We start from the raw sequence: 72089 nt of genomic DNA on the forward strand, positions 1-72089 counted from the left end.
CCCAGATGAATGTTGTAAACAACCTAAACTCGCAACATATGCAGAGATGGAGTTTGAGACACATGTAAATTATAACAGTTCACGTGGAGCAGCATTTACTGTGAACCGCTCTGAGACTCAAATAAGTAACCTACATACATGTAAATAAAGCGCATATTAAACCCGTGGGACATTCATATCTTTGTAAAATCACAATAGCACTATGCTATGGTTTTTAAATGGTTTTAATACATTGTGCAGCCTTAGAAAACGGTCAAATAATGTGGTTTGTGGATTCTTGTTCGTGGAATGCACCGTCTCTGTTATTTTGCCGTTTACTCGCCAATTTAAAAATCATTTAATCAAGGAATCGTGATAGCCCTAATTTAAATGTACATAGTAGTACTTAATATAAAGTGGGTTCCATCATGCATACCGTAGTTCTTATGTAACAACTTGTTAGCAACCACACAGTGGTTTCAAAGTTCACGTTAGAGGTATGAGTGTGTGTAATTTATGGTATAAAACAAAGTGGTTGGTGCTAATGTTAACAACAGATGTTATTATACTCAGAAATTAAAAAGATCCATCTTTATCCAACAACTATGTTCATAACCTCTTTTGGTCAGATTGAGTGGTGAGATCATTCACCACTGTCACAAATGAACTGTTTTAGCCATGGACAAAACATTGACAGTGACAGTCAGACAAATTGTGACATTCCCTACAATGATAATAACATTCATGAATCATTTCCGTGGTGATGTAAACTGATTTTATGTTCTGGCACAGCCAATGCTTCCATCTAGAATAGCTACACTATCCTCGTTTCGCCAAAACGGCACTTTCTCCTATATCGGCATCTTTGCAAAGAGAAAAGCGACAAGCTCTTCTCCGGGCGCAGGGTTTCCCCCAGGTGTATAGGGTTGATTCAGAAACAAAGTCAATGCTTGGTCCAGTGATGAAAATGATCAGAATGATAGAGATAAGTAGGACATTGGTCCACTAGTGTACTTTCTGCACCAGAGTTCAAGGCTGGCACTTCTTTGACCGTCCGCTCGACTGCAGTTCTTCTTCTTCTTCCCAGTGTCTAATTTGGATCTTCCCAGCGGCTTGGTCAACGGTGGGCCGGTGTTGGGTCGATCAGGACTGGCAGGGCTGGTTGGGCTGTTGGTGGCCGAGGTTCCTTCAGGAGTTCCCTCTGTGATCTCGATACGTGGAGGCTCCATCAGGTCAAAAATATTGAAGGCAGCCGGTTCGGGCTGACACATGACTGAAGCGTCTGCAGTGTTTTGTCTCACCAGACCGTTAGCACCAGTCTGGACGCCAACGGACACCCTCTCGCTCGACTGAGTGGAACTGGTGCCGGTGGCAGCCTCCCGGCACATTGTCCACATGTTGTAGCACTGGGTGAAATTAAAGAAGTTGCTGTTGAAAGTCTTGAGCTCTCCGCAGACGTCCCTGCGCAGCTCCGCTAGCTCGTAGCGCATTGCCGATATCTCCTCTTTCCACTGCATGTTGAAGGCAGCCACCATATTTGCAGACTCCTTGAAAGCCTGAATAGCCTGCGGGACGGGAGGATCTGGTGGAGGCTGGGACGGGGGCGGACATGGGACTCGGTAGCCGTGCGAGGAGGTCGGTGGAACAGAAATAGCCGTGACCGTGGAACTGGTGCTGTGTTGACTACGTCCAGCATTTTCTCTTTCAAACCTCTCGATTTCTTGATATGCTGAGGAGCTGGCGCCATCATCGTCCTCAATATCCTCATTTAGCAATGAGATGCCCTCCATTGCATCATACCCCTCTGGAAGACAAATTTGAATATAGAGATAGGGAAATTCAAAGGGATGAACAGCTGTGGAATTTGGCGAAGCCTCTCACTTTATCTAACGTCAACACTTGTTTTATGTCTCATTAGCAGTATGTGAGTAAAGGCCCTGTACACACCATTCTCAACTGCATAGGTTTCGGGGAGTAAATTCAGGAACTTTCACAAGCATGGAGTATGAAGAAAGACTCATTTTGATGAGATTTTGATTTCATTAGAAAAAGTTTTGGGAAGTCTGTTTTGCTGTTAATGCAAAAATCTAGTTTGTTTTCACAGGAAGCAAGTAAATATATCTGTTTGAGACTAGGGGCCACATTTACTAACAACTTGCGCCAGCGCAAACCCTCTTTTGCGTTAAAAAAACTACTGTCAGGATTTACTAAAGACACTCTAGATTTACTAAAGAAAAGGCATGGACACAGTAAATTTTGCGGCTGCCCTTGGTACTTTCGTCACACGGGGCCTCACTCAAGCACGGGGCCCAGTGCGGTTACACCACCCTAAGGACAGCCCTGGGTGAATTTCAATATGAGAATCTTTTTTTTTTTTCTGATAATATTCCAGCCATCATTTCATGCACTTTATATCAGCTGTTTAGAATCAGAACTAGCAATGCCAGATTTGCAAATTAATCAAACTTTGATCTAATCGGACAAACAGGTATGCAAAATTGTTCACGATTCAGTCTGATTTATTTGGGCAGTTCACTCACACACGGAATTGTTTGCAGCGGTTCCTCACACTGAAATAGAAATGGGATATTTCACGTGTCAAACTGGAGGGTAACTGTCCTGCAGAGTGTAGCTCCAAAACACCTGGAAGTTTCTAGGAACCCTGATTTATATTTTTTACTTGATTAGATGGTTCATCTGTGTTTAATTAGAGTTGGAGGTAAACAGGACAGTTGGCCTCCAGGAATTTGACACCCCTGGGATATTTTATAAGACAGAAAACAAAAGAGCGCTGGATGAGGTTGATATTTACCTACAATACATTGTAGGAAGCAAAACATTTTTCTTTCAAATGTCTTCTATTGTCGAACAAAGCAGCACTTTATTGCACATGCTGCTTGAGAGAGACTATCCATTTATATCCAAACTGTTGGCACACTTTTTTGATAGTGTACTGTACTGACGAAAGGCTAGAATCACCACTGGTTTAATGAAAGTGTTCATTTGAAAACCAAAAACTCAATATGATATATTGCAGTCGAGCACATGGTGTTGTCAGGGTCTTTCACTTTTTTACTCACATACATTTAGCCTTCAGATGTGTGTTTACACTGCCTTCTCACTCGCGTCAGAACATCTCATCTGTTCAGCCTTTCCATCTCTTCACAGCATAACCATTAAAAAACAATATTTCAATGCTATCAACCAGCTTTTATCCATTTAACAAATCACAGAGCATTGTGGAAAATGTGGAGGATTTTAGTGTTTTTTGTTTTGTGCAACAGAAAAGATGAAAAGGCAATAAAATATCACTCAATCATTCAGGCAAGGAGATATGAACCCTATTGAATATGTTAAAAGCTCATCTATCGAGCTGATTGGACCACGTGGAGATTATAGGGGCGATATTAAGAAGTACAATCCAATAACATTGTTAGGTCTTTGTGAGGGCTGCACCAGGCAGAGGCTGCAATCCCACTGTCCATCACAGCTGAAATCTTCCACACCAGCTCTTACTTCCAACCGCATTTTGCTGGCCATGTTTGATCTTCAAGGATGCCAAGGTTGGTATAAAAATGGAGAAAAATGTTAAAAGTGACCCAACCATTTTTTTTTTTTACATTCTAAGAAATCCTATCCATCCACTGTCGTAAAAAAAAAAAAAAAAAAACAGCAAAATGTAAATTTTTAATTAATTGCTTTTCCCATTCAGTCTTTAACAGAAATGTTCCGGGTTCAATTTAAGCTGTAGTGACAGCATCTGCAACATGATGTCGATTACCACAGAATTTTAACCCATCCCTCAAAACATGCATTTGCACGCACAGTAATATACTTACAATGAACTTCTGGGGCAAAGCATTGGACCAGTATAAATACAAACTGGTGCAAAAATATCACCACAAGATTTACTGTAAACATTAGATGTTAACATGAGTCTAGTGTGATAAAATTGCTAAAAAATATATATAATCTTCACATTTTTTAAAACCTTTTAGATTGTCTTGCCCCATAGACTTTTATTGTAAGTGAATGTCTTACTGTAAGGACATTTTTTGTTATAGTCAAAAACAAAAATTCTGTGGCAATCAACAGCATTTAAAAAATAATAAAATAAAATAATTCAAAAAAATATTTGTGAAATGCCTTTCATGGAAAAGCATTGCTACTTTGGCAACTGAACACTGGTTGTCCCTAATCTGACCTTTTACGTGTCTTTCAAAGGACTAGTCCTGATTTAGTTGAGAAGGCAGTGCAAAAACACACATATCCATTGAAAGATGTATGCGTGTTGACATTATAGTACCTGTGACAGGCATCCCTCCAGCTGCTCTTTTCCCCTGGATCTCCTTCCTGTGATGGCCAATGAGGGGCCATGCCACCCTCCCTCCCTTTCCACAATCACAGAACACCCAACACCTTACTCAATATTTCCCATTGATTTTAGCCGCAACTAAATTTAGCTTCATCTACTTGGTGAATCTATGGGGTTTGCTTGATAACATTTATCTGATAGGTCAGTGCTTTTGAAGTGCTTTTTCTATTAACTATAGAACCAGAGAGCATCAATACCAGAGCTTAAGCAATTATTTAAGCTTTTAAAAGTCTTTAAGGGAAGAAAACATCTAATTTAGCTTCTAACAAATACACAAAGTATGGCTATTTTTGTAAAAACCAAAGTAGTACAGGACTGCTGGAACAAGAAGTCCTCCAGAGTGAAACAGACTGGATGAAATCCTTTTGAGAAAATGGTTTTGTCCTACAGCCGGTTGACGTGAGCTGACAGGGATTGCGTACAGAGCCATATGTGGTGAAAGCACTTCAGCAGAGTGAGACGGTGGGATTGGAGAGCTCTCCTTTCTCCTTAGAGTCTTCAGTGTGTGGTCAGTATGAGTTTTTGACAGTGTGAAGGTCCAATCAAATCAAACTCCAGTTTGAATAAACACAAAGAACCCCACATTTAATGAAAGAAACAAAGTTTGACTGGAGTGACCAAACAAATCATACAAAACAAATTAGCATTTGAGTTTTAAAAATGTAAACAAACAAAAAAAACCCAAAAAAACAGGTATTTTATTGTCACAATATTTGACATCAGTTTGTGGTATTTCAATAGGGTTCATAGCTTTACTCCATGTGTACACCAAACATAGCAGGGTTGTTGGGGAGGGTGTAGAGACGGGCATTCTGCTTGCACAAAGAAACTGTGACACATGCACACTTTCTGATAAGTATGTGTTGCACAAAACCTCCACACCTGCTCTGTCAGGACTCCTTAAACTCATTTTGGTTGGGGAAAATTACTCATTAGTAAGGATTAATGGTAAAACTGGATTAGGATAATGGGATTTGTTTTCAGCTCCAGTTACTGAATTCATAGAGAGATTAATATATCATAATACTCTAGCTAATTCAATTAGCACATTAACAAACCACTAACATTTCACCTCTGCCACAGAATTTCTCACATTTCAATTAAACTTTTAGTTTGATGCAAAAATATTCTACTCAAATATTCAGTCATTATTCAATCCAAGCCCTTTAAATAATTAAAATACATTTTTAATAAGTAGTTTTGTTCTAAAATATTTATTTTACAATAAATCAATATTTTCTATAAAATTAAGGATTTACTGCATGCTTGGTTTAGTATACAGAAAAAAAACTATATCTAAATAGCTGCAAACAGCAATTAAGGGGCCAAGCACAAAGGAGGGACAATAAGTCATGCCATCATGACTGGAAGCATCAGACCAACTGCAACAATGAGCAATTAAAGACATATTAAGATGTTTTTTTGGCAAAATGGCTGAAAAAAATCAATACAGTCACTAATAATATGATTTAATGGTTTATCACTTTTTACCAATAGGTGGCGCTTTGACCAAATTGATGTGGTGTGGTCAGAGTAATGTGACAATGACACAAACAAAGTTTGGTGCCAATTGATACTTGTCACGTGACTACCACGGATACCTGGCGGGCAACAAACGGGTATTTTCAACGTAGAGTCCTGTAGTTCCAGGACTTTCTAGTAGCTATCAAGTCTGTTAGCGAGCTAGCTGCATAACTATGGACTAGGATTAACTCCAAGGTAGCTAAATTGTGTAAAGCAGACAATTTTCTTTTTCGATAATCGAGCAGTAATAATTCCTCCGTAAATAGCTCTACTGTTGGGTCATCTCTGGTTCTCACTGAAAATCATAGATATCGCAAACCTCAAAACAACCCATCACACACTTCTGTTATTGTTAGCAAAAGACGACAGCTGTTACTGTGCGTTCACACCGCCACCGACGAGAGTGTCAAAGTGCCCGGAAATCATTCATTTTCAATGAATTTTGCCGCTCTCGCCGGTGGCGGTGTGAACGTACAGTTAGCCTAGCTTAGACTCATAACACAAACAGCTGACTCGCCGAACCAGCTGGTGAATACTGGTGGTGTTGATTAACAAAACTACAGTAACTTAAAGACATGATTAATTACATGATCATACACCCATTGTATTCAAACAAATGTTGAAATTACCTTTGATGGTAATTTGCACAGACGTGTGTATACTGTGAAGGTTGCTTATCTCATCTGCGGTTAGTGCATCCAATTGCACAACAATTATCTGGCATGTCGTTTACACCTCAAAACACCAACTTTTGTATAGTAAAACTGGCGACCCTTGATTAGTTTACTGGGTTTCGTTGCTGGAGAACGACGTTCTTGCCCGCCAGCCAGTACTTGTGACGTCACGTGCAAAGTATCAATATGCTAAAGCATTGCAGAGATAAATCCTCAAGAGTAATTTTTGCATCATGTCATACATTTTTTTGATGCGGTATACAAAAAGGGTTTTGTCTATTGACACGAAATCCATTACTTTTGTCGGCATGGTCTGAAGATGATACGATTCGATTTTGGTGAAAATCGGACCAAAGGTCTCGGAGGAGTAGAAAAAGTAGGTTCCCTTTCAAGGGAACTCCCGTTGCGTCGAGAATGACGCTATGGGGAACGCTTTGCGTGATGACGTCTTGAAGCACATGTAAAATCAGTCCAATGGTGTGGCGGAACGTCAGAGGCGGGTGACGTCACGTACCAGGAAACTATAAAAGCCGGCCCGAAACAGAAAACGAAAGCTTTCTGAGTCTTCAGTCGCGCTCTGTGTTGAAATCTGTCCTTGTTATTTGGTGTTGTCTGTCTATATATATATATATTTATTCAGATATGGCGAGCAAACAGCAGTATCGAGTGTGTGTCCATCCCTGCCCGCGTTATTTAACGGGAGGTGACACACACACTCTTTGTGTTGTTTGTTTGGGAGAGGAGCATGCCCAGTCAGCACTCGAGGGTGGTGACTGTGTGCATTGCTGTGCGCTTCCATTGCGGACGCTCCGATCCCGGTTGGCTCGGTTCAATCCCGACCACGTTCCCCAGGGCTCGGGTCCCGCCGCGGCTGAGGCTCAGCGGCGATCTCAGACCTGGGGTTCGCAAATGGATCTGTCAGTGGATGTTGAGACGGGCTCTGCCTTATCTCAGCCTCTTACTGACAGATCCAGTGCCTCTCATCAGGGTGTGGAAGCACGCGCTGCGGTTTCTTCCCCCCCGATAGAGGCACCAATACTGCAACTATCCAGCTCTGAGGAGTTGGATGTTGTGAGTATTGAAGCTGAGTCTGAGGATTCGCCACCTCAGTCTCATGCATTCGAAGAACTGCTCGATGTAGTTACAAGAGCAGTTGACAGACTTTCTCTTGAGTGGCCAGAGGATAGGCAGGACGTTCGTTCGAAAAGCAAGCTCGACGAACGCTTCCTGCCATCTCGTACACAGCCTCAGCGTAGGAGTCTTCCGTTTTTCCCCGATCTCCACACCGAGGTGTCGAGATCGTGGGGAAAACCTATGTCATACAGAGTATATACACCTCAAACATCACATTACTCTTCCATCTACAAATATAAAGAGTATGGTTATGGGGAGATGCCGAAGGTGGAAGAGACGCTTGCGAGCTATCTCTCTCCAGCAACGGCATCTTCCCTGAAGGCTCCTACACTTCCCACCAAACCAGTTAAATTCACTTCCTCCCTGATTCATAAATCGTATGCAGCCGCTGGTCAAGCTGCAGCGTGTCTGCATACGATGTCCCTTATGCAAGCATATCAGGCAGAATTACTGGGTGATTTAGAGGAGGGCGGGGGTATTGGTCCCGACACAGTAGCCGAACTGCGTAGAGCCACAGATTTGTCTCTCAGGGCCACCAAGGAGACCGCTAAATCAATCGGGCGGTCTATGGCAGCCCTGGTGGCCACTGAGAGGCATCTGTGGCTCAATCTGAGTGACATCAAAGATAGAGAAAAACATGTTCTTTTAGATGCTCCGGTTTCTACTGTTGGGCTATTTGGAGATGCAGTGAACAGTGCGGTAGCTAAATCGCAAGAAGCTTCAAAACAGGCTGCTGCACTCCAGAAACTTCTCCCCCGCCGCTCATTCATTGAGGCTGCTGAGCGGGAGCAGCCTCACTCCTCTAAAAAGAGCGCTGATCATCGTGCCACTCAAAAGCAGAGTGTGTCCTCCCGTGCTCCCCCACAAAAATCTCGGGGACACGGAGGGCGCGCTCAAACCCAGCAGTCTTCGAGGGGTAGAGCGGATCTGCGGACCGTTATTACCGCCAAGAAGGCTGCTGGGAAGAAATCCTGATGTCCGAGGGCTCAGGATTAATGAGGGTAGTTCCCCCCGGAGCAGAGCGGTTAACACCTCTTTTTACGGTGCCCGTCTCTCTTCGGTACCCTCAGGGGACCGTTCTGCCAACCCTGCCGCCATCGGTGTTACAGGGCGCAGCGGTCTCCGGCGAGCACATATCTCAAGGACCACCCGGAAACGTAGTGGCCTCGGGATGCCCGCCCCCTCCGAGGAGGGTGTTAGAGCAGTCTGTTCGGTCGCTCCCTGCCGGTGCGCCGTTACAGGGCGTCGAATTGACTGCTCAACAACAACAAAATCCAGAAACCAGTCTCGAGAGGCTGGTACCTCTAGTAGAATCTTTGACAGCGTGGAAGCTACTGTCAAATGTTTCTCGTTGGGTCCTGCAGACCGTAGAAAAAGGGTATCAGATACAATTCAAGAAACGCCCACCTCGGTTTATGGGGGTCCTGCCCACAGTGGTGGGCCCCGAGCAGGTTCTGGTTATGGAACAGGAAGTAAACACTTTGTTAGAGAAAGGGGCCATAGAATATGTACCTCCCTCCGACAGGGAAACCGGGTTTTACAGCCGGTACTTCATAGTTCCAAAAAAGGACGGGGGATTGCGTCCCATTTTGGATCTTCGAGTTCTGAACGAGTCAGTCATGCAGCTCAAGTTCAAAATGTTGACATTGAGACAGATCGTGCCACAGATCAGGTCCGAGGACTGGTTTGTCACGATAGATCTCAAGGACGCATATTTCCATATTTCCATCCGTCCGTGTCATTGGAAGTTCCTGAGGTTTGCTTTCGGGGGCAAAGCATACCAATATCGTGTTCTTCCATTCGGCCTAGCTTTATCACCCCGCACTTTCACCAAATGCATGGATGCAGCTCTGGCGCCACTGCGCCTCCAGGGCATTCGCATTATGAACTACATCGACGATTGGTTGATTTTAGCTCAGTCGCAGCAGATGGCGGTTCAACATCGAGATGTTGTTCTCGCCCATATGAAAGAGCTGGGGTTACGGCTGAACGCCAAGAAGAGTGTGCTTTCTCCACTACAGAGGACCACTTTTTTAGGCGTGGTGTGGGATTCAGTGTCGATGCAGGCGCGCCTGTCACCGCCACGTATAGAGTCCATTCTTGCAGCTGTGAAAAGTGTAAAGCTAGGCCAGCTACTCACTGTCAAACAGTTCCAGAGACTGTTGGGTCTCATGGCAGCAGCTTCCAACGTGATACCTTTTGGACTGCTGCACATGAGGCCCCTGCAGTGGTGGCTCAGGACCAGGGGGTTTTCCCCGAGGGGCAACCCATTTCGCACAATCAGGGTCACGCGGCGATGCTTACGTGCCCTGGTTATGTGGAAGAAACCTTGGTTCCTGTCCCAGGGCCCAGTGTTGGGAGCTCCTTGTCGTCGCAAACTGCTAACGACGGATGCTTCCCTCACGGGTTGGGGAGCGATCCTGGAGGGTCGCTCATCTCAAGGTCTGTGGGAAGACCATCATCGTTCCTGGCATATCAATCGCCTAGAGATGTTAGCTGTCTTCCGGGCTCTGAGGAGCTTTATCACAGATCTCAGGGGACACCATGTGCTAGTACATACGGACAACACTTCGGTAGTCGCCTATATCAACCACCAAGGGGGTTTGCGCTCGCGCCCGTTATCCAACTTGGCACGCCATATCCTCTTGTGGTCCCAGGGGAAGTTACTGTCACTCAGGGCAGCTTACATCCCCGGGGTCCAGAATATAAGAGCAGACACTCTGTCGAGGCAGGGGCCGAGGCCCGGGGAATGGAGGCTCCACCCCGAGGTGGTGGAGCTGATATGGAGGGAGTTCGGCCAAGCACAAGTGGATCTGTTTGCGTCTCGAGAGACGTCTCACTGTCCACTTTGGTTCTCCCTCACGCATCCAGCTCCTCTGGGACTGGATGCTATGGTGCAGACATGGCCGAGGCTACGTCTGTACGCTTTTCCCCCAGTTGCTCTGCTCCCGGGAGTTCTGGAGAGAGTTCGCAGGGACCGGGTTTGCCTGCTTCTTATAGCCCCGCGCTGGCCGGGCAGAGTATGGTTTCCCGATCTTGTGTCGCTCCTCGACGGGCCTCCTCTGGAGCTACCCGTCAGGAGGGACCTTCTGTCCCAGGCGGAGGGCTCGATATTTCACCCCCGCCCAGAACTGTGGAACCTGTGGGCTTGGCCTCTGAGGGGGCCCAGCTCATAGAGTCAGGTCTCTCAACTGAGGTTGTGGAGACCATTCTACAGTCCAGAGCTCCCTCCACGAGGAAACTTTATGCCCTGAAGTGGAGAGTCTTCACTTCTTGGTGTAGTGACCGTCGGTTGGATCCAGTCAACTGCCCAATTGGTACAGTTCTGGAGTTCCTGCAGGACCGGTTCACTGCAGGTCTGACCCCGTCCACCTTAAAGGTTTATGTGGCGGCCATAGGTGCTTACCACATTCCTTTGGGTGGAATGTCTGTGGGGAAAGACCCTTTGGTATCTCGTTTCCTTCGTGGCACTTGGAGGCTGAGGCCTGCAGTTCGCTCTAGGGTGCCACCATGGGACTTGTCCATTGCACTTCAAGGCCTGTCCCTGGCCCCCTTTGAGCCCATTGAGGAGGTTCCTGAGAAGTTTCTAACTTTGAAAGCTCTTTTTCTTCTGGCTATCTCTTCTCTCAAGAGAATTGGGGATCTTCAAGCATTGTCGGTTGCTCCGTCATGCTTAGAGTTTGCTCCGGGTATGGTGAAAGCTTTTCTACATCCGAGACCGGGTTATATCCCCAAGGTCCCCACTAATGTGGTCAGACCTATTGTCCTGCAGGCCTTCTGTCCTCCTCCCTTTCAAAATGCTGACCAGGAGGCTAATAATTTGCTTTGCCCTGTGCGGGCGTTAGACGCGTATGTCCACAGAGCTGCCCTGTGGCGTAAAAGTGATCAATTATTTGTGTGCTTTGGGTCCCCTAACAAAGGAGGTCCAGTGTCTAAGCAAAGGATGAGCAAGTGGGTGGTCGAGGCTATCTCACTTGCTTATGAGGCGGCTGGGCAGCCTTCTCCTTTGGCTGTCCGGTCGCACTCGACGAGGAGTATGGCGGCCTCTAAGGCCCTTATTTCAGGAGTTTCCTTACAGGACGTCTGTGATGCGGCAGGCTGGTCCTCACCGCACACGTTCGTCAGGTTTTACTCTCTGGATCTAGACTCTGCTCCAGGGTCTCATGTTTTGTCATCCTAGTGCTGCTCTATTAGATTACACACAGGACAGACATTCGTAGCTATGGAGGCGATGGTATAGACGTTCCCCATAGCGTCATTCTCGGCGCAACGGGAGTTCCCTTGAAAGGGAACGCCTCGGTTACGACTGTAACCTCGGTTCCCTGAAGAGGGAACGAGCGTTGCGTCGCCTTGCCATATCTCCTTCATGCCTGTCAGCTCGACTTCAGACTTTTACGAAGCTTTCGTTTTCTGTTTCGGGCCGGCTTTTATAGTTTCCTGGTACGTGACGTCACCCGCCTCTGACGTTCCGCCACACCATTGGACTGATTTTACATGTGCTTCAAGACGTCATCACGCAAAGCGTTCCCCATAGCGTCATTCTCGACGCAACGCTCGTTCCCTCTTCAGGGAACCGAGGTTACAGTCGTAACCGAGGCGTTTTCAAAGAAAATCAAAATGGCCTACTACAGCTAAATTTGTATCTATATTCTTTCCATTAACCAAATAATCTATTAAGACTATTACGTTTCATTACATTAGGCTAATTTCATCAAAAGTTATTAGCATTTTGGGAAATTTCATTATAACTTTTGATCACAAGATGGCGCATGCCCTGAAACTTTTTGAGTACCACCAGGGCTTGTTCACAGGCCAAAGACTCATACCGAGTTTCGTAAGGATATGCTAATGCATTCGTAAAATATAGCATTTTATGACAAAATCCAAATGGCCGATATGGGAAAATTTGTCATCATTCGACTCTGCATGCTGAACCAATGTTTGTGATTTTGGACCAAACCGTACAGAAGTTCTAAGCAAAAAGAGTAATTTTTCATATCTCCTGACTACTAGATGGCACTGCTTCAAAACTGTGCAGGTACATGCAGGTTATGGTTTTCATAACACAAACCAAGTAAGGGAGATAAAGCCTAACATCCATTTTGGCGTGCTCTTCATCGAATTTGCTCGCGCATTGTTCGAGAACGGTTTGACAAATCAACTTGAATTAACCTTTTGTAAGCATTGTCTGAAGATGACCTGGTTAATTTTTTGTGAAAATCAGAGCAACGGTATAGGAGGAGATTGCAAAAGTAGGTTATTTGGAAAATTAAAAATGGCAGAAATGTTTAATCGAACCATCTTGAGCCAAGAATCAGAGGAAAAGAGAATTTTGTTTCTAGTCCTTTGGTCACATTGGACAGTTGGTGGTTCAATCAGCGATTGAGTTAGAGACTCCAAAATTGCTGTGGTTAAAGTTCAGACTGTCCTCTATCTGTGTGCCAAATTTCATAACTTTCCCGTAATCGGTTCTATGGGCTGCCTTAGACTTCCAGAGAGGAACAATAATAATTCTTAAGTACCTTCGGTGCTTGGCCCCTAATAAACCGATTCAATTTATCTAAATATTATGTCTTGAACACTAATTAGCATTTAGTTCATGTAAGAATGTGATATTTCTTTCTGGGAGAACTTAACACACAAGTGCATATTGCTCTATTTTGTATTTTTTATTGAAGGACAGACTTTTTTTAATTAGACACTAGTTTTTAATGAAAATATTTTCATATTTTAATGAAATATTATTTACTTTTATACCACTTTTCTCTTTGACCCCGCTTCTAAAGCATTGTTAATTTCTTTCCACTCACTAATGTAGATGTTTTATGCAACACACATAATAACACATTAAATTGTTTATGTAGTTCACAGTCATTGCTTTGTGCATTCAGGAATGAAACAGCCTTCAAAGTTAACTAAACTGAACCGAAACATTTATTTTATTTCAACTACTAATCCATTTACAGAATATAGAAGACAGAAAATGCAACCATTTGTAAAATACAAAGAACATGTCTAAAACCTGTCCAACCTTAACCTTACGCTCTGTTCTGTGTGAAAACACTTCCCTCTGCACAGCTGTGCTAGTTAAAAGCATGCAGAGATGTGTTTTCAGAAGTGTTAAATGTTACATATTCAGCTGCCTATTTCCCTCTGACCCCCAATCTAGCCTCTCAATACCACCAGACCCAACCAATCAGAAGCCCAGAAAAGGACGCATGACTCGTGCAAAAGGGAATTGCAGGCAACCATCTTTCAACACTAGGGGAGCACAGACACAGAAAAGCAAACACACACACAACAGACATGAGCCGACAGAAACAACATTCAAGTCAGTCATCTCTCAAGCACAAGGGAATCCCACTGTACATATGTAGGTATGCCAGAGAATGTAGTTCAGCATGTGCTGAATGAATGGCGAGTATGTGCTCTAAGCCTTTTCTCTCTCTCTCAGGTGGGATTTGAGGCATACGGTTACCTGTTGTGGATCTGAGAGTTGAAGTGACAGTAGAAGATGTCATTGAAGGCAAGCAGTCGTCATCTTGGGAATACCCAGCCTGAATTGCACGCAGGTAACTGTGGCTTCGAGTGCGGAAAGAGCCGGGCAGGTCCAAGGCCTCCACGGCCTGGGATTCTACTTCGCTAAAAACGGACTCGCAAACTGACTCAAACTGGCCATTGACCTCAGTCTCACTCACCTGAGAGACAAAAACAGGAATAGCAGTCCTTAATTTTTCCTCTTCCTTTCTCTTTCTCACTTTGATTCTTCCCCTTTGCACAGTAAATATGAAGGAGTGTTAGCAGGAGGAATATACCACTGGCAATTTCCGACCTTGAACGTCTCAGTAGAATTATGTCAAAAAGCAACAAGATAAGAGAAAACATTTTAAGCTGGAATATCATCTCATAATAGGTAAATAAAGAAAAGCAGATTGTTTGATGAACTTTCGGAGGGAAAATGACAGTCAAACAGTCAACAGCAGCAGACAGCAAGAAAGCTTGATATGCAAAGATTTTCATAAACCAAGCAAGAGGATAAGAGGGATAACTTTCCTAAATCAAACCAAATCAACATTTAGCTAAATGATATACAGATTCTAAACTTCTATGTAACTCTTCAATTACTGCCTGTAAGTCACCCTTGCACTATAACATAAGTTTAAACAATTACTTTACCCTAATTAAAAACATTTTTTGTATATGTTTGAGAGTTAGCATGTTTCATAAAGCCTCCATAAAACATCTCAATTGTAACCTACTCCATCAATAAAAGCCTATAAATAGCTACCTACATAAACAGGAACTAACACCACCACAGCTCAACAGACCTTGACTTCAGCTTTCTGGAATACTGTTTTAACAATTGCTTATATGAAAAGAATTTAGCAAAGCTAACCTCACCATTTACATTTGCCTTATTCCCTCTCTAACCAAACATGATAAAAATTAAGTCCTAAAATAAATATCTCCAAAACCCTGTCGGGAAAATCAGGTCATACGAGGTCATACGACCAGGTCATTCATCTAAGTCAAGCTGGGTATTGGAACATAGTTAAATTTATTTTAAGTCCTAAAATAAATATCTCCAAAACCCTGTCGGGAAAATCAGGTCATACGAGGTCATACGATCAGGTCATTCATCTAAGTCAAGCTGGGTATTGGAACATAGTTAATCAGCTCAACCTATTCCCTACTAGCTTAGTCAAGATGGTCCACAAGCTATAACCAGGGTGACCAGATACTGGGTCTCAGTGGCCCTGTCAAATGGTAATTTGAGGGTTTCAATCACCTAAATCAAGCTGAGTTTTGGAACATAGTTAATCAACTCAAAACATTCCACAAGGCAGCCTACCGATTCTAATCGGGTTGAACAAGATGACTTCTCTTCCCAACCAGCTGGTAATTATATTGGTTAACAACCTAAACCACCTACATAGTTTTGGAACATTCTTAATCAGGCCAATCTGTACTGCCACTAGCTTGGCAAAGGTAGTCTACCAACCCAACCAGGTAGACCAAGATAACCTACCAGGTTGTACTCGACCCCAGCTGGTAGTTCAGCTGTTCAACCACCTAAATCACCTACGACTAAGTTTGGAATCAGCTAATGACTAGTCAACCAGTCAACACCTTAAGCTGGTTTTTAAGTGGAAAGTTCCTAATCAATCACAGATAATATAAAGTCTACAGGAAGTCTACTCTTCAGCACATCAGCTCAAGACACAATCTGAGAAAAGAGCAGGACATCTTAGACAAGAAGTACAGCTAAAGCCCTCTGCTTGAAACCACTTACTGTAAGTAGATTGTCCTTGCTTGTACCTGTGTGTCAGTGCCGTGTGGTGTTTCGAGTGGTTAGACTCACCTGGCTGACACAGCTCGCCTGACTGAAGGTACTGACTGCACGCATGTAGCTCTGGTTTCTGGAGCGAAACTGTGGAGGGTTGAAGTTGGTTGCTGGGTCCAGAGACACGCTGGGGTGAGGGCGCATATCTCTCGCTGTTTGCAAGTGGTAGCCCGAGCTAAATGGAGGGAACAACCAAAAACTAATGTAGCCTACTCAAAATTAGATTGAAGGATCACTCTGGAATAACCATCAATAGTGAACTTTCGGAAAACTTTAAAGATATGATTTGAGATAAAGTGACTTAGTTACTGTCATGAACCCAAATGTGAGAAATTTCAAGTGTGCAAACCTGTAGGCCACAAATGAAAGCAGATGAACACAACATTTAAGATGCTGCAAGCATCCAGTAAACTATTTCCCCAAAAAGTACTAAAGAAACATAACACAGTATGGTTTGGATACATCAAAAGTAACTCACTAATGTTATCAACCATCTAATTTTTATTATTTTCATGAAACAATACAAATAGGCTATTGCTTGGACTTTAAATGGTTTGATGGCCTATCCCAGAAAACCTGTCATGAGAAAGACTCGTAAGACACGTTACATTGAGGCCTCAGAAAACATATTTTTAGTGCTTCTAGGCGCAGTTCAGAACCACGGACAGCAACTATCTGTCAGCAGAAAATGCCAGACAACCATATGGACAGGAGAGAAAGTGTGGAGAGAGCGAAAGAGAAATCGGATGACACTTTTGAAACCTCTAACACTTCCTCACTGCCAAGCCATCTCAAACATCAATAGCATTCCCTTCATCCTCAATCCTCTCATCAGCAGCTAATGTGTGAATTCTCAACTACTTTCATACGAACATGAAAAGAAAAATAAGCTTGATCTTAAATCCTTTATCCTTATAAGTGAAGTATGCGATTTCTGGGGCATTCGAATCACCAAACATAATTGTAAAAATTTCAAACAATTTTTTTTTTTACTTACTGCTATTGGTAGGACAAACAGATCCCACTCCCAAATAAACATTTGATTGAACCAGTCTTGCTATGTTTGGCTGTTTGGGATGCTCAAACAAACTTTTCAGGGAAATCAGCTTTTAAATGGTTTACAAATGCAATTTAAAGGGTTAGTTCACCCAAAAATGAAAATGCTGTCATTAATTACTCACCCTCATGTCGTTCCAAACCAGTAAGGCTTTTGTTTATCTTCAGAACACAAATGAAGATTGTTTTAATCAAATCTGAGAGCATTCAGTCCCTTCATTGACAGACTTTCAGAAAGGTAGAAAATCATGAAAGTAATTCAGACCTTAATTTTATGAAGCGATGCGAGTGCTTTGTACAACATTTTTATCTCCAACATGCGTTCAGGCAATAACATCTGCCCTCGCATCAACATGACACGCATGTCATGGTGCTCTCTTGAACGCGAGTTGGAGATGAATATTTTGTAAATAAAGTGGTAAATTATGTTTTTCTTTTTTTGCAGAAACAAAGCACTCACATCACTTCAGAAAATTGAGGTTAAACCACTGGAGTCACATTTAATGATGTCTTTAATACCTTTCTGGTACTTAAAAGTGGTAGTTGCGTATGCTGTCAATGGAGTGACATAAAGCTCTCAGATTTCATTAAAAATATCATAATTTGTGTTCCGAAGATGAACAAAAGTATTGGTTAGGTTTGGAACGACATGAGGGTGAGTAATTAATTATAGATTTATTCATTTATTTTTGGGTGAACTAACCCATTAAAGCATAGGAGAAAGTGTTTTGAAATTCAACATAAATCAAACATAATCCAAAAGACAGTCATATAATCTCCTCTTACCTTATATCGTATCACCACACACACCAGTCAAGACTTTATACCTCCAAATATATATAAAAAAACATCCAACCATGCCTCCTTGTGTCCTTCTGCTCTTTAATGAATTAACTCCTCCCAGCCAACACAATGCAACCAACACACAAGTTCGGAGATATTAGAGAATTACTAAGAACTCATGAAGGAAATGGCCAGAGATTAAAAACTCTGCTGCACATGTATGAAAAGCACTACAATACATAATGAACAGTTTAGAAAATGACTTGTGCATTTAATGATCAAAAAAAAAAAAAAACTGAATGCAGGCAAAAGCATCAGAAATGCAGTCAATGAAGCCCTGTGGGCGTATATGTATTTTTATAACGTGTATGGAAAGGAATGGAGAACATGGTACAATGCGAGAATGTAATAAAACAGAAGCTGTGATTTGATTCTGTAATTATCTGTAATAATAGACATTAATTCCCTAGTTGTTAGCTGATTAATTAGGCTGAATTTACTCAAATAGAGAACGTAACATTATGTTGGTGCTTAACTTTCATGCACCTAAACCACAAAAGAAAGAGCTACGGCCTACAGACTTGAGTCTATTAAATATCAATGGTTAATATAGGGTTAGTGCGGCCAGTGAACTGGAAAGTTGTTGAGATTGCTGTTGCCCTTCAGCAGGATACCAGGTTATTCCAGGACTGCCATTCCTCAACAGAAGTACTATGGCTGTAAAACATCTGCTAAATGACACATCACTACTGTATACTAATATACCCCAGCGTGCTCAGATAATGTTTTAAGAGGCCTTCCCTAATGAGCTTTCACATGAATATCAAGTTTAGAAGTAAACCAAGAGAAACAATTCCAATATATGTGGCTTTTTGTCATTTTTGAGCTTGACATCCTGACTCCCCTTACTTTTATAAAAGAGACCAATACTTTCTTTAAAACTTCTGTTATACAGAATAAAGAACATCATATATGTTTGGAAAGACATGAGAGAGAATAAATGGGTAAAATGTTCATTTTGGGTGAGATATTTGTTTAAAATAATCTAAAAACCAGCAAACATTACATATAAGTTATTATTATTATTATATTACATTATTAACATATTAGTTTATTAATTAAATTAATTAATTATTAAAAAAATAAAATAATGATTCAACATAAGATACAACATACAATTCTGGATACAACACAAGTAAATGTGGGTAATGGTACTGACATGGTTACTGATTCTTTTTCCTTTCTAAGAAAGTGTTCACATAGAACACAAATGTAAAAATGAATGTATTTTACTGTGTCATCAGCAGCTATATGAACCCCAGCTTATGGGTTTCTGAGTGTTCAAGATTTATAGCCACCAAGGTGAGACACGGAGCAACTATTTTGGGAAATACAAAGTTTGCTGGTGTCTCTGGACCTTGAGCCTCATGTTGTTTTCCATTTTCAGCGATGTCGCCTGCCACCTAAACAGATGTCCTTCTTATCATCAGTGTGACAGCAAATGAAAATGCCTGTCTGGACAATGTCCCGACAAAATCCTTAATATCACACAGAGCTGTGGGCTAGCATTGGGGAAAGTTACTCAAAGAAGTACTCAATTATCAATAACTTCATATACTGCTCTTTCTGAACAGTTCCTAATTTTACTATTTTATGTGCCCATGTTGCTCTATAAAGTGCTTTAACAAATTGCCTGGGCTGTTTGTGATTGTGATTGATTTGCCTAAGCATAACTTACATTTCATAGTTCTATTTTTATTTGCAAGTGTTAAATGAAGTACAAATAAAAGTAAAGCAATTATTTTCATTATCCCAAATACTGTCTGTCCATACAGCAAAGCAAACAAACCACAGTTGAGTAAATCAAGTAAATCAAAGAACAAATAAACAATTTTGATAAAAACAAACAAACAATGGGTCTCATTCACTAATAGTTGCTTGGATTATTAGTATTATATTCGTAATGAGAACTTCTCACCTAAGTGAATAGTCTTGTGAATAGTGAATAGTGAAGTGAATAGTGAATAGACTGATGGGTTCTTAAAGCAGTCTGCAAACAATGACATCATATAACATGGCTCCAGCTGATAGGACTGATTGTGCAGCAAATTAACTTGCTGCTTAACTTTTAAATAGTTCAGTTCTGTGTTTGCTGTAAGAAATTTTGCAGCATGCTATCTGAAAGAGTTTGCAGCGCACTTCCATTATTCCTCTGAAATTCAAGGTCTAAGATAAGAGAATGTTCTTTTACACCTTATCGCTGTGCATTATTGCGTGGTCTGCCTAATTCCTAATGAGCAACCATACACAAGTTTTAAAACAAGTGTCATGTTTTACAATTCTGGATTCGATGCAGGAGTTCATTAATAAGCATTTAAGCAGCTGCAATTTCATTATCATGTTTATACAGCAGCAACAGCAAGTGGTTTTTGTAGTTTGCTGTGGGAATACAGTGCATTGCGGATATGAGAACATATTAAAGTGAAATAGACTTCGCACATCGCCTTCAATATTTTCCAAGGGCAATATTTTCATATTCTACGCTGAGTGCATTAGTGCTAAATTCAGCTGCATACAGTGTCAGGATCAAGTCACACAAGTTTGAGCCATATTGGCTTAGGCACATATAGCATTAAGCCGTTCTGAAAAAACAGGCCCAGGCACACATAGCATAGCCCAACAGCATCATGTTTTTCATGATCACAGCAGCATGTCTGTGGATGTATTAGCAGTAGCAAGTCTCTGTACTTGCTCTGCAGCAGCAGTGTAGCAGATCTATTCTGCCAAGACCAAAACATTACATTGTCATTTTTATTCCCATTGAATACGAGTTGTCATGACTGAAATATATTCTTTTAGTACAAGGGTTACTGATGAATCATGATTTGTTTGAGGAAACATTCATACAGAGATTAGCTGGACATTGAATGTAGGTTCTTGGAACGAAGTGGAACGAGACGATGCATCATGGAGTTGACGCCATCAGCGTGACTGTAAATCCAATAATCACTGGGAGACGGCAGTCCATGAAGTCACAAGCTGAATACCCATGAGTACAAAAGGGCACCTGAATAACATGTCATCAGCTTTTTTTGTCTTCAGGAGCCAATTGTTTGTATGCGCATGCAAGATAAAAGCTGGGTGCGCTCATTGTTGCATTTGCGGTATGCTTGCCATGTCCTTGCCTTGCTTTATTCTCTCCTGAGGGATGAGAATGTAACGTTTTGCATGGAACGTGTTCAGCTCGCAAGGGAATGGGTAGCAATAAGGGCGATGCATTCATGGTAGGAGGCTCTGTTATTACTTGATTCTCTCTTAAGGGATAATAAGAATTGAGTGTCAGCACCTTGTGATTCAGATCCCATGGCCTACGAGGCGACAGGGCAGAATTGATCGTGAGAATTGGAGGCGGTGCTTAGGGCAGAGTCTGACTGGAGTCTTTTCCCTTTTGGGCTGTTTTCGATAGATCTGCAAAGCAACTTTCATGTTGGTTCAGGAAATGTGTAATAGAATCAGAAACTGCTCTTTCTGTCGCTTAATTCATATTGCACACTGAACAGTGGTTGATTGATAATGCTTGCCTGCTCGTTTTCTGCAAAGATTCTTAAGATCAGGATGTAGGATGGGCATATGTCTGAGGACATCTTACCCCCCTCACATGACGCCCAATGTGAGAGCGGCATTGTTCAGTGGTTGTGGGTGGAGACTGATTGCCTCTGGCATCTCTCTTGATCCACTCTGATATTCTGAAGTATCTTTTTCCAGCGTTGAGCTATATTCTCCCTTATGTTAAGGTCAAAAGTAGAATTGTAGATACCCCCTTAAGGTTGATGCAGGGTGAACAGAGTTATGTATGGCAGTGGTGAACGTGATTTCACCAAGTACCACATGTTCCTGGATCAACATCTTTGTTGATCCTGGAACAACTTTCCAATCAACCAATCAGATTTGAGGTACAAGTTTACAGTTTATGTCAAGTTTAGGCTTAGAACCAGGGTGAGGTGCTTCAACATCAGTTTTATTCACCTATCATTTCCCTCTGATTTTAGGGAAAAGTTATGGGTAGGGTAGTCTTACTTGGCAAAATCACAGTGACCGTATGGCAGTATAGTTTCCCTCTACTTTGTTTACCTCCTCCCCAACTACTGTTGGGTCTTGATGTAAGGATGTATGGTCCCCTTTGGGATAGGTGATTTATAGGCCTCTTTAGTATGGCCCATGTTCAAGAACCTGATAAGTAGAAGTAGACAGCATGTGGGGTGTCCCTTTTTGTTATCCCTTGCAAACTAAAATAAGCGCTGGAGTAAAGCATTGTTTATAGTTGGTCCTTTCTCTAGAAAAGTTGTGTGAAGCACTTGAAGTCCTTGAAAAGTGCTTGAATTTCACTCTCAAAAGATTGTACGAACCCGGAAATGAAAAACAAAAATGATGAGAGTTACTGGGCAAACTCCATTATGTCCTGCTCTCATTTGCCTCCATTTCCTGAGTAAGGCTAAGGATGTGTGCTCACCCTTGGATGAGTGGCAATACCGAGGGTTGTAGCCTGAGGTGCTAATTACTGTGTTTTTTAGCACCTTCCATGCTCCTTTTGGTAGAATGCTCAAGTACCCTTTAGGGTAAAGCAGGGTGAACTGAACTATGATGGGCAATTCAAAAGAATCCCTCAGTTTTGTTTACCTCCCTACCCAACTGTTGTTGGGTCTTGAAGAAGGTACGTATGCTCCCCGTTGTTGGGTTGCTTCTATAGGTCTCTTCAGAAGATCATTATTATAAATTGATGAGTGGATGTGGATCACCGTTGGTGTACCTCCTTGTGATTGTAGAATTTTAGTTTATCCATTAAAGTGAGCCCTGGAGAAGGGCCTTTACTCAAGTCAGGGTATGGGATGTTCTCCCCTACTTACTCTAGGGCCGTTAAAATGAAGTATGCTCCAGTCCAGATATGACCTGTGATCCACACTGATTTATTATGAATAATGCAGAGAAAAGCTGATGAGGTAGACATGTCCTCTCTTTCCACAGCAGCCAATCGCCACTCTAAATTAACGCATATACCTCACTTTTCGTGATTTTGGTTCAACTTTGCTTTTTAAACCGGAAGAATGAAATAGCTGAGTAAAAAAAAAAAATAAGAAACACTTTCCCTTAATAATAAACAGACAAACTAGTGCTATTGTTTCATTGATGTGCAACCTATACATATCTGTTAACATCTCAAAAAATGCCTTTTAGGGTTTCATGGCTCTTTCAGAAATCTTTCAGTTAATGACGTGTAATTCAGGCACCCTTTTGTACTTGCGGGCACTCCGTGTGTGACGTCATGGACTCCAGTCTGCCAATGATTACTGGCATTTGTTTACACATGCTTCAGACACCGGACATGCTGATGCCATTCCCCAGTCTCATTCCCCTTCTCAGGGAACCGGGTTGCAAACACAACCTGATATACAGGTACATGCACTGAGCTGTCTTAATTAATTTTACCTAATGTTGTTTAGTGACGTATTTTGCCCATAACATCTCATAGCGCACTATAGATGCAGTCTCCCTGGGGCAATGTGGGTTAAGTGTCTTGCAGGAAGGGCACCATAGTGATAAATTATGAACTCAGCAACTCTCCAGTTCCTGAAACACACCTGCATGGGGCAGAACCTACAATCCCAAAACAAACATACACATCACTGCTGTCGCCAGCAGTCATGCCTTTTCAAAAAAAAAAAAAAAAAAAATCACAAAGAATGCTGTCGCTCTTAAATACTGAGATGGCATGAGTGAGTACTGTCACTTTTCTAGTTTTAAAGTGCACAGAATAGTGACCGATGTATATTTGAAAAGCAGAGCTGTGAATGACAGCTGCTCACTCAGGCTCAGTGAATCTCTCTGGATACCCAGACAAGATGTTGTTTGATGTTGGTGTTGATTTTGGGTGGTTGCCAGGGAGTTGCTACACGGTTGTTAAAACATTCTGGTTTGCTATGAGGTTGCTAGAGTCCTTTGGATGGTCCAATTTTAAACATTTCCAGCTACAGCTTCTGTATACTCTACCGGTCAAAAGTTTAGAATAATTAAGATTTTTTAATGTTAAAATGTTTTCAATGTTTAAAGTCTCTTATGCTCACCAAACCTGCATTTATTTGCTAAAAAATACTTAGTGTATTTATGGTCTCGGAGATGCGGTACACTTCGTCATTCGTACATTTGGAGGAGTGATCCAGCTATCATATTTAATCAAAAATATCTTGATTTGTGTTCCGAACATGAACAAAAGTCTTACGGGGTTGGAACAACGTGAGGGTGAGTAATTACTGACAGAATTTTCATTTTTGGGTGAACTAACACGCGACGCTGCGACAAAAGGTATAATTTCCATGTTAAACAGAGTTTTTGTCCTAACCAGCCACGACGGCGACATGCGACGATTCTATTTTAGAAACGGTTTCTATTTTTCTGCAATGTCATGCAGGAACTTCAAACACAAAGGGTGGCAATGATAATCTCAGGAACTGTTTATGTGCTTTATTTAATGTTAAAAGCGTGTAATAATACTTTGAATATCATTTAGTGCTTCCAGCTTTGTAGCCGTAAAAGCAACAATGGATATAATTCACCTCAGATCTTGAAATGAAACAAATGCAAACAAGAACGTTTAAACTGTGACCAAACAAGTGCATTCTTTAACAAAAATTGTTTTAGTAACTCGGTATTTATTTTTAATAATGTTTAAATGGTGTAATATTTGTGAATTTGATTATGTAATTATCCATTTTCTTGTTAGTGGCGTCAAGATTCTCTGGTGCAGTGCACTTGCCGCGAGAGCCCGTTCACACGCTGTTCTGACTGGATGTGGGTTTTGATTGATTTAGATTTTTCTGGTGTGGACAGACAAATTGCTGCGACAAATCGCGTCTGGTTAGGACACGGTGTAACCCTTTAAGTCTTATGTCTGGAATAACAACAACTTATCAAATATTTCTGCAATGCTCTTAAAAATTTATTTTACAAATATTTTTATGATAGAAAATCCATCATATAAATAATAACTATGATATAAAAAGTATGATAATCTAAACAAAGAATGAAATCACAACTCAATGTAAAAAATAATTGTGTGTCAATTACTTATATAATTCTTTACTATTCTATGGTAATGTATGTACTGTATTTACGTGTTTCCAGGGCTAAAAGTGCCAATATTTGAAAATTTGCTGATGACAACACAGTAAGTCAAAAGAATTTAAAAGAAGCAGATGTTAAGAGAAGCAAATGAACTGCAGCATATATATCAAAAGCACATAATCTGATCCAACTGTTTGTTACAAAACAATCCCACCCCTCCATATTGCACTTCATATTGCAAACCACCCAGAGCCCAAACTGATCATGCACCAGAACCACAAACAATTTCTGTTTCAACAATATCTGAGGTTCAAACATAATATGCAATATATAGCATACAGTACAAAATTCCTCTGCACATTAATAGTGTTCTGTACTCAGCCCATCAGACACCAGCATCTACCCTTAAAATATAGAGAAAACCAGCTAAGTCTAAAAAGTGCTTCTGCAAACACACCTTGGAAAGAGCTCAAGCTTCTAAAACCGAGAAGAAGAAAAGAAAGATAGATAAGGCAGGAGCATAAACAACAGGCAGGCAGTCAGTCTGTGCACAACGCAGCGTTGAAAATGAGAACAATAAAGATCTAATCAGACTTACCTTTGGGTGTCTATATGTGGCCTCTGCAAGGCAGATTTGAGGACAAGGGCATCGGACCGCACAGTCTTCTGAGGTGACGTCTTGGGGCTGGTATCAGACTCACCGCTATCTTCATCTCCCATGGCTTTGACGTAACTACTGCTCCGCATCCGGCGACATGGAATCTCCTCCTCCCCTGGATAACCTCCCCACTCATCCTGAGGCACCTGCAGATAAGCAAACACACACCATCAAGCCTGTACTCGCACACAGAGCGAGAGGATACCGCACCTTTCATCACCCATCACGTCAAGCTGTTCCTTAATCCCACCAGCTGCAGATAACTTTCCGCCAATGCAACCATCAGAATTAGTGAGGAATTCCAGGAACTCCCAGAACTCCCAGTGGCTTTATTATTGGCAAGTATAAAAATGTAAATAAATAAATCACTTTTTTTTATTGACAAATGTATGCATTTAAAATTATTTAATTAAATGTAACAATAAATTGATTTTAAAATTGTAAGAACGTAGTTGGTGAATGGATTAAGAAAAGCAGTTTAAACGTTGCTTTTAAAAATTATTTGATGAATTATTTATTGTTACATTTAATGAAATTTTTTTTTTATGTGTCTATACACTGATGAGCCAAAACATTACACTGGACCTTGGAACAGAGGAAGAAGGTTGCATGGTACCGTTTTCTTTTACGTAACGTGGACAGCCGTGTACGTGTGCGCCGCTTACCTGGGGAAGTGATGGCACAAGGATTACCGTGGGACGATGACAAGCCGGTGGAGGGAGTATGATGCTCTTGATCGGCTGGAAACCCCTATGTCCGGCCATTCATGATGGCCGTAAATTTGACATGTTCCACCTGCCTAAACATTGTTGTAGACCAAGTACACCCAGGGCCTAAAACTAACTGTTTGCCACACCTGCCAATGGCCAGTGACTTCAGAAAATGTACTGGCCATTAATATATTTTACCGGCAATGAAACGGTAATGACACCAAAACTTTAAATACCAGTGAGAATTCACAATTCTCTATTCCAATGTGATACCACAGCTAAAACTACTAGGCAAACTAATATAAATATAAATTGTAAGTACACAGTCAGTCGTAAAATAAAAACAAATAATCAAATTACAAGCAAAAGCACAAATAAATCCTTATTAAAGTTACAAAAGTTACTCAGTCAAGAGCAGTGAGTGATTTTTCCCTTGGTCCTTTGTTGTTTAATTAGCATTAAAAGCAGACAGCAGCAGGAATATTAGGCTGCTGTCACTTTAGAATCTGATATACTACTACTGTAGACGTGTGTTTAGTTCCTCAACTGTTCACGTACACTTTAGACATAACCAACTATGTTTATTAGAATACGTGCTATTTTTTACATAATTTGCTGTATTCGCACCCTGTCTAAGACGTGGATTTCTGGGTGAGCGCTTTGGATGTTTGCGCACCCAAAACTTTCCACACAGCGCGGGAGTAACGGAATTTAGAGTTTTTAATATTGACAATGCAGCGCTGACCAGTCAATTGTCCCAAGCGTCGTTCATGTTTGTTCACGTTCATGCATTGTTAGAATTCATAAAAATGTTACCGGCCAGCTTGCGAGTGACACCGTTTTATATAGGGCTGCACGATTAATCGAAATAGCTCGCGATTTGGCAAAGGCTGCGATTATTTTATGCGCAGCTTCTCAGTGTAGCACGGCTCTGTTATCAGTAGTAAATGCTCAGTAGTAAAAGCCAGAGAGCGCTCTCATGCAGACACGCCAAAAATGCAAAGCAGAAGCAGAAACCCGCATCATACTACCTCTGTAGCTGAATAATCAGAAGATTGAAATGCTTTGATTGATTAAACATGACATTTACTACTGATAACAGAGCCATGCTGTACTGACAAGCTGCGCATAAAAAAAAATAATCGCAGCCTTTGCGATTTCTTAATCGCGATAAGCCAAATCGGTTTAAGAGTGATTTCATGTTAATTGCAATTAATCGTGCAGCCCTAGTTTCATATACTCATATATTCATGTTCATTTTATGTCTTAAAGGTGCTGTATATAGCTTTTCTACCAAAACGAATCCTTTTTTTATTGCCTGTGTGTGAAGGGGTTGTAATCTCACATTAAAATTATCCAATTTGCGGATTTTGCTATTACCTCTGAAAGCAAGTATTCTTATTTATATGTGAAGGTCCCGGGTCGGATTTACTGCCAGTGACGTCACCTGCATGCGCGCTCCCGAGCCTCTCGCCTCGTCTAGCCTACTGACTTTGCACTCAACAGCGACGACACTGCAACTTATGACATGGACTTATGACTTATGCAACTTATGACATGTCTGATAACACTAAGAAACGACCTGCGCCCAGCAAAACACAGACTCCAACACAAACTCCACATATTGATAAAAAACAACAACAAAAAGTTTTTTCTGCTGAAGCTCGTAAGCAGTGCCGGCCCGAGCCTTTTGGGGGCCCTAAGCAGAATTTGATTTGGGGGCCCCCTCCAAACACGCGGAGTCACCTGTGCTTGACGATTATTGACACAATGTCACTCTATAATGTTACATTATAAATTAATACAATGAGGTTATGTATTAATACAAAATAAATACTTAATAAAAAATAGATATACTTAAAAATGTTTTAACTTCTTCTTTACTCTTTTACTAACTCTTTGAAACTTCTGAAAACAAATTGTCACAAAACATATAAAAAATAATAATTTGCAAAATATCCTCCAACATTTTTGCAACACTTTGCAGTTTGAATGATGTCTTGTATGAACATGACGGAGTATGTTTTTATGTTTCCACTGTTCGATCGCGTCCGCGCCTCACACACACACACACACACACACACACACACAGACACACAACATACCATTGCAATGATATCGCAGCCTGTTCGTTATAGCCGTAATAAAATATAATAAAAAAATAGTCAACCTAACATATACAAATTACACTGCTCTGTTTAAATAGTCAGTAGTAGCCTAATTCGTACCATTCAGCGCTGCGCAGCCTAAGCACCCCCCACTGTGATGTTTCCAAGCACATTTTTGCGCATGTGAAGAGAATAATTTTTCCCCTCGATTGGATTTCAAGCACAATTATTTTTTTCTTCGATATTGGAACGTGGGTGAAGTACAAATAAGCCTATAATAAAGAATAGTTTGCCATCCAAATCCATCGCGAATGTTGAAACATTTTGATTCTAATGAGAGAGATACGTGAGCCCAACGCCGCTTTCACTTTCGCTTTAAATTAATTCGTTTTGGCTTGTTTATAGTTATTTTTTATCCTTGTTCTGTTCTGAATATCATTAAACTTAAAGGATAAATCATTGATCAAATCAAATTTTTGTGACATGGCTTATCATTACCGTGACTTTGCGCACGAATTGTCTGTGCACGCGAGGTTATGCGCATGACTCAAACACTGGCAGTCACAGCACCAGTTGTAGGCAGTACTGAAATCAGAATTTTCTTGTCTTGAATTATTAATCCATTCATTCATTTATGTCTTTTGTTTAAGTTAATTAATAAGTAAAAAAAAAAAAAAAAAAAAAAAAAAAAAACTCGCTTGGGGGGCCCCCTGGTGGCGAGGGGGCCCCAAGCAGCCGCTTAGTTCGCTTATGCCTCGGGCCGGCCCTGCTCGTAAGGCCAGACGTGAATCGGATGAACTTCGGGTAAAAAACACGGATCAACATCGACAGGGCATTTGAATAATGGAGAAACCTTATCTACAAACCTAGAATGTACATTTCCTGAAGAAAATGTAAAGTGGTGCTTGCAGTGACAGAATTCGGCACAGTTGCTAGGGTTCCATACTTATCATGGTACGAGCATGGAGCATTAGTTCAACGTCAAGCTGATAAAAGTAGCCTGTAACGTTGCAGTGGGAGTTTACCTGAGTTTCCAGCATGTTGTGGGATGCTTTGTGTGTTACGTCCGGTTGCGTCTCAGTCTGGCCGGTACCCACAGTGCTCGCTCATAAATTCGAGCACGCGCGTGTAAGAGCACGCGCTTGTAAACTTATTGGTTGCAATCTGAAACATCACCGCTAGAGGCCGCTAAAAACTACATACAGCACCTTTCATGTATGTATATCAACATCAAGTAATTTTAATTAATTAATTATTTAGTTGTAATTACATTTTTAGACATTTTGAAAATTGTTTATTTGTACATTTTTCCTCATTAATACAATGATATTTGAGTCATTTTATTTTTATGTGGCTCTCATATCCCTCCAAAAACAGAGACCAATTAGCAAGAGGATATTAAGAGCTGAGTCAGAGAGCATTGGACCCAAAGAAAACATGGATCCCATACAAGCTTGTCTTGCCGTCTCTTGGTAGTAATTATATAGACTCATTTATTTTGGACTAATTTATTCGTATCAATACATTATGACTTTTGTATTCTAGAAGAACGTCTCAGGTTACGACTGTAACCATAGTTCCCTGAGAAGGGGAACGAGACGATGCGTCGATAACGCTTTGGGAACGCCCCCGGCGTGAATGCGTCTGAAGCATCTATGTCAACTAGTCCAATGGAATGAATGAAATGCGCGTCACGGGCGGGTGACGTCATGACCAGGAAGCTATAAAAGCGCATCCGGTGAAACCGGCTTTAGCTTCGAAATTTGCCGAAGCAAGTCGATTACAGGAATGCAGGAAGTATGGCAGGGCGACGCATCGTCTCGTTCCCCTTCTCAGGGAACTATGGTTACAGTCGTAACCTGAGACGTTCCCTTTCGAGGGAACTCGCGATGCGTCGATAACGCTTTGGGAACGAGAATACCCAAGCCGCCAGAATTCCAAATGCCTGCGTGTAAGCCTGTTGTCAAAAACCCACACTAAGCACTGAGCACCTGAGACCCTGGGGCAGCATCCAGGTCCAGGCTATAGAATCTGACAAATGTGAGCGGAGAAGACCAACCCGCCGCATCACAAACGTCTTGGAGGGACACTCCAGATATTAAGGCTTTAGAGGCCGCCATACTTCTAGTGGAATGAGCTCTGGGACAGGGCTGGCCAGAGGACTCATAAGCAAGAGAAATAGCCTCAACTATCCACTTACTAACTGTCTGCTTAGAAGCCGGACAACCTCTCTTGGGTGATCCAAAACAGACAAACAATTGATCGGACTTCCTCCATGGAGAAGACCGATGAACATAAGTATCCAATGCTCGCACTGGACACAACAAGTTCAGCTTTTCCTGGCCCGGAGAAGTAAAAGGAGGAGGACAGAAAGCCTGAAGCACAATAGGCCTCGGAATAATGGTTGGCACCTTAGGGACATAACCCTGTTTAGGATACAAGAATGCCTTGACCATCCCCGGTGCGAATTCAAGGCATGTGGGAGAAACCGAAAGGGCCTGAAGATCTCCGACTCTTTTGAGGGACGAAATGGCTAGTAGAAAAACCGTCTTAAAAGTCAGAAATTTCTCTGAGACCGACTCTAAGGGCTCGAACGGAGCCCCAGATAGGCCCTCTAGTACCAATGCCAAGTCCCAAGCCGGCATCCTAGTGCGTATTGCAGGCCTAAGCCTCAGGGTGCCACGAAGGAAACGAGTAATCAGGGGGTCTCGACCCAACGATATACCACCCACCGGGACGTGGAAAGCCGCAATGGCTGCCACATATACTTTTAAGGTGGATGGACATAAACCTGACTCAAAGCGATCCTGCAGAAACTCCAGTACTGTGTTTACTGAACAGTTAACCGGGTCCCACTGACGCTGATGACACCAAGTAGTGAAGACTCTCCATTTCAAAGAGTACAATTTCCTCGTAGCGGGAGCTCTGGAGCTTAGAATGGTCTCAACAACCTCGGTTGAAAGACCACTCTCTATGAGTTGGGCCCCCTCAGAGGCCAAACCCAAAGTTTCCAAATCTCTGGTCGGGGGTGGAATATTGTGCCCCCGGCCTGAGACAGAAGGTCTCTCCTGATCGGCAACTCCAAGGGAGGACCGTCTAGCAGATGAATCAGGTCCGCAAACCATATTCGACTCGGCCAACGTGGCGCTACTAGCAATAGGCTTATTCCATGCTGGCGAACTCGCTCCAGAACTCCTTGGAGCAGAGCAACAGGGGGAAAGGCGTACAGACGTAGCCTCGGCCACGTCTGCACCATAGCATCCAGCCCCAGGGGGGCTGGGTGAGTAAGGGAGAACCAGAGTGGACAGTGCGTCGTATGCTGAGACGCGAACAGATCCACTTCGGCCTTGCCGTAAAACTCCCAAATCTTCTCCACCACCTCGGGGTGAAGTCTCCAGTCCCCTGGCCTCAGCTCCTGCCTCGACAGGACGTCTGCTCCGATATTCTGGCCCCCTGGAATATACACTGCCCTCAGAGAGAGTATCTTCCCCAGGGACCATAGGAGGATCTGGTGTGCCAACTTGCATAGTGGACGCGACCGCAGACCCCCCTGACGATTTATATAAGAGACCACCGATGTGTTGTCTGTCCGGACAAGCACATGGTGATCCCTCAGGTCTGGGAGAAAATGTCTCAACGCGTTGAAAACAGCCAACATCTCCAGGCAATTTATGTGCCAAGAGAGATGATGACTCCTCCACAGACCCTGAGCTGAGCGGCCTTCCATTACCGCTCCCCAGCCGGTGAGGGAAGCATCTGTCGAGATAGCAACTCGATGGCAAAGAGCTCCCAACACCGGACCCTGGGACAGGAACCAAAGTTTCTTCCATATAACCAAAGCGCGGAGACACCGCCGCGTGACCTTGATCATACGAAGCGGGTTCCCCCTCGGGGAAAACCCTCTGGTCCTGAGCCACCACTGCAAAGGTCTCATGTACAGCAGGCCAAAAGGTATCACGTTGGACGCCGCTGCCATGAGCCCTAACAGTCTCTCGAACTGTTTCACAGTGCGTGACTGGCCTAGCTTTAGCTCTTTCATGGCTGTTAGGATTGCAGCTACACGAACGGGCGATAGATTGGCTCACATCGTGACTGAATCCCATACCACACCCAAAAAAGTGGTTCTCTGTAATGGAGATAGCACACTCTTCTTGGCGTTGAGCCTCAACCCCAATTTCTGCATATGTGCGAGGACGACATCTCGATGCCGAACCGCTAACTGTTCTGACTCCGCTAGAATCAGCCAGTCGTCTATGTAATTCAGAATACGTATGCCCTGCAGCCTGAGCGGGGCCAGAGCTGCATCTACGCACTTCGTGAATGTGCGGGGTGATAAAGCTAGACCGAATGGAAGAACCCGATACTGGTATTCTTTGCCCCCGAAAGAAAACCTCAGGAACTTCCTGTGCTGAGGGAGGATGGAGACATGGAAGTAAGCATCTTTCAGATCTATCGTGACAAACCAGTCCTCGGATCTGATTTGAGTCACGATCTGTTTGAGTGTCAGCATCTTGAACTTGAGTTTTTGAACTGTACGATTCAACAGACGAAGATCTAAAATGGGACGCAACCCCCCATCCTTTTTTGGAACGATGAAATAGCGGCTGTAAAAACCCGATTCTCTGTCGGGTGAAAACACCTGCTCTATAGCTTCTTTCGCCAGAAGAGCTTTCACCTCCTGCTCCATCACCAGAGCCTGCTCGGGGTGTACCAGCGTGGGCACCACCCCGTTGTAACGAGGAGGACGCGAACCGAACTGGATTCTGTATCCTTTCTCTACTATATGCAGGACCCACTGAGAAATATTTGGCAGATTCTTCCACTCTGTCAGAAAATCTACTAAGGGAACCAGCCTCTCGAGGCTGGTCTCTGGTGTATTTGAGACACTCGGCCCGGGGGCCTGAAACATATCGGCAGGAACCACCCGAACTGAATGTTCTTGAACCCCCCTCAGAAGGTTCATATCTGACGCAATGTCGAGTTGACATTGCGCCAGACGATCGCTGGGAACCACTGCGCCCCGAGACCAAGGGTGCGGGGTTGGTAGAATGACTCCCTGAGGACACCGAGGTGGAGCGGACACCGTATACTGAGGTATGATCCGCTCCACCCCGGGTGGGGCTGCCCTCATGGGTCTGACTCCATAGGAGTCAGGACCTCTTCTTTTGAGCCGAAGCCTTCTTAGCCTGAAGGACGGTCCTCAGATCCGGCTTCTGCTTTGAAGGCTTCGGCTGAGAGTGCTGCGTCTGCTTCCAGTGTTTTTGTGGCGGAGCACGAGACGCAACACTCTCTTTCTGCTGTGCTCTGTATGAGGAGCTTGACGGCTGGGACTGCTCACGCCCAGCAGCCCCAGGGGGTTGGACACGGCGAGGGAGAAATTTTTTAAATGCCTCTGACTGTTTTTTGACCTCCTGGAATCTTTCCACCACCGAATTAACAGCCTCACCAAAGAGACCAGAGGGATCAATAGGTGCATCTAACAGAAAAGCACGATCTTTTTCTTTTATCTCTGCTAGATTTAACCAAAGATGCCTCTCAGTGGCTACAAGGGCTGCCATAGACCGCCCAATTGCTCTGGCGGTCTCCTTAGTAGCCCTGAGAGACAAATCAGTGGCCCGACGAAGTTCTCGAACCTCATCGGGTCCCACCCCCTCACTTCTGTCCAAATCCCCCAGCAGATCAGCCTGATAAGCCTGGAGCACTGCCATAGTGTGTAGACATGCTCCAGCCTGACCTGCTGCCGTATATGCTTTGCCCACGAGAGATGATGTCGTTTTCAGAGGCTTTGTGGGCAAAGCTGAGGCCTTCAGGGACGATGCTGAACCAGGCGACAGATAGCTCGCGAGCGTCTGTTCAGCCTGGGGCATCGACCCATAACCATATTCTCTCAGCCCCCTAATATCTGAATAAACGTGAACATGGGGACTATAGAGACGAGAGGAATATGGTTTATTCCAAGATCTGGACAGCTCACTGTGCAGATCTGGAAAAAATGGAAGGCCTCGTGGTGGAAGTGTTTTAATAGATGGAAGGAAACGCTCATCTAGTTTGCTTTTAGGACGAGCGTCCCTTTTCTCGGCTGGCCATTCAATATTCAACTTTTCAACAGCACGAGTAATCACATCCACCAACTCCTCATACGCTGGAGAAGAGGACTGTGAATCCTCTTCCCTTATTGTGCTTTTACTTTTTTCACTGTCAATGCTCAGCACATCCAACTCCTCAGAGCTGGAGCACTGAAGCATTGGGCTCTCTTCCCGGGCGGAAGAAGCCGCAGCGCGGGCTTCCGACACCGGGGAGAGAGCGCTGGATCCCCCAGGACAGGAAGGAGATAAGGTCCTCGGACCCGTCTCCAACCCTTCTGAGAGATCCTTTTGCGATCCCCAGGAATGCATTCTCCGCGCTGCCTCGGCAGACGCGGGTCCCGCACCCTGAGGATCGCGAGGCCGACCACTTTCCTCAAAAAGTGACAGCCGGGAGCGGAGCGTGCGGAGAGGAAGCCGCTCGCAATGCTGGCAGTCAGCCCCCTCGAAGGCTGACACCGCATGCTCCACTCCCAAACAAATGACACAAAGCTCGTGTGTATCCCCACCCGTTAAATAACGCGGGCAAGGAGGAACACAGAGCTTGAACATTTGCTTTTCCATTTCAATAGACAGACAACAGTAAATAAGACAGACAGAGTTACACAGATCGCTTGCTGAGGCAACAGAAGCTAAAGCCGGTCTCACCGGATGCGCTTTTATAGCTTCCTGGTCATGACGTCACCCGCCCGTGACGCGCATTTCATTCATTCCATTGGACTAGTTGACATAGATGCTTCAGACGCATTCACGCCGGGGGCGTTCCCAAAGCGTTATCGACGCATCGCGAGTTCCCTCGAAAGGGAAATTATATTTTTGTAATTTTGTGAGGAGATCAATAGCGTTCATCTCAATAAATGGACTGGGATTCAGCATTGTTATATTATGCAGGTTTAAAGAGAATATAAAGTGATACTGTATGACTAGCGGAAGCACACAGTTCTCTTTAGGACAGTAATTGTTTCTCAGGGTGACATCAGTAAAATTATATTTTTGCCTGTGATAAATCTCATGCTTTCTCAAGTAATTCATGCTGGAGTTGCTATGTAATTTTATTAAGTTTAGTATGTACACAATGCAGAAGGTTATTACTCCTATGTGCTTAAACCCATTGAGTATACACACAAAAAATGTCTGTTTATGATAATGAAACATTCTACAATGGAACTTACTTAAAAAAAAAAAAACACTGGCGGTTTACAAGAAATGGCTAAAAATAGCTATCACCAAGCATGTTAAATTGTTGCCATTCATATTTATCGTTTACAGCCGTGAGATGTCAAAACATAACATTATCAATATGTGACTCCATTATTCGCTCACACCCCATGTGAAAAAGAGGTACACTTTAACATAATTTTAAAAAGAGTACTTATAGAAATAATAAACTTTAAAGGGATAGTTTAAAGGCAACTCACCCTGCTGTTGTTCTAATGCTGTATGTCCTTCTTTCTTTTTCAGACCACAAAAGGAGAAAAAAAAATAAAAAATACACAATTCCCTCTCACGCTCATCTTTATATAATGGCAGTGAATAGCGACCAGCATCAAGCTTTAAGAAAAAAGAAAAATGCTTCATGCTATTAACTGCCATTATATGAACGAGCATGAGTGGGACATTCATCAGGATGTGAAGAGAGTAACAAAAAAGGGTTTATGAAAACCATGGCTTACCTTTAATTCACTTTTTAATTTTTTTTTTACTTTATACACTTTTATTAACAGGAAAGTAAAGAGAAAAACAGTAGATAACGGTGTGAGAGTGAGTGGGAACAGAATCAGCAAATGTTGTGAGCCAGATTCAAACTCATACTGTATGCACGCTAGCTCATGGTATACACGCAAACTGCTATTGTAGCTCATGGCTCCTTTTAAATGTCATATTCTGGCCATAGACAGTTCCCTAACGTAAAATATGATTTAAAGCAGAACACTGGCAAAACAAAATGACTGTACTCAAGCTTATTGGCAGTAAATCTTCAGTGAGAAAAAAATGGGTCAGCGAACCTAAAGACCTCTTAACCTTTAAAGAAATCTCTTTGAACACAGCATTTGTTAACACCTCCAGTTTTGTTTTCAAGGGAGATGGTGTTAGAAAATTGTGTAGGATGTAACCATAGCAACCACAAATGAATGAACATTAACACAGCATGCATATGTAACAGTGCAGCTAAGACTTCAGATGAGAAATAAAGATTGTTTATACCGGAGGCAATCAGAGCAATTTATTAAAAGGAAAACAATTGCGAGAACTCCATGAAAATGTCATTCAGCAAGGAATATCGAGAGGAATGAATACGTTTGTGAACCCTTTGAAAATAGCTGATTGTCTCCATTTATTACTCCATTTATTACAATGTGGTCTGATCTTCATCTAAGGCACAACTATAGACCAACATAATCTGACTAAACTAATAACACACAACCAGTTATACAGTAAAAACACAAAGCCTGAGTTTTCTAAAGGGCCCCTATTATGGATTTTTGAAAATGACCTTTCATGTAGTGTGTAACATACCTCTAAGTGAATGAAAACATCCTGCAAAAAGTTATGGGGCCCTATTTTAACGATCTGAAATGCAAGTGTCAAGCGCAAAGTGCAAGGAACTTTGTGGGCGGGTCTTGGGCGCTGTTGCTATTTTCCCGGCGGGATAAATGACTCTTGCACCCGGCGCAAATCTAAAAGGGGTTGGTCTGAAGTAGCTTCATTATTCATAGGCGTGGTTTGTGTGTAACGTGAAATAAACCAATCAGAGCGTCATCTCACATTCCCTTTAAGTGCAGACGCGCTTTTTCCATGGCGGATTGCTATTGTAACGGCGGATTTGCCAGGCGCGCGCCAGGAGCGGTTCACAGCCAAGGAGAGCAATGCTCTCGTCACGGCCGTAAAAGAGAGAAGTTACATTGAAATGGAGAAACCCACCCAAATATACTTCGGTTAAACAGGCGTATGATAATTTGGGTAAATGTGTAAGCTAGATGTATGCTTTTATAATAAATTGTCTATCTATCTATCTATCTATCTATCTATCTATCTATCTATCTATCTATCTATCTATCTATCTATCTGTCTGTCTGTCTGTCTGTCTGTCTGTCTGTCTGTCTGTCTGTCTGTCTGTCTGTCTGTCTGTCTGTCTGTCTGTCTGTCTGTCTATCTATCTATCTATCTATCTGTCTGTCTGTCTGTCTGTCTGTCTGTCTGTCTATCTATCTATCTATCTATCTATCTATCTATCTATCTATCTATCTATCTATCTATCTATCGTAATAATGTAGATTTGGAAAAATGAAAACTGCTGCTTCTGTGTAGATGAGAGAAGCAAAGTGTATGCGCGTTGTGCACACGCTACATTGATTATGGCCAAGCATGCGCCCTTAAAATAGCATATAACATGCGCAACGCGCCACTGACTTTAAACTATTTTTTCCTGGTTAGTGGCACAATTGTTTTCTAAACCTGCAAAATAGCATGAAGGAACGTTTGCGCCGGAACACGCCTCCTCTTTGCGCTGAACCGCCCTGAGGAGCGCAAGTGTATTTCCTAACTTAGCGACGTGCATCTGTGGAGAGAAAAGTCCGCTTTGCGCGGGAGCAAAATAGGAATGATACATGCGTCGGTGTACAAAGTCAATTGCGCTGGGTGCAAGATAGGGCCCATTGTCTTTCAAAAGTAAGAGTCCACACTGAGTCAATGAAATTAATTGATTTTCAGACGAGTCATAAGCCGTTTCGTTGTGACGTCAAGACGAAACATTAGCATATTGCCCGCCCACTTATTGCGCACGCAGACACAAGGGAAAACTTGAACCTCAAACCTGCAGCTGATTCCTGTGGATACTGGACAGCATCATGTCGAGAAGATGCTGTGCTCTACAATTTGAAGGTAAAGACAGTTTATTTTCACTGCCCAAGGATGAGCATGTGAAAAATCAGTGGTTAAAATTAATCTTTACCGTGATATCACAGCAGTATAATGTTAAACTTTTGCTGTGTTCTCTTTATTTTACTGATGACTGCTTCTCAAATCTCAGAGTTCAATGCAGATTTCGCGAACCGCTTGCTCTTGAAAGATGGTGTTCAAAATATTTAGTTTTGAGTTTTATATTTTGTACAGTAGGTTTCCTGCTAACTGGCTAACTCACGTTATCGCTGTCTTATCACTTGTTTGTGGGCCACTATTACCTATAACCATGTCTATTAATGCAGATTGTCTGTCATTCTCACTACTTAGAGGAAAGATTAAGCATGGAGCAAGATTTGTTTTACCAACGTTTGTTACATCAGTCATTCACATCATTCATTCATGCTAGAGCTCGTTGCATGTATGCTAATGTATACATTCATTGCGCACTGTTATTGATACAGCTTCCACGTGTTCACCGCAATATATTACGAAAATACTCTGTAAATAAATTAGTACAAGTAAAATAATCGGTTTATTGGTGGACATGCATTTGTTAATGCTGATGGTGAGGAATTACAGTTGCAATATCTCATAATGTACCTCAAACTGAGTAGTGTATCACTGAGAAATGTCCTGCTTGAGTCGTCCTTGCGATGTAGGTTCGGGTTGAATAACTAGTTCTTCCAGTGTTTCATCATCAGACTCGCGCTTGCATTGATATGGTAAAATCAACATCATTGTTCGTTACCGTCTTTAGTTTATATATTAATATAAAGTTTTTTATATTAGTTTTTTTACTTTAGTTTATATGTTAATATGCCCATCTTTACAGCAGGAAAAAATATGTTTACAGCATTGTGCAAAAAGTGGTTTTGGTCTATATAGCAAATTTTGCCCTTCATGACAACTGTGAAGGGGGTGCATTTTTTATAGCTCATCCGTTTAAATTATATTAAGCCTTAAAGTTCTGCATAATTAAGGGCGTGGCCACATGAGTGACAGGTGGATTGCCGCTGCTGTCACTATTAGCCGTTTGCCTGCTGTCTGTTAGCCATCATGTAACCTCAGCTAATCCCACCTCTTTGCCCAATTTTGGTTATCCGGGAGTGACGCGTGATGACGGTCTGCCAAGATGGCGATGGAGCCCACTTTGGGCTTCAAAAATGCTCTACGTCTGGATGTTTTGGCAGTGTTGGAGTGCCGAAATTGTACTTTCATGGTTGGAAATCAACCCTCGGAATTTTTTTTTACTGCGGCAACAACTTAAAAGTATCCCAATTCTGCGGGAAAACCTCGGACTTGGCAACAATGACGATAGAGGCTGCATTAGAAGGATCCTTCGAATTGGGACAGCCTTCGTCGCGCCGCTGTGACGTAATTGGCCTTCAAATGCAGCCTTCGGAGGATGCAGCCCCTGAATTGAGACACAGCTTTAATGTAAATGAAGTTTCTCTTGTTGCAACAGCTGTGGTCTGTATGAGCTCATGTCGGCAGACTCCTCATTGAATCTAGGTACCGGTATTTTGCACGTACGAGGTCAGAACATGCTGACGTAAGAAGTAATTTGGGCCAATCAGAAGCCGTTGAAAGAGCATCGGCTCTGGGCCATCCATAAAATTAGGACGCAGATGACGTGTTTACTCAGCACTGTTTACAAATGTCTTCAATTGTAGGGATACTAAAAATAAAGCTCTTCTCCTCGTCCGGGCGGATCAAGAGATTTGTCAACAACTTTAGAGGTCACTTCCAGTTGATGACATCATCACAGAGTTTTCTGGTATTTTTTAACTGATATGTGAATGGTCTGTTCCCGGTAAAAAGCCAGAACGCGGTTGCTTGTGTAAACAGTACATTTTTTAATTTACCGGTAAAATCGCTCTGGCAATTTTACAGTAGTTTACCGGGATTTCTGTGTGAAAGGGGAAAATTTAGGGATGGATGGTCCAAAATTGGCCTAAAGTCTTAGGTAACACTTTATTTTTGATGGTCCCCTTTAGACATTATTTTGAGTATATAATGTTGCACCTACATGCCAACTAACTCTCTATTAGAGTATTTGTTAGAATTCGGGTTAGTAGAATATGTTGACATGTAGTTGCCAACTTACTTTTAGTCAGTAGAATACCTGTCGGGGGAGCATCACAATAAAGTGTTAGCAGATATTAAGCAAACAGTTTATTGATGCTCAACTAATACTCTAATGACTGGTAGTTGCATTATAGTCAACAGAATGTATAAAGGAGACCAGGCCTTATTATAAACAGCTACAGAAATGATTGGTTCAAGTTTTGCTGCTAAAAGAAGATTTACAAGTTAATAAACTCAAGGTTCCATTTATTCTTTCTCCACCATGCACTGTGAATAATTACTCAATGTATAAAAAAAAAAGTGAAAATTAAATATATATTTTTTATTCGTTTAGTCAGATTGAGTTATCTATAATTGTGAGTTTTAAAAAAATAACTACATGACTACATTTAATGAGTAATCAATGCAGAAATCCAGATATTTTCAGGGGGTTCACAAACTTATTGCCACTGTACATGCATGTAATGTGTGCTGCTTCAAATTGACTAAATTCTCTAGAAACATGAGAACACACAGGTTAAAAGCCATGTATCCGAATGGGGGTCCAAAGAAAAATCCTGCAATAGATACTATACAAGATGAAATCAAAACCATCAAATACAAAATAGATATGCAAACATGTATCCAAGTAAATATTTATATGAACTGAAGACATCAAACACATCAGTCATTACATTATGCATTATAATTTTGTTTGTATTGTTGAGTAACAATGTAGATTTCAAAATATTGCATAAGACGGTGACACAAATACAACACTGTAACAAGAGGACAGGATGAGCATTAAGTGTGCTTAATGTTGTGAATTATAAAACGTATAGCTCTGGTCCTGGCTTCTGATTGGTCAATACCAGTTTCTAGCCATGCTAAAACACACAATAGCCCATGTTCACCTCCCATAATGGATCATTAATTTATTAGCAACAAATGGTATCGCCTACCTATTGCACACCATTGGGTCCCAAATCAGCCTAAATGGATCAAATTGGTTGAAACTGACAGGCTATTGTTACAGAGTAAACAATTCATGCAATTGGACATTTGGCGACTTCTTAATCTAAATGAACTCAAAAGATAGTCTTTAACCCATTGACAGACCATGTTCTCCACTCTTATTAGGAATATTCTTTGCCCAGTACAAATTCTATAGAATTTGCTGCATAATCTTAATGATTACCACAACAATTTATTTCCACTTGTTCATCCTTTTCTTGAAATAAATAAACAAACAAACAAACAAACTAAAAACGAATATCTGGTTGAAGTATAGTTGAGGCAATTACAATGGAAGTGAATGGGACAAATTCATAAACATTAAAATACTCACTGTTTCAGTAGTACAGACATGAGACGAAAACTGTATGCATGTTAAAAGGATTTTACGGTGAAATTTTTTTTTAACCTTAATCCTCTGATGCTCACCTGTCCCTTTTGACAGAAAAAAAATATGTTTTTTTGTTTAATCTTATTATTATTTACTTCATCGGAATGGTACGAAACTTGGTAAAGGTTCAAAATGTTCAAATGATACTGAAAAAAAATATTCACACTTGTACTCCTCGTGGTCAAAAATGGCCGCATTGGAAATGAATGGGAAACAAACTTGATCAAGTGGAAACTTTTGGTACTGCGGCCAAACAAAGTCCTACTGAAAGCTCAATTTTGAGATATTAACCTCAGTTTTGGAAAACGACTTGTATGGCTTTGATTTCCTCGCCGTTTTAGAGTAAAACTTGTTTTGGCAAATATATATTTCATATAAATATTGAAAATAGTATTTCTGTGCATTTTTCATAACAATAAACGCAAAATTCTATAAATTTTTGTTCACTTTTTAAAACGTATTTTTCTAATTTCAGCAATAATCTGCCAAGTGTCGTTTAAGTTCGTGCTCTACAGCATTCAAGATTTATCACAGTTTAGGAAATTTCATTTTCAGGTCTATGCTCAAAAAGTGAATAAATGGATTAAACAATATCAATGAAATAAACTACTGCATACATATAATTTAGTATCATTAAATCTCCTAAAAATACAAAATATTTAATAAAAAACATTTTTGAACTAAATTGTAGTACATTAATTTCATTAAATAGTCATTTTTGACTGTCACGCAAAGAGCACCAGAGGATTAATAACCTTTTTTTGTCCAATTTTACAATCAGATTGACATAAAAATGCAACACTATATACCCAAAAGGATTAAAGCAACACCTAAAATGATTCCTTAAACACTTAAACATAAGTTTTATCAGAAGAATTAATGTAAGCACTTTCACTCTCAATGTAAGTGCTTTATCGTAATCTCCTTTTCATGTGGTTAAAGACAGGGGCCCTATCAAACATTTGTAGGAACGAGTCAAAACAATTTTTGTGGTAATTAACATTATGGTACAAATGCAGTTGACTGATATTATTTTTTTATTAAACTTTCCTTTAAACTGAGTCAGACTAATTCAACTGACTTATTCAGTGGCAGTTTAATGTTCTCTGTGACTGGATTCTGAACCACATCACTATGATAAAATCAAAGACAATGTCTAGACAGTGTCATGAGAATAGCATTCATCTCCTCAGCAGAGCGTAACACACAACAGGTTCCCAGTTCTATCTCTGATTGTGTTGTAGAATATCTCTTTTCATAAGCCTACGCTTCATTTCACTTTCAACCGTGTCATATCAGTTTTTATTATATCATATTTTTCTGATATAATATTAGTCTTTAATACTAATAATAATCATAATTTCAACATTAACAGCACCCTCTCTCCAGTTTTTGGACTATACTGTCTTGATGCATGTATCTGTGCGATGTCACAAAGTGTGTGAAGTTCAAAGTTATTTTTACAGTTTAGTTTCAACAAACAGGGAGGAATTTCTGAAAGTTGCAGTATATTATCATAATACATCAAACTCTTTAATTTCAAACAGTCAATGCAATTAGTTTGAACTTAAGAGTGCTTTTCTGGACCACTTATGTAGTTTCATAATTAATTTTATTGTTTTTTAAATATGGTTAAATATACTGAATTTCTTTCTTCTGCTGAACACAAAATAATATATTTTGAAGAATGTTGGTAATCAAACAGTTGACAGTAGCCATTGACTTCCATTGTATTTTTTTTCTTCCATACTATAGAAGTTAACGGGATCCATTAACTGTTTGGCTATCAACATTCTTCAAGATATCTTCTTATGTGTTCACAGAAGAAATCCATACAGGTTTGGAACAACTTGAGGGTGAATAAATGATTACAGACTCTTAATTTTTGAGTGAACTATCCCTTTAAGTGGCCTTTAAATTCATTAATATTATATTACCTGCAAGTTTTTTAAACTATACCTTTAAGATTTGAAGTACACTACAAGTGCATATTTATGCGCACTTCTTTTTCACATAGGATGTTATCTTTATGATTCTTCTCTGCTAGAAGGGGGCTACATTACTCTACCACAAGGAGGCACTACAGACAACACACTCGTATACTGTAAGTGAACGTTCATTTTGCACTGACAGTGAAGAAGTGCAGATAGAGATATAACTCCACTCAAGAGCAGGATTAGAGGAATCAAAACAAGATAAAACCATCAGATGGTGAAACGAGGCCTGCAGAATACTTTTAGACATTTCCACTCAATGTGAGATTGCATGCTATCATTGCAAATTCAGATTGAGTTCAGGTCCTTTCTCGACATTTCGCTTACTCTTATTTGCTGGGAGATAGAAATGTCTCCAGGGGTTGGAGTTGATAAGGAAGTTAAGAAAATGAAGTTTCAAAGAAACAGAGCTGTGCTAACATTTATGAAGCTAGATGATTAATCAGGGTGATGTTTAGCCGAAGACCTTTGAACTCTTCTTTCCCAGATTTCCTTGGTAAATCAGCTTCACAAAAAAGACCATGCTAAATTTTGGTGGTGAACAACACGGCTGTGCGGCTCGACTAACTAGTCCAGTAGCAAACCAGCACTGAAATTAATCTGATCTTTTCAGTAGGGCTGAGGTAATCTCACACGTGACTCCTTCAGTTTCAGAACAGATCTCAATAATGTCCCAAGCTGTGCTCAGATTTGCCAAGATACCAAAATATTCAAATCAATTCAATCAAACAGTAGGCTTAATGCTTCCAAGACCAAATTACCAAAAAAAGTCCTAAATGAGATTTGTTTTTTAACTGAATATAAAAATCATCCATTTGGATTGCACAGTTTTGACATAAATTAAGGGTACGTTTGCACGACAACGATGTACATTTCAACGATGTACGATGTACAAAAACATTTCCTTTGTGTTTTACGCACACAGACGGCAACTTTGTCAAAATGATCCCCGTTCACATGAATCCGCGAAAACGGCTAAAAATGCTGTATTATTCATTCTAGGCAAGTATTTGGCGATGTCACTGTAAAGAAACACTTTGCGCCAATAGACTGAATACGTAATATGATTGCGCATCACCGTTTTCACAAATTCATGTTTTTGTAGTTTACACAGAGAGATAACGGTACCGTTTTCAAAAGTTTGCGTTTTCAGGCCCCCAAAACGCAGTTGTCGTGTAAATGAACAGCCAAACGCATACAATTTTTTCAGTTTTTAGTTGAAAACAGTGTTGTGTAAATGGCCACTAGTAGACTTAACATAATTAATATTTGAGTCAGTCATACAAACGATTCCTGTCATAGAACAAATAAACTAATGTGATTTAAATATACAATAACAAGGTTTATATTTTTCATCAATAAATCCAATTTGTATTAATCTCATACATTTTAACTAACTGAATATTGCTGGTTCCACACCTAGCCATATTTTAACAATGTTCAAACTTTTTATCTGTAGTAATGTAATTGTTTTCACAGTGAACAGATTTATGCTGTTTCTACGCAATTCGAATAAATGCATTTAGAAAAATCAAATAGATGCAAAGAGCTAATAATTAAGGGTACGTTTACACGACAACGACATGCTTAAAACTGACAAGTTTTTCCTTTGAGTTTTCCGTGTACATTGTCAAAACGATCCCCATTCACACGGATCCACGAAAACGACTAAAAATGCTGTATTTTGCAGCCAGGCCATTAGATGTAGACACTATACACTGAACACGTAATACACATGTGAATGATGTCATCGTTTTCAGAGATTCGCATTTTTGTCTTTTTACAAGGAGACCGTTTTTAAAAAAGTTTGCATTTTAAGGCACCCAAAACGGCATTGTCACGTAAATGAACGACCAAAATGCATAAAAAGTTTTACGCTTTTAGTTGAAAACGTTGTCATATTTCCAGCCCAAAATTATATCCTGATTTTTCTTACATACAAAAATCTTGTTCTTAAACGGTTTCATTTATGTATGACGGACAAATATGCATTACGTTTATTAGTGTATAGAATACTGTGTATTCCAAAAGGACGGGAATTTTATCTGCAGTTCAAACACATAAATTTAAAATTTGGGCCTACATTTTTTTTTTCTGAGTATAGTATCAACATTTATTTCATAGCAGTATATATTTACTATCTACCAACAATTGCCTAATTTGTTGACAATGGGAAAGGGGAATTGTATAAGAAAAAAAAAAATAGAGAAAGACTTGCCTGGACATGTCTTTTTCATCAACTTGATTCAAATTCCCACAAAGCATAAACTACCGTTTTGCACGTTAAACCACTACAACCCATATACACATCTGGCTGGTTAAACACACTGGAACACAGCTGAATTACAATGAGATCAAATCTGAAGTTCATGGCTATTCCTGAATGGTTAATTAGTGAGTGTATCTAGTTAAATGTCACTTAAAACTCACCCAGGCTGTCATCTCTCTTGAGCACTGACAGTTTCTAATGAGGCCGACAAAAAAGGCCTTGCTTTTTTTTCCTATGCAAACATGACAATGCTGTAGAACAGTATGTGCTGATGATTTGTACAAAGTAGTCCTCAGCTCCTCAGTATAAGGAGTCTACTGGTACTTATACCATAATTAAGCTTCAAGGAGGAAGATGTCATTTTGATGTCAGGAACTGATTAGCTGAATAACACTATGTAGCAGTTAGCATGACCTATATTTGCCCCATGCCATAATTCAGATTGAGAATCAGAAGCAGTATGCAACAAAGCACAATGTGTGAAATACTATATCCCACAATGCAATGTGTTTGAATTGATCTTACATTCCAGTGTGAAAGTTGATTTCATTAAGATCTGTTAAATTCATCAGAATTAAATTAGCGATGGAATGACATGGATTTTTAATGGGCGATGTCAATATCTTAGAGCAGGGTGGACGATTAAAAGCTGCTGCATGTAATAGCAACCTACAGTATTTCATTTAAAGATAAGACATGCTGCATTGAAATTTACATTTATTTTACATTTACTACATCAGAAATAAATTATTTGAAAATGAATCAATAAGAAAAAATGAACTTGATGAGAAAAAATGTAAAATAAAAAGAATTATACTTTAGAAAGCAACTTCTTTGTGTATCTTTGTAGTGTTTTTCTCAAATTGTTAAAAACATGCTGGCATTCTCTCCACTGTCAAAATAAAAGTACCGCTTTCCAACAATTAACGGCCAAAAAGAAAAACGTATTTCCCAATGTCATTCATTTAAAAAATGCCAAATATCTGCTGATACATCAGCCTTGCCAATATATATTGGTTGACCATTAAAGGTGCAGTAAGAAATTTCTGAGAAACGCAGTTGAAAATTGAGATTAACAATTTTGTGTGTGTGTGCGTGTGTGTGTGTGCTGAGAAAAAAACACGTTACGATCAGACAAGTTTAGTTTTTTTTTCTTCAGTAGAACAGTACAGAAGGTTTTTAGCTGAAACCGTGGTCCTTGGTGATTCATATAAAGCAAGTCAGTGGTTACCGTTACTTTAAGATTTAAAATCTACTTGTGGCTCCTGACGATACATTGAGATCTTATGAAGAGAAATTATCGTTCTGTGCAAGAAACTGAACATTATTTACAGCATTATTAGCTGTAATCCACAGCCACGGCAAACAGTCCGGAGCGCGTTCATGACAGTCTGTGGTATGAGATTTCTGTTGCATTTTGAAGTATGCTCGGGAACAAGAGAGGGAGGACACGTGTGTTGTATTGTTCATCAAAATGGTACTTACTTGTGCTTATCCTGGAAGCAACCTATAAAAAAAAATAAGATTACGTTTGCTTGCGTGATCTCAATCGGGAAGATTGACTTTTCACAGATTCCCAATGTTTGAGCTCCCACGCATATGTCTTAATGCAACAGGAAGCTTGCGCTCCAGACTGTCGTGAACTCATTCAGGACTGTTTGCCAAGGCTGTGGATGACAGGTAATAATGTTGTCAGTTATGCTCAGTTTCTTGCACAGAATTATCGTTTTACTTCATAAGACCTCAATGTATCATCAGGAGCCACAGGTATTAATTTTGTTTTGCCATTGACTTATATGAATCAGCAAGGACCACAGTTTCAGCTCAAAATCTTCTGTACTGCTCTACTGAAGAATAAAAGCCACTACATCTTGGATGGCCTGGGGATATTAACAGCAAATTTTATTTTCTGGGTGAACAATTCCTATAATACTTACTGTACAATTACTATTTTTAAATAACAGTTGGTAACATACAGTGTATACTGCACATTATTAAAGGGATGGTTCAGAGTAAAATCAACCTAGGGACCTTTGCACCATGACCTTGAGCCAGACACCAAGAAGAATTTTCCCAAATCACGGAAGTGATCTCGACGTCCGGGTTAGCAGTAGCATGAGCCATCAGGCAAGTGATATTTAAATAAACTCCTGATGTACATACAAACTTTCCAATGCCTCGTTTTATGAGTACAGAACCTATTTGTACTACTGTAGAAGTTTGGTACCATTCTGGGCATTATTAGTGGGGCAATTTACGAGATACATCCTTGGATCCATTAGCGCCTGCACTAAGCCATTCGGCTGAACTCTCTAAATAAGCTCTAACTTTAATAATGTTCGACCAAGGGAAAAAAGGCTTCTGGGGGGGTGTTTGTAAAATTCGCGAGAATTTTAGGTTTATTTCGCTTTCCCCTCCCCCCCCCAGAATGGGTGTATAGGTGCACTCGAACATATCCTTCCTAAAACGCATTAAACTTTTATTTAAAAAGAGATGAAACTCACCGAGTGGTCAGGGGTGTTCACTGATATGCTCATACAAAAATCGCTGCAAAATATGCTTTCCAACAGGTTTTATCATAGTTTTTGTCCAACTCCATTGACTTGTATTGAAAGAGCTGTGTGAGGTACGGTATTACTCCGCCGCTTCTTCTTCTGCTTCTTCTGTGTATTCAGTGAAATGCCAGTGGTTTGCTTGCAATTGGCAAAGGTGCATTATCGCCACCAACTGGGCTGGAGTGTCTATTATTCAAGCTCTCAACGGAAGAATCTACGGGTGTGAGACGTTTGGAAAAATAGATCCACAGTTTTACAACGAATGGTAAAACACCTGTTGGAAAGCATCTTTTGCAGCGATTTTTGTATGAGCATATCAGTGAACACCCCTGACCACTCGGTGAGTTTCATCTCTTTTTAAATGAAAGTTTAATGCGTTTTAGGAAGGATATGTTCGAGTGCACCTATACATCCATTCTTGAGGGGGGGGGGGGGGGGAGTGAAATAAACGTAAAATTCTCGCGACAGCAGTATCTGTCAAAAGTTTAATCTTAACCGTTCTATTTCATCAGAAACGATCTGTAAACAGGGCTTTATGTGTAAAATTCCGAACTTGTCCTTTAAGTAGTCTTTTGATGAATTTGTTTTGCTAGTTCCTGACACATGCAGAACAAACATTAGGCATACAGTGAGTAAGAAAATACATAGATTTGCTCGAGATTTTCTGTCTTTACGAAACAAAATAAAACTGTTTCACATCATTGCTTTTATTTGATCAAACATGTTCTCACTATCACATGATTTAACTGCAGTCTTTCACTACATCACGGATCATGTTTGTATTGATCCCCTATTCTTAGGCATCAATGTTTCCCACGGGCCTTAAACAATAACAGTAGATAACACTAGATAATCAATTACTAGATTCAATTGCATCTTGGCCCACACACATCTGTTTGGATAAAAGAAAGTGGACTAAACAGACAGTTGTTCCCTACAGTTATGAAAAATGCACAAAAATACTGTAAAAGAAGTAATTTACGCTAATAACCACTTACACTGTAGCACCGATTGCGTCAATTCTGAAGTGCAACGAAGCTACATGACATCAGGGGTTCTCAACTCTGGACATTGAGGTCTACTTTCCTGCAGAGTCCACTTTCAAACATACCCGAACAAGCTTTTCAAGGTCTTCAGGATTAGTTGAAAGTTATACTAGGCAGGTGAGTTTGATCAAAGTTCAAGGATCAAGGCAGGAAAGTGGACCTCAAGGGCCAGAGTTGAGACCCACTGCACTTAATGGTGTTTGAGTAGCGATAAGTGCCTGCATTCAAATACTTGCATAGAGTATGTTTTGGGCTTATGGGTAGCCAGCCCAGAGTGAAATTTCATTGGTCCAAAATCCTGTTCCACAAAACAGTAATTTAAACATCCGATACATTTTGATTGGCTTTGTGTTGTGTTGTGTTGTGTTCTGTCGTGTCGAGTTGTGCTGTGCTGTGTTGGCACAGCATTTACGTTTTCAGTGTAGACAGCCAAATTACTTATCCCTGGTAATGTATCACGTCACACCATGATACACTAATTATAAATGTGATTATATCACAAAATCATGACTGGTTAATTTCTGAACTGCAGTTGTGGTACCATCATGACATCTTCTCAAGGATGAAAGCCATGACTCACCTGTAGGTAGTGTGAAGACCGGAATGCTGGTTTAAAGTCCTGATGCATCATGGGCTTCTCTAGGTTAAGGGAGGACTTTCGATAGGCCTCTTTGGCCTGACTGACGGTAAGTGTTGACCAGGAACTCCTCTTCATGAACTTTCCCTCAGGTGTCATGGATTCGCAGGCCGAACACTTGACGTCGTTGTTACTTTTGGAGGTTTTGAGCGAGTGGTCTCCAAAGTGACTGTGCATGGATTCTGGGAAACTGTGACCGACGTGTTCGTGATGGTGGCGGCTCAAAGCGCTGGCCGTGCGGTAGGTGCTGTCGCTGTCTAGGTTGTCATCCGAGCTCCACCAGCCCCCCGTCCCCGACCGGTGCCTGCGCTCCTTGCTTTTACTGCGTTTGCTGCCGTGCTTGGATGAGTGATGATTGCCATGGTGATGGTGATGGCTTCCCCCACCTCCACTGTCACCTTTAGTGCCATTCATCTTGGATGATCCCTCCAGTGAGTGGGACTTGGTGAAGAGCTTCTGGACGGAGTGCACCAGGTGTCGGATACGACCGGGGCTCTCGCTGCGCTGTTCCCCTCCAGTGCCGGCGGATGTGCGTTGGTACTGCAGCGTATGGAAGCCGTCGCGATGAAGCGGAATCTGCTTTTCGAACTGGTCCAGCAGATTTGCGGGGATGCGGTTGCTCTTGCTGCTGCCATGGTAAGAGGCAGATGTTGCAGCAGCGGTGGCGGCAGATGTGGCTGAGGTGGTGATGGCTGCACAGTCTTCCCGGGCAGCTGGGTCGTAGTACTGTGAACTGTAGTGCATTCTGGGAAAGGTGCTGCTGGAAAGGTGGTCGGCAGGGGCAGTGGAAGGTAGCACCATGGGTGACATGATCATGCAATCAGAGTGAATGGAGCTGCGGGGGGAAAGACGGTGATGGAAGTCCATGACGCAGGTCTCCGTGGGGCTGAGCAGGTAGTGGTGGCGCAGATCGGACACATGCATGCCGTGCAGGTCATGGAGATGCTCGCACTCCGCCAGTCCACACGGGGGCAGTGTGGGAATATGGTGCGGCGCGCGACCACCTGATAAGCCCTTCATGTTCCTGGGTGGAGTGAGGCTACTATCCACATTGAAATTTCGGGATGGCGACCAGGAGGAATACTGCTGGTCTGGAATAAAGAGAAGGACATTCAATATTAGCAATTTTACTAGATTGTTGAATTCGATCAAACACTATACACTAACAATATCTGTCCTGGCCAACACACTCTCATACCATATTGATGCTTTTTCACTGCATGGTACGGTTCGGTACAGCTCACTTTTTTGAGCTTTTCCACTGCATGGTACGGTTCGGTACAGCTCACTTTTTGGAGCTTTTCCACTGCATGGTACGATTCGGTACGGCTCACTTTTTGGCACTTTTCCACTCCATGATACAGTTCGGTACGGCTCGCTTAAATAGTACCACCTCGGTTGAGGTTCCAAGTGTGCCGTACCAATACTAAAATGTTACGTGTAAACACTGCTGATCACTGATTGGTCAGAGAGAATCGTCACTACCAGCGTCATTGGATTTGGGAAACAAGACACCAAACCCGCTGGCAGCAACAGCTACCGCAGTATCATTTGTTCACACAACTTTTTTAAACGACTTGCTTTAAACGACCGTCACACGCAACTTGAAAAAAGAAATGGCTGAATCGTAGTCAGTAGACGAGGTGCAGACATGCCTCTCGTTGGTAGCCGAGGAGCGGATGATGTCACGGCAGCACCACTATAACGATCAGTCTATAATCCCACCCACTTTGAAGAAGTACTAAACTGCAGTGGAAAAGCAAACCGAGCCAAAGCAAGCCGTACCGTGCCAAGCCGAGCCGTACCACGCAGTGGAAAAGCAAAGCGAGTCGAGCTGTGCCGTACCACGCAGTGGAAAAGCGAAATGAGCCGAGCCATATCGTACCGAGCAGATTTATCCTGAACAACAAAAACATCTTTTTTTTTTGAGGATTCCATTACTTTACCCAAGGATAAACATTTGTGGATAAAATAAAAATTCTATCATTTGCAAAACGTAAAATTTTTGCTCAGTTATTCTGGAAAAATAACTATCATAAAAGTAATCTAATGCATTATACTTCTTGTGAATATAGTCATGCAGTTGCTCTGAATATGAAGAGATTTTTATTTCATTTTAAACCACTGATATTAAATGCCACTGTTTCTTGAGCATCTACATCTATCTGCCCATTCTTTTTATTACTGTAACAGGGCAAAATTATTTAATATAAATAAAACTTAAAACTCCTTAAAACTGCAGTGAACCATAGACAGTCTCAAAAACGTGGTTTGAAACCGCTGGTGTTTCTTACGTCACAAACTACATTGTAACCAATCACATCAACATGTGGGCCGGATTTAGCATATCATTAACTATGCTGAGAAGCAGGGGAGTCTCAAGAGAAGACAGGTTATCCCGGTATATTTTTACGCTGATAACAAAAATTATGTGAATTTAGGCCTGTCACGATAACAAATTTTGCTGGACGATAAATTGTCCAAGAAATTATCGCGATAAACGATAATATTGTCGTTCTGAGACCATTTTCATTTAATATAATTATAATGGCATAATAATGCAGGTACACCTTTTCAACGATCTATAAACTTTTATTTCTAAAGAATATTAAACATTGAAAACGGAAAACATTTTAAATATCCAAAAAAATGAACAAAACAACCAAAAACAATGAAAGCAATGGACTCTTAGTGTCTGTTAACAAAATAAATGTCTGTTAATATATAAAATGAAACAAAATTGCACTTCAAAAAATATTAAACATTAGGCTTTAGACATTATTAAATGGTGATACATTCCATAACAGGCAAAACTGACAGTTAGGACCTTTGTAAACAAATAAAAAAAAGCCTCAACAAGCCATATCGCACAATTTTGCACTGTTACTTTGTCCTCCTGTTACTTTGTCAAGTGATTGTGTACTGTCGGGAAGACGGAGACGCACTTTATTGCGTGTGTATGCTACGCACTGAAAATACTTGGTTAGGATTAGGGGTGAGGAGTGCGCGCGTATTACACGCCATAAAGAGCGTATCATATGCACGCAAAAACTATTTTTGGCGTATAAATGGCACGAGAAATAACATTCGTGGTATAGATATGCATTTTCATGTGATCGGGCTCGCTGTCGCAACTCACAACTAGCGTCTTCTCTCTCTCCCGGCAGTAGCCGCAAACAGTCCCGCCTTTCCCACACAAAGACCATGTGACTGACAAGTGCCGCGCCGCCGCCTCCCCACACAAAGACCATGCAACTGACAACAAGAGGGTTCACTCCTCCTACGCTAAAGAACCGAGAGTGGTCATCCAGTCTCTTTGGTAGAGAGAGAGAGAGACGAGGAAAACAAACAAGCATGCAAATGGAATTATCGCGGCCGGAAAAATTATCGAGCTCATTTTTTTTATCGTGCGATTAATCGACTTATCGACTATCGCGACAGGCCTATGTGAATTATGTATATGATGTATATTACGATGTTATGATGAACTATATGCCTTTCTCCACTGACTTTCTATGATGTTCAAAGCGTTAAGGATGCTGATTTTTTAGAAGAATTTCCAAACATGTACTTCCATGACTGCATGCACCATCCAGGCCACTGGATTTAAAATGAATGGGAATGTATCCATGTAATATATACCTCCTTACTTTATAGTACCGTGAAACCATGTCCAAAAGAATCACAATGGTAGGATGTCCCATTAAAACACACCAAAAAAAATCAATAGTGATTGTATTTAACTTTCTTTCAGAGAGACTCCGTTTGTTCTGACTAAAGGGATCCAGCAGGAAACTTCTCTCTCTTTGCATTCAATTATATTTTCTAAGTTTTGATTGTGAGTTAAACTAATGTTGACAGTAAAGGAATCTTCTTTCAATTCTTTCAAAAGAATGATGATCACAAGAGAGAAAAGGGTTTGCATCTTTCTGATGTAACATTTGGAAAACCTGATTGCCTGATATGCCTGAATTAAATTCAACAAGCATAAAACACTGAAAAGCGATGCCTTGAACTCCCAGGAAAGCCCAAATCTGTAGTTTAGTATGGATGCTTTAATCCACAGCACATGCATTAAAGAGACCAGGTTAAATGTATTGCTCAAAGGCACGGTGGTGATAACTTACAAACATGGATTGGGGCTCAAACCTGGGTCTTCTGTCTAACAGTCCAATTTTAACCACTACACCACACCTCCAGGTCTGTTGCAGTCTCTTTACAAAGAGAAATGTAGGGGTGGGTGGTTTGTTTTGGAGTCTTCTAAAGCCAGCTTTGTGCTTTGTGTGAGGAACCGACATCACACTGTAAATCAATTAATTAGTTTGAGTAAGGTAAACTTAAATTAAATTAGTTCAATCAAATTTAACTTTTATGAGTATTTAGAACTCTCTTTTTCTTTTGAGTTCACAAAACTGAGACATTTAAGTAATCAGAATTGTTTCATTGTTTTGAGTTTTATGAAATTGTTTCTTTTAATTTGGACAAATAAATTTAACTAAAACTGGACTGGGATTTCTATTTCCCAGCATGCTTTGCAATGACACTCGAAAGGGAGAGTAAATGCTAAAATTAAAGCTCCAATATGTAGGAATTTTGTAATAAAATTTCCGAAAATAACTTGCACAGTGTGATATATTTCCTCCAGTTGTGTACTTACAATATCTCAAAAGTCTCCAAAGATTTTTTATTTCAGAGAAATTCCGATTTTAAATAACTGGCCGTCCCGGAAAAGAAATGTCGCGCCTCAGTGACGCAATGTCCGCTCTATCCCTTTTTCCGGTGTGGACCATGTGATAGGATATTCCACCACACCGGATTTTTTTTTTTTTTTTTTACAACAACTTTATTGAGGTTTTTTTTCTTATCACAATAAACAATAAAGACGTCTGACAAAGAATAAAAAAAGAATAAAATAAAAAATATGACCCACCACACCGGAATATCGCATGGTCAAATGCGGAAGTGGTGGTTATAGCGTTATAGCCATAGACTGTATGGTTATAGCTGTTATGGATCACGAACTCTTTGGCGAGTATTGAAGTGAAGTGCCAACAAAACGAAAGCGTCCATATTCGGATACACACGGAGTCGCGGACTGTGTGACAAACGGAGGAATAAAACCCGGATAAATATCGGCAGGCGTTTTCGAGATGGAGAGAGCTGCGCGTCAATCTTGGACTTGACAGAGACTCTCTCGCGAGTGTATTGAGACAGGTAAGACATGCAACTGTCAATAATAGCACGTATAAACAAAGTTATATTGCTCTTTGTACTTTGGTAAGGCTTTTTATCACGTGTGGTGACCGAGATTATGGCAGTACAATTAAATACAATCGGATATGATGTTAAAAAAATATATTTAGTCATTACTTGCAAATGTTCGTTCAAATTTACTTTTAGATATTGGTTTGAACACGTTAAACAACACGGCATTAACCATAAAAACGTAAAACTGCACAACATTAACCAAACAAATCATTTGACAAATAGCTGTATGTTGTAACGGGATAATATAGCATAACATTTCACGTTCCTTGCAGTTCATTAATTATGATGACATAAAATAATACGATCAGACATACAGGTAATACAAAAACGAATAAATTACCTCATCCGTGATCATGATTCATTAATTCCATGTAGATATATCGCTAGATGGTGAAAACGCATTAAAACGACATCTCCCATCGTCACCTCCTTCATAGCGTCATCAAGCTTCGCCTTTGTTATTGTTGGAAACTGCGCCCTCTTGTGGTCAAATACCAAAGTTGCATACTGGAGCTTTAAGTCATACACCATGTTTGTTTGTGCAAGATTAATATATCTTAAGATTTAACAGTGTTTAATGTTTTGCTATGTAAAGGTTTTTGGGCAGTTACCATCATGGTGACGAGTGAAGCATGAGCTTGGTTTGAGAACAGTTTTATGTTAAATGTTATATATTACTGTACTCTTTCAGCAATTGATTTGCTATGCTAATGCTATCAAATCATTGTGTTACCAAAGTTAGCAGCTATTGAATTAGCAAGTTAAAGCTAGTCAAGTTTCCAAATATTTTAAGTTAAGAGCAATTAAAATGTATGAGTGCAAAATAATCTGCCAGTTCTACTTACTTCAACTTTGAATTTCTTAACTTAAAATATTTTATGTAATTGATTACCAAAATTTTGGGGGGGTTATCAACTTATTCGGGTTTACAGTGACATGATGCACTAAAAAAGTATACTTTGGACCAACTAAAAATACTTATTCTTTAAACAATGCTATGGGGAGTGCTATTTGCTTTTAGAGAAACTGAGCAAAACCAGAAAAGATGATTTTCGATTAAACCAATAACAAAATGCACTCTAAAATGACAGTTGTTTCAATTTGTTCAGTGTGTAAGAGAAACACAAACAGCCAGTCTAGCATCATCCATCATCCCTTTTGTTCACATTATAACAGCTAATACCAGTAAACGACAAATTAAAGATAAATAAAAGAAGAAGAAGATAGCGATGTGTCAGGAGAAATCAGAGCAGGAAACACCTTTAGCGCTAAATCTCCTCTTACATAATGCCTAGGGACTATAATCCATTGCAGCATATCAAAGAGAATGAGATATAACACAGAGTTGTCATAGTAACCATTGCTGAGGACTCTGACCATGAAAAGCAGATTTTAGAGTTTGTTACACAAGGATGACAGTAATTCACAGCAAGACTGCTGTTCACAGCCTTTACTGTATTTCAATGAAGAAGCATTTATTTCATTATTCCAGTTTATACATCTGTATATTTCAAATCTGAATACAAGCCATCTAAAGAGCTCCTAAGGCCAATGAGTTTAGGAGGCAGTAAACGAATCTTGATGGAAGACTATTATTGAGCTTCTAAGCCAAATTAGCCAACAAGTTTGAGGAAAAACTATCCCAGTTAGGTTTATGCAACCTTCCCAACATTTCCCGTTTCTCTATTTTTACAACACATTGCTACAGGAAAAGAACATGTGGTTGCTGTGGCAACTAAATGAGTCAAAGAATGATAAGCCTGCAGAATGATACAATACATGTATTCTCGCATGTAGCATCTCGCCTGACACACAATTACACACAATGATACATTCAGGGTCACTCACTACCTGAGCAATGAGGGCTGATTAGTGTGATCCAAGAAAAAAAGATATATGTCACAGATTTCATACCAGGGACACTAATACAGACTGTTATATAATCTACAGTCCTCGAGGTAAAGTTATTTCTTTCTATGAATCATTGCTGTATACAGTATACATATCTATATACAGTGAGGAAAATACGTATTTGAACACCCTGCTATTTTGCAAGTTCTCCCACTTAGAAATCATGGAGGGGTCTGAAATTGTCATCGTAGGTTCATGTCCACTGTGAGAGACATAATCTAAAAAAAAAAATCCAGAAATCACAATGTATGATTTTTTAACTATTTATTTGTATGATACAGCTGCAAATAAGTATTTGAACACCTGAGAAAATCAATGTTAATATTTGGTACAGTAGCCTTTGTTTGCAATTACAGAGGTCAAACGTTTCCTGTAGTTTTTCACCAGGTTTGCACACACTGCAGGAGGGATTTTGGCCCACTCCTCCACACAGATCTTCTCTAGATCAGTCAGGTTTCTGGGCTGTCGCTGAGAAACACGGAGTTTGAGCTCCCTCCAAAGATTCTCTATTGGGTTTAGGTCTGGAGACTGGCTAGGCCACGCCAGAACCTTGATATGCTTCTTACAAAGCCACTCCTTGGTTATCCTGGCTGTGTGCTTCGGGTCATTGTCATGTTGGAAGACCCAGCCTCGACCCATCTTCAATGCTCTAACTGAGGGAAGGAGGTTGTTCCCCAAAATCTCGCAATACATGGCCCCGGTCATCCTCTCCTTAACCCTTGTGCATCAATTTAAAAAAGTTACTCATAGGTCCAAAGAGGACAAAAATGTCCATGTCAAAAAACGGTCATAAAAAGTTGAAGCTTGGGAGCACAGACTTAACTTTGGTATCATTTTAAAGAATACCCTTGGCAGATTATTGCTAAAGTTAAATTTTTTTTATAAGTAAATCCAAAAAAAAGTTATATAAGTTTAAGTTTATTAAAATTATTTATGAATATTATTTTATATAAAATATATATTTTATGAAACAAGTTGAACTCTAAAACGGCTAGAAAATCAAAGCCATAAATCTAAATAAGTTGTGTTCCAAATTTGAGGTTGATATCTCAAAAAATGAGCTTTCAGTAAGATTTTGTTTGGGCGCAGTACCAAACTTTCCCCATTGGATCCCAGCAAAACTCATCTGGTCACACAGTGATTGGCTTTGTTATTTGCAGTTGAGTTTTTCTCTATCAATACTACAAACACACAAACACATTTTTTTTTATATAACACACATACCAACCACACTCTGACATCCATACCAACACACGCATACAATTATCATTGCATAATTTATCCAGTTGGCTCTATAATAGCTCAAAATTCATGCAGTTAACAGTAACAAAAAACAAAAACTTACTCATAGGTCCAAAAGGGACAAAAATGTCCATGTCAAAAAACTCTCATAAAAATGTTATGCTTGGGAGCAAAAACTTAAGTTTGGTCTCATTTTAAAGAAGACCCTTTGCAGATTGTTGTTGAAGTGAAAAAAGTGAAAAACGTGCAACCAAACTTTTTTTTATAGAAGTTTAAGTTTATGAAAAATATTTATGAACATTAAAATTAATATTTTATATAAAATATATACAAGTATTTTGTATAACTAGTGCAACATTTTTTTTTTCAAATGAAATGGGGGTGAAATAGTAAAATTACAATAAAAATAGACACCTGTGCCAAAATTTTATGCAGTAAACATAAAAAAACCCAAAAACTTACACATAGGTCCAAAAGGGACAAAAATGTCCAAGTCAAAAAACTCTCATAAAAATGTTATGCTTGGGAGCAAATACTTAAGTTTGGTCTCATTTTAAAGATGACCCTTGGCAGATTGTTTTTGAAGTGAAAAAAAACTGAAAAAAGTGCAACCAAAAAAATGTTATAGAAGTTTAAGTTTATGAAAAATATTTATGAACGTTATAATCAATATTTTATATAAAAAATATATTTTATGAAACATTTGGAACTCTAAAACTGATATAAATTCAAAGCCATAAATCTAAACAGGTTGTGTTCCGAATTTGAGGATGATATCTCAAAAAATGAGCTTTCAGTAAGATTTTGTTTGGGCGCAGTACCAGACTTTCCCCATTGGATGCCAGCAAAACTCCACTGGTGAACACAGTGATTGGATTTTCGATTTGCAGTTGAGTTTTTCTCTCTCAAATATTACAAGCACACAAACACACTTTTTATTTTATTACACACATACAAACCACACTTAGACATCCATACCAACAAACCCACACAATTATCGTTGCATAATTTATCCAGTTGGCTCTATAATATGCCGAAGCAGAAAACAGGAATAAAGCGAGTATTTGCTTTATAGGCCTAACCTGAAAAAATGGCACCATCTGATAAAAAATGGTAAAAATGTCAATTTTGAAGCCTTGCCAACAGAATGAAAGCCTATTAAAAAAGATTGCATCATTTTATAGTTAAACGGCACAGGGATTAAAAAATGCAGTTTTAATGGGTTTCAATGGGGACATTTTTGTCCAAAAGGCGCTGAGAGGAAGTATTTTGTGTAACTAGTGCAAAATCGATTTTTTAAAGGAAATGGTGATGAAATAGTAAAATTCCAATAAAAATACACACCTGTGCCAAATTTTATGCAGTTAGCATTAACACAGGCAAAGTGATCCAAAAAACAAAACTGAAAAGGACAAAAATGTCCTCAAGGATGCACAAGGGTTAATACAGTGCAGTTGCCCTCACCCATGTGCAGAAAAACACCCCCAAAGCATGATTCTACCACCCCCATGCTTCACAGTAGGGATGGTGTTCTTGGGATGGCACTCATCATTCTTCTTCCTCCAAACACGTTTAGTGGAATTATGACCAAAAAGTTCTATTTTGGTCTCATCTGACCACATGACTATCTCCCATGACTCCTCTGGATCATCCAAATGGTCATTGGCAAACTCAAGACGGGCCTTGACATGTGCTGGTTTAAGCAGGGGAACCTTCCGTGCCATGCATGATTTCAAACCATGACGTCTTAGTGTATTACCAACAGTAACCTTGGAAACGGTGGTCCCAGCTCTTTTCAGGTCATTGACCAGCTCCTCTCGTGTAGTTCTGGACTGATTTCTCACCTTTCTTAGGATCATTGAGACCCCACGAGGTGAGATCTTGCATGGAGCCCCAGTCCGAGGGAGATTGACAGTCATGTTTAGCTTCTTCCATTTTCTAATGATTGCTCCAACAGTGGACCTTTTTTCACCAAGCTGCTTGGCAATTTCCCTGTAGCCCTTTCCAGCCTTGTGGAGGTGTACAATTTTGTCTCTAGTGTCTTTGGACAGCTCTTTGGTCTTGGCCATGTTAGTAGTTGAATTCTTACTGATTGTTTGGGGTGGACAGGTGTCTTTATGCAGCTAACGACCTCAAACAGGTGCATCTAATTTAGGATAATAAATGGAGTGGAGGTGGACATTTTAAAGGCAGACTAACAGGTCTTTGAGGGTCAGAATTCTAGCTGATAGACAGGTGTTCAAATACTTATTTGCAGCTTTTTTTAGATTATGTCTCTCACAGTGGACATGCACCTACGATGACAATTTCAGACCCCTCCATGATTTCCAAGTGGGAGAACTTGCAAAATAGCAGGGTGTTCAAATACTTATTTTCCTCACTGTATCTATATATGTATGTCTTATGCTCATCAAGCCTACATTTATTTGATCAAAAATAAAGAAAAAACAGTAATATTGAAAAACATTATTACAATTTAAAATAATCGATTTCTATTTAAATATACTTTAAAGTATATTTTTTTCTGTGATGCAAAGCTGAATTTTCAGCATCATTATTCCAGTCTTCAGTGACACATGATCCTTCAGAAATCATTCTGTTGTGCTAATTTATTATCAATGTTGGGAACAGTTGTGCTGCTGCTTAATATTTGTTATAACCTGTTGTACTTTTTCCAAGATTCATTGATGAGTAAAAAGTAAAAAAAAAAAAACAGCATTTATTTAAAATATAAATCTTTTGTAACAATATATACTTACACTACCATTCAAACGTTCGGGGTCAGTCTTTTTTTTCCTTCTTTTTTAAGTAAATTAATACTTTTATTCAATTGATTAATATTTTATCAATTGATAAAAAGTGATAGTGAAGATTCATATTGTTAGAAATGATTTCTATTGTGAATAAATGCTGTGTTCTTACCCTAAACTTTAAATGGCCTAAACTTTTTATTCATCAATGAATCCTGAAAAAAGTGTCACTGTCAGGGTTATACACTGTCTATAGTTAACTTTTGAGTTTTGGTTCAGTCCTCATTGTTTTCTGTGTGACAGTCTCTCTTGCCTAATCAGTTGCCATAGTCGTTAATTGAGTTTCCCAGGTGTTGTATGTCACTTTAATGATCTATGTGTGTATTTAAGCCCTCAGTTTACTCAGTTCTGTTCTGTGTCGTTTATGTAATGTGGTTGTGTTTTCCTCTGAGCTTATCCTGTGTTCATCTGTGGATTATATTAAAGACTGTTTCCTTTTGGGCCATTCGTCTTCGTGAGCTACTTTGCTGTGGCAGTCACAGGTTCCAAAACAATATTAAGCAGCAGCACAACTGTTTCCAACATAAAAATATTAGAATATTAGAATGATTTCTGAAGGATCATGACTCTGAAGACGAGTATTGGCTGATGAAAATTCCGCTTTGCATCACAAAAATAAATTATATTTTAAAGTATTTTATTTATTTATCATTTTCCATCATTTTAAAATGTAATATTTCAGAATATTACTCAAATATTTTTTTTAAATGTATTTTTGATCAAATAAATGCAGGCTTGAAGAGCGTAAGAGACATCAAGAACATTAAAAATAGTAATGCTTCCAAACTTGAAGCTAATTCAATACTTGTCCGGTACTGTGTGTGTGTGTGTGTGTGTGTGTGTGTGTGTGTGTGTGTGTGTGTGTGTGTGTGTGTGTGTGTGTGTGTGTGTGTATGTGTGTATATATATGTATATAACTCTTCTAAAAAATATCTTTTTATATAGTAACTCTACACACAAACCATAAAATGATTAACCATATACATGCCAAACTACACACAAATATGACAAATGTAAAATACTATACACGTAAGTAAATTGTAACAAATGGTTAACTAGTTAAGGCCACTTAATATACAGTAAAGCTTCAGAGAGTAACTTCAACTCTAATGTAAGCTAACTCTCAAACCTTCACTGAATAATGGAATAATAACTTTAGCTCTTTATTTATATCCTCATGATTTACTTGCTATCATTTAAATCGAGTTATAATCAATAAAGTGCCAGAGCTAAAACAGAGCATATTTTCAGAACTCTCCACTGGCATACCCTTTTATATTTCTTCCTTAAAATACAACACAATCATGTGTTCAAAAAGTACTGCAAAACCAGAATGACCCAGGAGGACACTACAATTCACCCAAGCACCCAACAGATGAGACTATTTACTTAATTAACCACATTTACTTAAAGTCCCCCTGTAGTTAATAATTTTATCCCTTAAAACTCATCTTTGATCATCCAGATTACATATTTAAATTACATATTGTGACGTCAGAAACTTTTGCCTTTGGTTCACTGCAGTTTTAAGGAGAAAATACTCAGCAATGGTGTTGACTTATGAATTTGCACATGGTTTGACTTAAAGCATATTAAAAACACAGCATAGACATAAACAACATTAAAAGCTTGATTTTCACCACAAGGGGACTTTAAAGGAAAGCTGCACTTGTATCTTCTCCAGGGCTAGTTGCATAACTCAGAATTATGAATTCTTTCCACCTCCACACCAAATCTCCAGTGAAACAAAAGATCACTAGCATAGAGAGCAGAGCAACAGGCATCAATCCACCGGCACGTGAGCTAAAAATATTGCAACAGGGAGGGGTTCGCCTTCCTGTAGGGGGTCACTGAGGTCCCACCAAATAATATGCCATTAGTGTAAATACTGGTGTTGCATCATGCTATTGGCAAAAAGCTAATGGAGTAAGAGCAGGAGAGCTCGCCTCAGTAACTAACACTCGAATAAGACAGACAAGAGGTTTCAGGCGTTAACCTCCTCTTCAGCGAAGTGACGGTAATCTAACCCAACACCTAAAAGAGAAAAGGCAGCTGGCTTTCTCTTCCATTCAGACAAATCAACGTCTGAGAGAGAATTAAGTTTACAGTCAGATCTTTGTGTTTGGTCCCAATAAACTGTTACATAAAGCTGAAGGAAGCGAATGCCAGAGAAATGAGTTGCGCTGGGTGCCTGAGCAAGAGCTCACCTTTGATTCAGTCTCCCACTCACGCCCACCGCTGCCCTCGCACACACAGGACGGTGGCGATCTGATGGCGGGACCCATCGGCCCCTGCTAGCGAATGCCTCACCCAATAAACAGCTCCTCACTTCATGACAGAGGGAGAGGAGAGAAAAGAAAAAGGTTGAAATGAAAATCACAAAAATCTAAGATAGTCAGATTATAAAGGGGTTCACTGTCAGTTAAAGTCCCACTGTAGTCAATCCTTTTATCGCATAAAACTCACCTTTGATCACCAAAATGACATATTTAAACGTTTTTTCCTTGAAAAAAATAAATAAAATCGCCATGCCTTAAAATAGCTTGAATGGATCTCTACCCCCTTGCCTAATTTGGTATACGTGGTTCAATATGCAAATTAGCCCCGCCTCCACTCGTTGGCGTGATTGGTTAGGTAAGGTAAGGTAAGGTAAGGTATTAGGTAAGGTAAGGTAGTTTGTGACGTCAGAAACACCAGCGATTTCAAACCATGTTTTTGAGACTGTCTTTGGTTCACTGCAGTTTTAAGGATTAAATAATACTGAGCAATGGTGTTGACTTATGAATTTACACATGGTTTGTCTTAAAGCATATTAAAAACATCACATAGACATATAAACAACATTAAAAGCGGGATTTTCAACACAGGGGGACTAATTTTATACTATGCAAATCCAATCTGAATAAACAACCATTTTTCGGTTGTACCAACCTTTAAGAAAATGGTCCAACTCTTTTGGACTGTCCAAAACAGTCAACTCAACTGTCCAAATGGATGGCCATTATCCAACATGAACTGAACACTTTCCACCATATTACTCAGATATAATGCTGTTTTAACAATAATTTGATAGAAAATATCTATAAAAGGCTATTTAGGAACTTCAAGAGCTATAGATGTACACAAGGGCCAAAACTGACACTTTTCGAGTGCCAAATGTAAGTAAAATTTGGTTATTGGCCATGATTATATTGCAAAAGTGATACTCTAAAGAATCTGTCCATTTATTCTGATGGTCCACTTTTGACATTCTATTAACTATAAGTAATTTTGCAACTACATGTCAACTAACTCTAATTAGAGTATTAGTAGATTCTTTGAGTTAGTAGAATAAGTTGAAATGTAGTTGTAAAGTTACTAATAGTTAGTAGAATGTCTAAAGTAGACCATCGAAAGGAAGTGTTACCAGGTCTTCTAACAATTTTTACCTCAGTGGAAAATTTACCATCAGAAGTTTATATAGGATGCCTAGCTTTTTCAATTGTGACGGAATTGACAGACAGTATAAGCAAAGTAAGTTAAAACGATAGAAATGATAAAATGAAGACCTCCAATGCAAAAGCCTCTAAAAGCCACCTCTGTCAAAAATGAGATAATAATATTGAGTGAATGCTCTCCGCACATATATACACTCATCAAATACTTTCACTTCAAACTCACTAAATCGCAGCCTCAGCCCATTCAGAAATGTCAGTACTTGGGTAGAAACCTTTACATAGGAGTCTGATAAAAATGTTAATATTAGGGCTGGGGGAATTAACGCGTTAATCTTTGTGATTAATTTGAGATGTTTAACGCATTAAAAAAAAATAACGCAATCAACACAGCACTTTTTTTTTTTTGCCTCGTTTTAATGATTTCCTGTTGCGGCTGCTATTGAATCCTGTAATACTGTACATTTTCTGTTTCTTTTTTCCTGTGTTGTTTAATTTAATTAGGTGATTCTAAGTTTAAATATTGATGATTACAAGCTTGGGGGAAATGCAATTAATTGCAATTAATTACAGCAAATTGTGCAATTAATTAGTTATTTTTTTGTAATCGATTCCCAGCCCTAGTTAATATTAAACAAAACTTTAGACGGACTTAGAGGCTTTTGCATCTGAAGTCTTCAAATGTAGGGTGTGTATATTTAACTTTTTTAAACTCAGAGCAGGAGAAATATGGAACGAAGACTTTCAGATAAAGACTGGTTTATTTTTTTTTAATTTTGGCAAATTTCTTTAATGTATTAATAAATATCTGATGTTTATTTATAAGATCCATATTTATATTTCTGTTTTTTTAAGATTTACTGTTTATACAGTGTGTTTTAAAATGAAGTATCAAGTTATGATCTGGAGGGGTGGGTAAGTGAATAATTTTTATCAAATAAAGAGAAAATCAAAATAAATTGTACATTTATGGTCAGAACATTTTAGTGATTATCTCCAAATAATTTAAAAGTGAAAATGTTGATACTTTTCTAACTAATAGGTAAAGTAATCTTCCATTTCTTAAAAAGTAGTGAAATATATATTTTTATGCAAATGATGCAAGAGAAAGAGTGACTGATATAAAGAGATAATAGATACAATTCAACTTCCTCATCAAGGTATAGCCGAACATGCCCTTAAATCACCATGAAAACGACTGCATAGTTTCATAAAGCGAAATGTTGAACAGTTACTTAAATACTCACAATTATGAGAGAAAAAAGGCGTGAATGCCTCCTCTCTGATGCAGGGCAAGCCCTTTTGATTCAGCATGTGATGAAAATACAGTATAACAGATTAATACTAGATTTAAGTCATCTGGGACTTTAGGGTAACAGCCACTGTCACTAGACCAAATGAACCTTTGAATATGTGAAAATTGTATTCATAGATTAGTAAACAAAACTAAAGAACACCTTATTTTAATAGAAACCTGAGAGTAAGATAATGCTAACTGAAGATGTTTCTGTCTTTTCTTGCAGGGTTCTGTCAGTTCATCAGACATGTAATACTGAGTATTTAAGGGATATTGTTTCTATGGGAACTATAAAAATCTATTTTTTTCTCTCCTAAACTGACACTCAGTTTCTCTTAAAGTAGGTTGAGAACAACATCTCCTGAGGATCACATGTGAACTTAATACAATTTTGAAAAATACCATATAACAATATTACATAATATTTTTGAGGATTTAAGGCCATCTTTAGCTTTTTGATTCTTTATTTATTTATAATGTTGAGCGTGTCATTTCTGCATCACTATAGCGCCACCAAACGGGATTTGTCAGAAAACACTCCTTCCACCTGACATTAGTCGGCCAAACATATAATACTGCCCTAAATTTACACCTTTTGTCAATCTAATGTTGCTGTGTCAGGCTGGTCAGGATGCTGTAATTGGTCCTATCCGGGTCATTGCACCAACGTAACTGATCCTATTCGCACCCACACCAAGTGGGTTTTAAACCATCATGGGATAAATGCGCACTAACAAGGAGGCTAAAGACTGAAGCCTTTAGAGTCAGCGCACCTCTTAAGGCCAGGGGAGTGGGGTTTACCTGCACAACTCTTTACTAACACTACCCTCATAAACCTCACTACTATCCGGGTCACGGCACCAATATAACTGGTCTTCCTGTAACTTCTAGCGTCAGCCGCTAGTATGCCTCATGAGGCCAGGGCAGTGGGGTTTACCTGCACGGCTCTTTACTAACTGGCCTCTGGGCTGGGGATTGACACAAATTTCATGGTTCAATTTGATTTCAATTCACAAGCTTGCGATTCGATTCAACTTCAATTCAATGTTGATTATTTTGTACATATATCAGGTAAAGTATATGTGACCCTGGATTACAAAACCAGTCACAAGTAGCATGGGTATATTTGTGGCAAAAGCCAACAATACATTGTATGGGTCAAAATGATTGATTTTTCTTTTATGCCAAAAATCATTACGATATTAAGTAAAGATCATGTTCCAAGAAGAAATTTAGTACATTTCCTACCGTGAATATATAAAATATTTATTTTTGTGAGTAAATGCAGCACAATCGCAAACATAAATAGGGGCTGCTTACACGACACCGTGCTTTGGTCGTTCATTTACATGACAACAGCATTTTGGGTGCCTGAAAACACAAACTTTTGAAAACAGATTTCAAAGTGAAAAGGTCGCCAGTTGCCATTTTTGCAAACCTTACATAATTACAAGGAAAAATATTCCACACGAGGGAAATCATTATGGTGTCCATGAAGATGTGAAAAAATAGGCATAAATCTAGCTTACACATTTACCCAAATTATTATACACCTGTTTAACCGAAGCTAATTTGGCTGGGTTTCTCCCATCACCATACAATGTCACTTATCTGTCTTTTACAGCCCTGACGAGAACGTCGGTCTCCTCGGCTGTGAACCGCTCCTGGCAAATCCGCTGTTAAAATAGCAATCCGCCATTAAACAAGTGCACCTGCTTTTAAAGGGAATGTAAGATGACGCTCTATTTGGTTTATTTCACGTTACGACCCCTGGACTTTAAATTGGTCATATCATATTTGAGATAGTGAAAAATCATCAACTGGTGGAAGAAACATTGAGTGAAATTATGTGAGCTTAAAAATTAAAATGCTACTAAAGTGTAGACTTTTTCCATGTACATTGTAAAAGGTGTACATGTGCTCTGTTTAATTCTGAGAATTTCGCTCATGCAGGAAAGTTCATGTACACTGTAAAACCCAACAGGTTAAGCTAACTCATTTCATTTGAGGACACCAATTACCTCAATTCAATTAAGTTTAGATAAAACAATAGTTATGAGAACTAATCGAGTCCACTAAAACAAGGATATTTCTTAATTCACAATTAAACTTTACACTGCATTCAAATATCTTATAAAGCTGAAACTTCACTATATTGAGTAAAAACAGTGAAATTACAAACTTTAAATGGACTTTTAAGTGCTTTTAGTTACTACTAGCTCACATTATCAAAAAGTCAAATCCTATAAGTTAAGCTAACTCATTACATTTGAGGACACCGATTACTAGAGATGTTCCGATACCCTTTTTTCCTTCCCGATACCGATTCCGATACCTGGACTCAGGGTATCGGCCGATACCGAGTACTAATCCGATACCTGGGTGTGTATACAGCTGCAATTCATACTAGCCCTGTATGAATTGATAGAATTATTTTATAAAAGGTATTTTAGTTTTACAATATAACTGTATAAAAAGTGCAACAAATAAATCTAGGAATCTAAAAAATTATATATGAATAATAGGGGTGTAACGGTCCACAAAATTCACAGTTCGGTTCGATACCATACACTGGTGTCACGGTTCAGTACGTTTTCAATACAGCAAAAAGAAAGAAATGCCAGAGAAATTTCCTTGATTTACATTTTTTATTTTTTTTATTAACATCATAAAGTATGATCATTTTTTACTTTGAGCAATGATGGAGCTATAATTGACATATAAAACAAAAACAGCTCCTTATAAAAAAATGAAATGTAATATTGTAGTAGTTAAGTTATAAACAAAGGTTTATTTTATTTCAGATTAACATTTGAGGGCAGCAATTTTATTCATAATGTCAAAATAAAACCGACATAACGTTACTTGAAAGCACAATGTTCCTGGTTTCCACGTCAGCGCTGTTTGATCCATTAATAACGGAGAATGTGAATGCTTCTCACTAGATCTCGCAGCGATGTTATTACTTCTGTGGCGAATTCAAATGCTTTCTTTACTGGATCTCTTAGCACTGTGTAGCAACAGTGTAAGCTTGATCTAACTTAGATCGCCTCGCGCTGCATTGTTCCAAACTCTAATGGTCCGTGAAGCGCAAAATAACGAGTAGCGCAGTTTTGTTCCGTTTTCATTACGTTTGCCATTTGATGTTGGGCGCCAGCGTCTCTTACATAATGCGCTTGCCGCGCGCCTGCATCTGAAAATTTGCGTTTTCATTTCTTCTTCGCTGCTCTAAACAGTTAGCCTAGAAATCTAGACGCACCCTAGCGGCAGCAAAATGTATTTCGCAGCCAGGGTAGTCTAGCAACTCTCAATAAACCTTCTCGCTGCAAAAACCCAGATTGGGTCAGGCCAATCACGTTGTGTATAGAGTAGGCGGGGGCGGGCTTAACATACACGACAGAGTTGCGATGGTTACCTGGCTGCTGCTACTTGAAAACAAAGAATGGCGGCTGCTGATGGAGAACAACGGTCTTTCGAATCGGCTTTGGCCGCGACTCTGGAGGACTTGGAGTTAAGTTTTTCTTTGAGAAAAGAGCAAAGAACGGCACTTAAGTCATTCTTAAAAAAAGGAAGATGTGTTCGTCGTTTTGCCGGCCAGATATGCCAAAAGTTGAATCTATCAACTAAGCTCCGCTGTTGGGAAAACGCTCTGGTTGGTTGAAGCGCTGTCCTATTGCGTGCAGAGGGAATTTGAAAGACAGCCGTTTATCCCGCCCCTCGGATTGAGCCGTGACTATGGTGAGTTTCCAGACCTAACATCTTGATGTAGGTCTGGCTTGCCAGGCTACTAAACAGTGGTTGCTTGTGGCAACAGCACAACTTCCTGTTTTGCCACAAGCTACCACTGTTTAGAGCAGCGAAGAAGAATTGATCTCCGATTTGCAGCGTAAAGCAAAGCTAGCGTGCATAACTAGGTATTGTTTAATAAAATGGTATCGGATCGGTACATGGGTAGATGTACTCGCCGATACCGATGCCAGAATTTTTATTGGTATCGGCGGCATTTCCGATACTAGTATCGGAATCGGAACAACCCTACCGATTACCTTAATAAATTTAATTTTAAAAACTAAAAGAAGATATACATTGCAGTCAAGAAGTTAAGCGATTAATTAAGTGACTAATTAAGTGATGATTGAGCATTAGTGATGAACACCTGCTGTTAACAAGCAAAATCACTGAAGGAAAGAAAAATGCAAGAACTGTCTTCAGACTCAACCTTATGAAATCAACTGAAGATAGAAGAAGATATTAAAGGGGTGGTATAATGCCCTTTTCACAAGATGCAAAATGAGTATCCGATGTCCCCAGAGTGTGTATGGTAAGTTTTAACTCAAACTACCCCACAGACATTTTTATATAGCATATTAAAATTGTCACTTTTTAAGGGATGAGAAAAATTGCATAGTTTTTGTGTATGTCCCTTTAAATGCAAATTAGCTGCGGCTCTCAGCACAGAGGGCGGAGCTTCAACAGCTTGTGTCCTTTTACCTCAAACAGACATGCACTGAAAATTTCAAAACCGTTTAGCCTTTTATGTTCAAACCGGAGTCAGACAAAGATGGAGAGACTCAAGAAGTCACAACATGTAGACAACATTTCTGAATGGTTAGTTGAATTTATGTAGCTCAACAATGGTGACCATTAAAAGGTGATTAATGCCGCAATGCATGCTGGGAGCCATGGATAAGTTTTGTATTATGATAGTACCCAGCATGCATTGCAGCATGAATCGTTTTTTAATGGTCACCATTGTTGAGATTCATATGCTGATTCTTGATGTCTATGTTAGTTTTAGTAATTCCATAGATGAAAACATTTTGTGCACACACTGTTTGTAAAAGCCTTCATTTTATCTGATGTCACAACACTGATGGCACTTATGCTGAAATTTTGAATAAAACAGTTTTGAATAAAACTAATAGTATGTTGCCCGTTTAATCAGATATTAAACTCTGAATGAGATCAGAGAATCAGGTCACTACATGATGTCTGTCATCATCAATACTTAACCATCAACATCTGATCATATTTTTTCTTGTTTTTTGTGCCATAACAAATGTGCTTTTTAAACACACGGGTTAAAGAAGCCAGAGAAAACCTTATGTGCAAAAGTCAAGGGTCAGAAACCCAACTAAAACAAACACTGATCTCCATCATGGTGACCTTAAACGAAACTCGATAAATCATCAATCTAAACCTCTGTTAATTCTCTTAAGAACTTCTGTAGATGTCTGACAGAAATAGTTAAGTCAAACTGGTTAGTAATAAGTGAAGATGGTAATGCAGTTGCCATCGACGTGCAGTTGTTTAACGACGTGCTGAGATCTTGAGAGATTTAATATCTTCTTTTATCTTCATTTGATTTCATCTAAGGCTGTGGCTGGAAGTCAATTGTAGTTCTTGTGTTTCTCTTTTCTTCAGTGATTCTGCTTGTTAACAGCAGGTGTTCATCAATAATGCTCGGTCATCACTTAATTAATCACTTAATTATCCAATTATTATCCAGTTATGCTGGGATCTAGAAATGTTTATAACTCATTCAATTTCAGTTCTGTTTCAGTCATTGTGTCCACATAACTTTCGGTAATATTTGAGTGCAGTGAACTCAATTTTATTTAGTACATATAACTGTTAGGTTTTACAGTGTGGTATAATAACACTCAGATCCCAGCAGCACTTTATGTGGTTCACACATACTGAATGA

General features: G+C 40.0%; 1 protein-coding gene across 1 annotated transcript; it reads right to left on the reverse strand.

Annotated features, from left to right (window-relative positions):
- Window positions 1-950: 950 nt before the first annotated feature.
- dlgap2b (discs, large homolog-associated protein 2b) lies at window positions 951-51440 on the reverse strand (the record flags this gene model as incomplete). The annotated part of the gene is made up of 5 exons (XM_081378454.1): window positions 951-1783; window positions 14165-14384; window positions 16049-16205; window positions 25584-25789; window positions 50364-51440. The coding sequence occupies 5 exons, from the start codon at window positions 51438-51440 to the stop codon at window positions 951-953; spliced, it is 2493 nt and encodes an 830-aa protein (XP_081234580.1).
- Between the last annotated feature and the right edge of the window lie 20649 nt (window positions 51441-72089).

The sequence above is a fragment of the Scardinius erythrophthalmus genome (genome assembly GCF_964197995.2).
Source record: "Scardinius erythrophthalmus genome assembly, chromosome: 11".
Lineage (NCBI taxonomy): Eukaryota > Metazoa > Chordata > Actinopteri > Cypriniformes > Leuciscidae > Scardinius > Scardinius erythrophthalmus.